The sequence below is a fragment of the Humulus lupulus genome, chromosome 2 (assembly GCF_963169125.1).
Source record: "Humulus lupulus chromosome 2, drHumLupu1.1, whole genome shotgun sequence".
Classification (NCBI taxonomy): domain Eukaryota; kingdom Viridiplantae; phylum Streptophyta; class Magnoliopsida; order Rosales; family Cannabaceae; genus Humulus; species Humulus lupulus.
The window spans coordinates 114,122,050-114,194,138 of NC_084794.1; positions in this window are offsets into that span (position 1 = coordinate 114,122,050).

A 72,089-nucleotide genomic window follows, 5' to 3' on the forward strand; every position below is an offset into this window, starting at 1 on the left:
AGTGCGGTATGCACTCGTTTGGCATAAAGGTCGTATAAATGAATGATATGCTTGCGTGAGTTTGATTACAACTGTGAATCATGATATTGGTGATTTACATTATGTTGATTATCTAGTTCTGTTAATGGGGTTTTCTTGCTAGGCCTTTAGCTCACAAGTGCTATGTGGTGCAAGTATGGGCAAAGAAAAGTTGTACCAGCCATGAATTGGAGAGTTGTAGGGGCGGTGTGTACATATGTAGCCTGCTCGATCGCCACAGTCGTGATTTCTCTTTAGGGACTAGGGTTATATCCTAATTTTTTGCTTAGGTCGGCCACTTTTGTATTTTGTTTGTATTTGTGATAAGCTTATAAACTCTTTTTTGGAATTTGATAAGTCTAGTTTAGGGTAGTTTTAGAGTGTGTTTTAGTCTTAGTTTCGAGTCAAATTGTGAGTTTTGTGCAGTATTATGTTTGTGTTTGTTTGGTTTTCAGGTTTTTGCTATGAATTTGAGAATGGGGAGGATTTAGTGATGAAATTGGGTATTTTGGGGAGCTTTTGGAAATTTTGTGTGATTTCAAGAGAGTCGGGAACATTCGAGATTAATATGGTGCTAAACTAAGGTTGAAAATGTTGTGAAAGGACAAATGGTCCCAGAAGTCGCGACTTGGTCTATCAAGACGCGACGCGCATGGAGGCAAAGACGCATGGGACCAAAAAGACACGGGTTGTGACTTATTCTATCAAGTCACGACGCCTGAACTTCCAAAGATGGAGTAAAATGCACAAAAATACATGGGTTGCGACTCAAGAATGAGCAAGTCGCAACCTGCCTCACAAAAAAAGGAAAAATGTATTTTTTAAGTGCGAATTTTAGGTTATTTTAGGGAGGTATTTTTCATTACGGGATTAGCAGGTGTTTAACTCTAAGACTCTATTTTCTTCAGTTTTATCTCAAATATTAGTAGTTTAATTCTATGTTTATGAAAATTTATTTGATTGTTTTAGGCATGCCTCCGATGAACTAAACATCTTTTCTAAGGTTTAATGTAGTCACTTAGATATTTGTTAATTTTCTATGACGTTCATATAATTTCTTCTTATTCTATGCTATCTCTATATGATTTGTGCTTATTGCGTGTGGATAATAGATCATTATTTACATGATTTATGATTTTTATTCGAGATCTGAGAGGGGTGAGTTGAATATTCTATAATCATATAGACATAAATTGCATATAGGACGAGAGTACCTTTAGGGTTTGTGTAGCGTTTAGGGTTTCTATGCTTCATGCCTGCTATATGTTAAAACTTATCACAGATATGTAGAAAGTTTGCATATAAGTTGAGATATTTTTATCTTGAAATAGAATTAGGATTGTTTTAGTTAACCTGCTATTAGGATAGAAATTGAAGAATTATATGCGTTGATTAGTAACTTTAACAGGTTGAAAAGTTGATGAAGTTAATATCCTAAGTTTTTAAATATTGAATCAATTTTTATAATAGCACAGTTTATTTCAATTTTAAGTTTTAGTTTAAAAATCACTCTATTTTCGACAGACATATAGAAATATAGAATTGGTTATTAGTACTTGATTAATAGTCTCTGTGGTAACGATTCTTATTTACTATCTATATTACTTGAATCGATTGCATACACTTTCGCATCATATTTTCGCTATCAGATCCCATGTATAAACTCAAATTTTTTAATGAAAAGTATTACTACTTTGACAAAAAAATTTAATACCTAAACCATTAGTTAATTTTTACTACACATTTATGTCCAAATGGCTCGCTTAACGAGCTCAGCACTATTTTAAACACGTGGTGTGACGATCCTGGATTAGTAGGGTGTTACATATCTCCTCCAATTTTTCCAAGGCCTGAAGCTCTTATTGCTCCTCACCTATACAAGGATCTATCTCTTCGAATTCCAAGACTTCTATGTCCATCATTTGGGGTTCCTCAGCTTCCTCTTAAACAACCATGGCTTGCTTACCGGGTTGCGATTTTCCCTGCGTCACTACACTATAACATTCCCAAGCTGCTAACTGATCTCCTCCAATCGTGTAGAATCTCGTTGAAATGGGAAATTTCATTACCAGGTACGAACAGAAGTAATTGCTTTGAGGCCGATCAAAGTTGATCGCCCAGAAATGGCATTGTAGGCAGTCAGGTAGTCTATTACAATAAAGTCGAATATCTTTGTATTTGTTCGAGTTTCTTCCCCAACAATCCAATTCCCATGTAACAAAAAACTTGGCGTAGAAAGTTCCTCAAATTTCCAAACTATTTGCGGTAACAATGTCGTCATAATAGATATAAATAAGTTGCTTCAATAGATCCACTAATTCCTCGAAACAAAAAATTTGGCGCAAATTTTTTTTCCATTTTCCAAAACTACCTGTAGTAACATTGTCGCCACAATAGAGGGGATTAATCTAGAAGATTGGTAATGGTTACTCAATCAACACTTTTTAAAGTTATTATATCCCTAATCATAGGATCATCTCTTATAAATCATATTGTTTTCTACCCTGTGATAAGGTTTCTTTTTTTCTTAAATCCATGGGGTGAATGAGATGTTTATAAATTGAGGAGTTATTTTAATGAAGATTTTATTTAAGTTATTTTATCTATACCTGTAACGACCTAAAATTACTAATAAGGCTTAAGGGCCTTGATTAGTGTGCCGGAAGGGCAAAACTGGAATATGTATGATTTAAATGATTAAATGCATGATTATGTGATCAGCATGCTTATATAATTATTATATATATGTGAAGCATGACTATGTGTACTAGTATGCATGTAGGCCCTGATTAGGTTATAAGGGCATATTCGTAATGTTGGCCCGTTGAGGGCATAAATGTAAATATCTGTGATAAATTGTTGAGACCACATTATTATGTGGATATGTTTGTAGCTTGTGACTCAAGGCGATCCTAGTGAGCGGTTTAGCGAAAAAGTCACGGCGGGGATTTATACCCGGCTCGAGGCGAGCCTGGGGGTATTTCTGGGAATTTAGGAAATATATTGGAGTCTATTTGAGATTGAGGAATATAATTGGTGATTAGTTAGATGTCGAGAAGTAAGCGGTAAATATTAGAGACACTCGAGGAATTAGCGGGAATTGGAAGTAATGACCAAAATGCCCTTAGAATGATTCAAAGGTTTAATTATTATTGGGAGGGTAATATGGTCATTTGTTTTATAAGGGATAAGAGTTATTTCTGCCTTTATGGCTTAGTGAAATGTTTAGAGTATAGTAAAAGCTGAAAGAAAGGAAGGAAAGAGACAAAAGGAAAAGAAGGAGGAAAGAAAGAAAAACAAAACATCTATAGCTAACACTTTTCTGTCACTCGATTGGCCATTCTTCTTCATTTCTTGAGGATCTTCTGGAGCTATAACTCAAGGAAAGCTTGGAGTTAGGGACCTTGATTAAGCTTGAGGAATAGCAGAGGTCACTCATCCAATTAAGGTAAGTTTTCAAGGTTTTCTTCAGTTTTGGTTTTGGTGTTGAATTGGATTTCTGAACTGGGTTTTGATGGGAATTCTAGGGAATTAAGGCTGAGATTTTGAGGAGGGAAAGCTAAGGAAGTTTGGAGGATAGCCTAAGGTCTAATTGCTCTATTGAAGGTAAGAAATTCAGAACTTGGTCACTTGAATTCTGAAGTTTCTGATGTTGTCTGTTGAGTTTTTGAGCTTCAAGCTCAATCATGGTGGTTTCTTCATTTTGGGGTGCATGTGCTTAAGTTTCATATTTTTGGGTCATATGGGGTGCGTTATAGATGATGGTAGGCTTGCTTTGGTGTTTGGTTGAGGTTTGGAAGGATTTTAGAGGGTTTTGGCTCGAGGAAGTTCGAAGGGGAAAAGAAAAACCAGGGTGTTGTCTGGCTATGACTAGCGTTGTAGCACTAGCCTTAGGGCGCTACAGCGCTAAGCTTGGGTGCTTGGGGAATTTTTGGCTCTGTTTGTAGCGCTATAGCACCCTCTTTATGGCGCTGTAGTGCTACCCTATTTCCATAATAGGGTTTTTGGGATATTTCTTAGGGTTTTTGCCCGGGGGCTCGGGGTTTGATATCACCACCCCATTTGGTGGAATTAGAGCTTCCCAAGGGCTCGGGATTGGTCCCAAGGTTAGGTTTTGGAATTGAAGTTTGTTATGGTTCTAACTTGTGACCGTGACTAGGTGTACGCTAGGGCTCGGAAGGGAATCATGCTTGAGGGTTGTTGTCATTGATCAAAGCTACCGGAATCCAAAGGTAAGAAAATTGCACTCAGTTATGTGATTACATTGGGACTAAGAGCTCCCTATATCTGCTATGAGGTCATAGATGGTATTATTCCATGGGATATGTGATAAACGGCCTAAGAGTGCCGGAATCAATATTTGTGCACAAAGCGCGGCTCGGCCACTGGTAGCTGAGGACAGCTTGGTATTCACTGAGCCCGATTTAAGCGGGCCGAAGTCAGTGGGATAACTAAGGGTGCGACCTAAGGGCGTCGACCCTAGTTGTTGTTTGTAAAAAATGTTTGATTATAAGAAATGAAACTTTTGTGACCAAAATCTTTTAACCCTAGTTCAACTATAGTTTCAGTAACACGTTTCTAACTAAACGACTTGATTAGCAAGTCTTGCACCTTTGTAAACACACAGTGTAATGGTCTTGGCTATCTAGGGTGTTACAATACCACTTGTTAATCCTAATCGCCATAATTCCTTAGTTTGGGGACTAACTAATTTTGGGGAGTATTATGCTAAATTTGGTTACCATTAAGCCCTTTCTTCACTTTCTTCTCCTTCCTCTTCCAACGTGTTTCATCTTATAATTTGGTTGTTTTCCTTTAGGCATCTCAAATTACCTCCAAAAATTAAACACTTTATTTGGAGAGTATTCAACCATTTACTTCCAACAGCCTTTAATATGACTTCTCGGTCTATAATTGATAATCCTTTTCGTTTTCATTGTTCATCCAATGTGGAAACTATCTCTCATTCCTTGCTTCACTATTCCAGAGCCAAAAGAAATTGACAATACTAAGACTTTAAACAGTTTATTACTTCTCATTCTCACATGGAAATATTAGATCTTATTTTGCTTGCTTGGATAGATTTATCTACTTCTGAGTTGGAAATTTTTCTAACTTTATTATGGGCTTCATAGAATCATAGGAATATGTTATTATTAAAAAAAATATATGTTCTACCATTATTTGCTTTCTTGTAAAAGCTTTGGGAAGTTTTCACTATGATGATTCTACTAGGGAAATGAAATTGTTGCAAAACAATGTTAGCTTGATTCCTCCTCTAGGGCAATTTCAACTCAATATTGATCTTGCAAATTCTTCAAAAGAAAAAATGAGTTTTGGTGCAGTTGTTAGTAATCATGAAGGGGGTGTGGTTGTTGGCCTTGTTGCTCCAATATAGGATTTCTACTCGCCTATTTTAATGGAGGCTAGAGCTTTGTTATTAACTATTCAATCAATGGTGTCATGCAATGTGTTTGCCTATTTCTATCATTGAACTAGATTTTAAAATTATAGTTGATATACTTAGAATGGCTAATGATACTGATTATTCATTTGAGTGATGTAATTACTAATATCTCTAGTTCACTTTCTTCCTTCCATACTTATCATGCTAGGAAGGCTAATATATTAGCTCATAGATAGCGAACATGAGAATAATCATATTTCTCACTTATATCTATTAACTTCATGCATTAAATGTTTCATCTTAGTGGAATATTATATTTTAAAAAAAAATGTTGTCGCAATGGCACTTTTCTCGTAATGTATTTTCAATAATAATATATTTTTAAGTTTGTTAGAATATTTTTTTTCAGGGGAAAAGTTTATAAGAATTCTACCCCAATAAAATTATTAGGAGAGAGAACCCTATTCTTAGAGTTTATCTCTAAATATTTTTCATGTTACTTTCTCGAATATGCCTAGTCAACCTCCTTTTTTAAATAAATAAAATAAAAGAGCATTGCTTGTGTTGTAGTATTTTAGTTTTCATGGTTATTGTTTCAAGCCGGGATTTTTTGGAAACCCATAGAGATAGTTATGAATTATATAAGTTTAGACTATAGTTTAGAAATATTAATTTTATCTTAAGGTTTGATGAATATAGCTATTCCTAGAAATACTATTTATTATAACCGAAGGTTTAGATAGAATAATTAACAATGTGACATTTGTCACGTGTATGTTTATTAAGGATTTTAGATGAATAAATTAATAAAAGATAAACCTAGGAAGTCTAGAACCTTCCCTCAACTGTTAGGATCTCGTATTACTCAGTCAAAGTGCTTTAAACAACTTCAAGTGTGCTGAAAGTGTGCAAAAACGTGTTTGATATATCAGCGTAAGCCGATATAACACAGCTTTCAGGGTCTATATATCGCCTATGATTGATATGGAAAACACGTTGACTTCGGATGGACGAAACCACAGAGGCTCAGGATTATGGGGCAGGCAATATATCGGCTCCCTCAGCCATTTTTGAAACTCCATGAAATCCGAGCTAGAAACAGCCCTCAACAACTTGGACTTGCTCTAGAACGATTTTGATCGAGCTCTGAGCATCTGTTGAGTAAAAAATTCAATTTTTATTCATTTTAATGGGAGTTAGTTTAACTCCTTGAACTCTATAAATAGGACCCTTCACTCAGCCATTTGCATTATCATTCAAACACTTTTCAGAGCCTCCAAGCTGCTAATTTCGTTCTAGAGAGAAACATTAGGGTTTTTGGGGTTAAAAGCTTTCAAATCTAAGCTTTTCTAAACAGTTGGGAAGTAAGCTAGAGTATGATTTTTGTATTGAGGTGTAGATCGAAGTTCTAAGCTATCTAAGGTACTTTTATCCTCGGGTTTAGTTCATTATAGTTCCTCTTATTCTTTTCTTTTTCTTCAAATCCTAACTTGTTATAATGGCTTTTGGTTAGGTGTTTGATTTTCTTGAAACTTAAGGTTTTCAATAAGTTCTTATCTTGATGGTTTAGATCTTCTTTTCATCTTCTTTTCTTTAGAAAACTTATGATTTTACTGTTTGTTTTTAGGAGTTTTTAATCCCGCACTTGTCTCCAATACCCTTGTTTTTGGTAAGGAAAATAAGTTAGATTTTATGTGTTATGATTATGTTTATATGCTATGAGTATGTATGTATGTATGTATGTATGTATGTATGTATGTATGTATGTATGTATGTATGTATGTTTTTTTTTTTATGTTTGTAATCACTTGGGAAATATGGTTGCTTAGATAGCAAATAAGCAAATCCCGGGATTTTTATCATTATCGTAGACTATAGTTGTGTTTAAACCTACCTCTAAATAGTAGCAAGATGATCTAGATGGTTTCCATCACATACTACGGTAATGAGTTAATGGCCATTAATTTGTAGTCTTATGTTTTATGTTTTTACGTCTTATGTTTTATGTTATGCTTTAGTAGTTTTTCCTTACTGGGCATTAGGCTCATTCATTTTTATTTAGATGGTGCAGACAAATTAATATGGAAGGTTGGATGGATTCTAGGTGGCTTTGGCATGTGTATTGGGAGATGACTAAATAAATGGACCGATGGAATCGATCGAGGATGACGTTGATATTTGAGTCTTTTAAATTATGTATTTATGATTTCCGCATTTAGTATTTGAACAATTAAAATAAAGGTTTAATTTTCTTTATAATTTTATGTATAAACAATGGGATCCCACATTTTGGATTTTCTATAATAAAGTTTTATTATTCTATTTATGTATCCAAAAGATAGTAGTTATGTCTTAGTAGTTTTAATGGTCTGGGTCCTTTTAGTTAGTAAGGTCTTTACAGTTGGTATCAGAGACACAGTTCATATGCATAAAGTTCTCCTTAATACACATGCAAAAGCTCTGGATCTAACCGCCAATTTAAGTGTTTATGTTATGAATATTATGTTTATGTTAAAATCTAGCATTCTAGTCATTATGTTTTCAGTCAAAAAAATGAACGGAGCTTTGACTTATCAAGATATCCAAGCCATTAAGGCATTGAAAAGGGTTAGAGAGCCAAGGGATACAATAAGAGTGCTAGAAAGAATCACTCAGAGATTGGTCAAATTTCACAAGGAGATAGTTCACCTTCAAATCACTAGGTTCGAGTATAGAAACACACCCTAATTTATAAAGAAGGCTTACATAATTTTTCATAAGAAATCATAACTGATAGGTCCGAGTTAGTTTTGCTTAGACTAAATTTTACCTTATAAACTATTAAGGTAAGTTCTAACGTGTTTTTCTTGACTGTTAGAACTTTGCTGAAGATGTCGCTACGAAGGTCTGCACGCACGAACGGCAATGCCCCCAGCATGCCAACGAGACTCGCGAGGCCCCTCCAGTCCGAAGAAGGGGAAAACGCACTGCCACTGCTGCTGCTAATAGAAATGCACCACCTCTGGTTGACAACAACACTGAGATTATCTGGTTATGGCAACAAGTAGAAGAATTACTACAACAACAACAGCAATCTCAGCCCCAGCCTCAGCAGAAACCTCAGCTGCAGCCTCAACCTGCTGCTCAAGCACTCCAGCAAGTGCAGAATGTAGGATATCCATATGGGGATGGAAAATGGCAAACTATGCACCTTATCCAACTCAGTACATAGAGCCAGTCTATGAGTGTTTCCGTAAGCAGCTTGCTCCAAATTTTGAAGGGACAACCGACCCCGTTGAGGCAAAAGAATGGCTTAGGAATGTAGAGTCAATTCTGGCACACATGAACCTCGGCAACGCAGATCGCATATCCTACATTTCTTCTCTACTGAAAAGGGATTCCAGAATCTGGTGGGATTTGGTACAACAGACTCACGATATCAACACCATGACTTGAGCCAAATTTGTGGAGCTGTTTCACAAAAATTACTACAACTCGGCAGTCATCGCTACGAGGGTGGAAGAGTTTGCCAGCCTGAAGCAGGGCAATTTAACTGTAGTTGAGTATGCTCGACAATTTGATCGTCTAGCCTAGTTTTCACTAGAGTTAGTCGCAAATGACTACTTGAGGGTTACCAAGTTCACCAGGGGACTCAGACCCAAGATTGAATTAGGGGTCAAGCTTGCAAACCTTGGAACCACTTCTTACGCTGATGTTTTAGAAACGGCTATAGAGGTGGAAAGGCTCCAAGAAAATGTTAGTAAGGAGGAGCAAGCAAGTCTGAACCTGAGCAGCAGAATCAGACTCAGAATGGTCAAAACCACAACAACAACCAGCATAACAATAATGGGCAGAAAAGAAAGCATCCTGATAATAAGCAGATTTACGCTGACGAAAGAGCACAAACCAATAATGGTAATAACAGGTCGAGTTATGTGGAATACTCTCAGTGCACCAAGTGCCAGAAAATACATCCTGGAGAGTGTCGTGCAAACAGCAAGGGTTGTTACAATTGTGGCTAGGAAGATCATCGGAAAAGAGATTGTCCATAACTCAAACTAGAAGAAAAGAAGGAAAACAAGATGGTTCCAGCCAGAGTCTTCACCTTGACCCAGGGAGAAGCCGAAACAAGTAATAAGGTGGTCACAGGTCAGCTTCCTATCCTCGATAATATATGTTCAGTATTGTTTGATTTGGGAGCAACACACTCGTATATCTCATTAGGAATGTTAGAGAAATTAGACAAACCCTGTGAATGATTTAGAACTAGGTATGTTACGAAACTGCCTTCGGGTGAAACCGTCCTATCATCACGAATAGTCCAAGCAATACCGATCAAAGTCAAGGGCAAGGAGCTAGAAGGAGACCAGATAGAGCTAGAGATCAAGGACTTCGACGTAATACTAGGCATGGACTGGCTAGCAAGACATGTCGCAACCATCGACTGTAGACGCAAGTAAGTGACGTTTGAAACACCTGAGGGTCAGAAACTATGTTTTATGAGAAAGGTTTCAGGACTACGGACGCTACTTATCTCATCTGTCAAAGCTATGAGGATGATAGATAAAGGATTTCATGCATTCTTAGCAAGCGTCGCGGATGTGGCACATGAAATACCCTTAAAGTCTGGAGACGTCCGCATTATAAAGGAATTTCTAGATATATTTCCTAACGACTTACCAGGGCTACCCCCTACTCAGGAAATTGACTTCACAATCGAATTATTATCAGGCACCATACCGGATGGCACCTACCAAACTCAAAGAGTTGAAAACCCAATTACAAGAGCTCTTAGACTTGGGTTTCATCAAACCAAACCATTCTCCATGGGGGGCACCTGTTCTATTTGTGAAGAAGAAGGATAGAAGCATGCGGATGTGTATCGATTACCATGAGCTGAACAAGGTGGAAATTAAGAACAAATACCCGCTACCCCGAATCAATGATTTATTTGATCAACTCCGAGGAGCGACTGAGTTTTCAAAGATTGATCTACAGTCTTTTTATCACCAGCTCAAGCTAAGGGAAGAGGATATACCAAAGATGGCTTTTAGGACTTAATACGGACACTACGAGTTTCTAGTTATGTCTTTTGGTCTTACCAATGCTCTAGCCGCATTTATAGACTTAATGAACTGGGTCTTCAAGGATTACTTTGACAAATTCGTCGTGGTGTTCATTGACAATATATTGGTATACTCCAATGATGAATTCGAGCACGAGGAACATTTAAGACTGACCATGCTACGACTAAAGGAGCACCAACTTTATGCCAAGTTCAAGAAATGCGAATTTTGGTTATCACAAGTAGCGTTCCTCGAGCACATAGTATCCAAGGATGGAGTCACGGTAGACCCTAAGGTAGAGGTTGTGAAGGATTGGCCAAGACCTAAGAATGCGTCAGAGGTTAGAATTTTCCTCGAGCTAGCAGGCTATTATCAGATTTTTGTAGAAGGCTTTTCTAAGATAGCCACTCCACTTACCAACCTGACCCGGAAAAAGCAAAAGTTCATCTGGACGGATAAATGTCAAGAAAGCTTCTAGTTGTTCAAAGATAATTTATGCTCAGCACTAGTACTTTGCGTATCGACACCCAATCACTAGTTTGTAATATACTGTGATGCGTCCAAGCAAGGTTTAGGTTGTGTGCTGATGTAAAATGACAAGGTGATAGCCTATGCCTCAAGGGAGTTGAAGAAATACGAGCAACAATATCCAACACACAATATGGAGTTGGCGGCGATGGTCTTCGCACTGAAAATCTGGCGCCGCTATCTTTATGGAGAATGGTGTGAGATTTATATGGACCACAAGAGCTTAAAATATTTCTTCACGCAAAAGGAGCTCAACATGAGGCAGCGCGGGTGGTTGAAATATAAGGGCCGGGTATGTGTGCCGAATGACCATGGGATTAAGATGAAGATATTAGAAGAGGCACACACTATCCCATACTCAGTTCACCCGGGGTCTACCAAGATGACTCACGACCTTAAGGCACTATATTGGTGGCTAGGAATGAAGAAAGACGCAACAGAGTGTGTGTCCAAATGCCTAACATGCCAGGAAGTAAAGGTAGAACATCAATGACCCGCAGGCTTATTGCAACCACTTAGTATTCCGGAATGGAAGTGGGAAGCCATATCCATGGACTTCTCGACAGGATTACCACGAACAAATAAGCAACCCGACTCGGCTTGGGTTGTTGTAGATAGACTCACAAAGTCAGCTCACGTTCTACCTGTCAAGACTACGTACACCGCGGACCAATACGCAGACATTTATGTTCGAGAAATTGTATGATTGCATGGAATCCCTAAGACCATAGTATCTGATAGAGGATCAGTGTTCACATCAAGATTTTGGGGAAGCTTGCAGCTAGCCATGGGTACCAAACTAAGTCTCAGTACGGCATTTCATCCTCAGACTGACAGACAGTCTGAGCGTACCATATCGATTTTAGAAGATATGTTGCGCGCTTGTGTACTAGACTTCAGAGGATCGTGGAGTAAGTATTTGCCACTTATAGAATTCTCCCAAAATAATAGCTACCATGCAACGATCGGTATGGCGCCCTATGAGCTACTTTATGGAAAGAAATACCAATCACCATTACATTGGGATGAGGTAGGAGAAAGACAACTTCTTGGACCGGAGGCTATTAGAGAGGCTCAAGACGCAGTGAAACTGATTAGAAAGTGTATGCTCACTTCTTAGAGTCGATAAAAGAGTTATGCGGATGCCAAGCGACGAGGTGTGGAATTCAAAGTCAGAGATCATGTCTTCTTAACAATATCTCCTATGAATGGAGTGAAGTGGTTTCGGAAGAAAGGCAAACTTAGTCCCTGGATTATAGGTCCTTTTGAGATATTGGACAAGGTGGGAGCAGTAGCATATAGATTAGCCCTACCACCAGCTCTAGCAGATAGCCACAATGTGTTTCACATCTCCATGATGCGTAGATATGTGTCAGACCTGTCCCACATTCTCAAGTATGATACATTAGCACTTCAGAAAGACCAAAGTTATGAGGAATGACCAGTTAGCATACTAGAGAAGGGGGTCTTATGGAGTAATAGTACAGAACAGGAGGCAACGTGGGAGTTGGAGGAAGACATCCGAGCACAGTATCCAGAATCTGTTTGGTAAGTAAATTTCGGGGACGAAATTCTTTTAAGTAGGGGAGAATTGTAGCATCTCAGAATTTCACTTAGCTAGATAGTAGTAGCTTATGATGTAGTATTTTAGTTTTTGTGGTTATTTGTTCAAGCCGAGATTTTTTGGAAACTCATTGAGATAATTATATTATATAAGTTTAGCCTATAGTTTAGAAATATTAATTTTATCATAAGGTTTGATGAATATAGCTGGTCCTAGAAACACTATTTATTATAACCTAAGGTTTAGAAAGAATAATTAAGAATGTGACATTTGTCACATGTAAGTTTATTAAGGATTTAAAGATTTTAGATGAATAAATTAATAAAGGATAAACCTGGGAAGTCTAGAACCTTCCCTCAGCTGTTAGGATCTCGTATTACTCAGCCAAAGTGCTTTAAACAAATTCAAGTGTGTTGAAAGTGTGCAAAAACATGTTTGATATATCAGCGCTAGCCGATATATCGCAGCTTTAGGGGCCGATATATCGCCTATGACTGATACGAAAAACATGTCGACTTCACACGAACGAAACCACGGAGGCTCGGGATTATGGGGTAGGCGATATATCAGCTCCCTCAGCCATTTTTGAAACTCTGTGGAATCTGAGCTAGAAACAGCCCTTAACAACTTGGACTTGCTCTTGAATGATTTTGACCGAGTTTTGGGCATCTTTTTGGCAGAAAATTCAATTTTTATTCATTTTAATGGGAGTTAGTTTCATTCCTTGAACTCTATAAATAGGACCCTTCGCTCAGCCATTTGCATCATCATTCAAACACTCTTCAGAGCCTCCAAACTGCTAATTTCGTTTTAGAGAGAAACACTAGGATTTTGGGGTTAAAATCTTTCAAATCTAAGCTTTTCTAAACACTTGGGAAGTAATCTAGAGTATGATTTTGGTATTGAGGTGTAGATCGAAGTTCTAAGCTATCTAAGGTACTTTTATCCTCGGGTTTAATTCAATATGTTTCCTCTTATTCTTTTCATTTTCTTCAAATCCTAACTTGTTATAATGGCTTTTGGTTAGGTGTTTGATTTTCTTGAAACTTAAGGATTTTAGTAAGTTCTTATCTTGATGGTTTAGATCTTCTGTTCATCTTCTTTTCTTTAGGAAACTTATGATTTTACTGTTTGGTTTTAGGAGTTTTCAATCCCGCACTTGTCTCCAATACCCTTGTTTTTGGTAAGGAAAATAAGTTAGATTTTATGTGTTAGGATTATGTATGTATGTATGTATGTATGTATGTATGTATGTATGTATGTTTTTTTTATGTTTGTAGTCGCTTGGGAAAGATGGTTGCTTAGATAGCAAATAAGTAAAATCTGAGATTTTTATCATTATCGTAGACTATAGTTGTGTTTAAACCTACCTCTAAGTAGTAGCAAGAGGACCTAGATGGTTTCTATCACATACTACGGTAATGAGTTAATGGCCATTAATTTGTAGTCTTATGTTTTATGTTTTTACGTCTTATGTTTTATGTTATGCTTTAGTAGTTTTTCCTTACTGGGCATTAGGCTCATTCCTTTTTATTTAGATGGTGCGGGAAAATTAATATGGAAGGTGGGACAGATTCTAGGTGGCTTTGGCATGTGTTTTGGGAGAGGACTAAACAAATGGACCGATGGAATCAATCAAGGATGACATTGATATTTGAGTCTTTTATTTATGTATTTATGATTTCCAAATTTAGTATTTCAACAATTAAAATAATGGTTTGATTTTCTTTATGATTTTATGTATAAACAATGGGATCCCGCATTTTTTATTTTCTATAATAAAGTTTTATTATTCTATTTATGTATCCAAGAGATAGTAGTTATGTCTTAGTAGTTTTAAAGGTCCAAGTCATTTTAGTTAGTCGGGTCTTTACACTAAGAGTGAGATATGCGCTCGTTCAGCATAGAGGTCGTACAAATGAATTATATGCTTGCGTGAGTTTGATTATAATTGTGAAGTGTGCTATTAGTGATTTAAATTCGTCGATTATCTAGTTCTTTTAAATGTATTTTCTTCCTCAGCCTTGGCTCACGGGTCCCTTGTGGTATAGGTTAGGGTATAGAGAAGTTAGACTAGCCCTGAGTTGGAGATCTGTAGGATAGGTGTGTACATATGCAGTCTGCTCGACCGCCACAGCTAGGATTTCTCGTGAGGGACTAGGGTTATACCCTGTTTTGCCGCTTAGGTTGGCCACTTTTGTATTTTGTTTGTATCTGTAATTAGCTTATAAACTCTTCTTGTTATCCGTGTACAAACTCAAATTTTTAATGAAAAGTATTAATTCTTTGACCAAATTTTTTTATACCAAAACCATAAGTTAATTTTAATTACACATTTTAGTTTAAATGGCTCGCTTAACAAGCTAAGCACTATCTTTAACACACAGTGTAACGGTTCTGGATTAGTATGGCGTTACAACTTGGTATCAAATCTGCTAAGGTTTAAAAATTCTTGAAGAATGGCTGAATATGTACGTTCTCCTTTAAAGATAAGCTCGACTCACGGTTTGGTAACTAATGAAATGAATATGTGATTTATTGCTTAATTGGGATATATATGCCTTATGTAATGCCCTGGTTATCCAAGACAATTACACTGTGTATTTCAAATAGTGCTAAACTCGCTAAACGAGTCATTTGCCCATAAATGTCTAACTAAATGTGATTAACAGTCCAGGGTTAAAAAATTTGGTTAAAAGAAGTAGTTATTTCATTAAAACATTAAGTTGTACATGGGATCCCATAATAAATGTTTACAAGGTTGTTTACAGTTCCAAAAGGTAATTACAACATCAAAAGTTACAGCTCGTCGACCTAAAAAAACTTAAACATGCTCATAAGCAATTTTTAACACATTACCAAATCATAATAAGCATGCCTAGCAGTAATAACCCTACCCATGCATGCATATTGTTCATATAAATGACTACAGCGTCATATGGGGCCACCTGCCCTAATTAAATAATTAGCGAATCATATTGTGGTCTGTTGCCCAAGTTACATGATTAATAAATCATTCTGGGCTCAATGCCCTGGGATATGGGACTAATAAGTCTCCCCAAGGCCCATTGCCCTATCCTCTGTATAACCAACCTTGGAACTAGCCCAGCCTACCTGACACTTTAGTTTTCCACGACCATTGGGTCAGACAAGCGTATGATGCACTCCTGATTAGATCTAATCAAAACGACCAGCGCTCAGTGCAATATTGCCGCCCTTGACTCATAAGTCAATGCTTTTCTTAATTATATAATGCTAACAGGCATTCGTCATATAGCAAATATCCATATACAGAGCATTCAGCATGCTTAATCAATTATTCACAAGCATAATCATAATCATGCACATTTAACGGGCCCATGCCCAATCAAGACTATATTCAACATTCGGGCCAAGCCCTAAACATGTACATCACGTATTGGGTGTAGTTTTCTTACCTCAGGTCCATGTATGCTACAAAATAAGAACGACCCTTGAGCACGATCCTGATCCTGAGCCCCTAGCGGTAACCTAGTCATAACCAAATATAGAATCCCATCAATAACGAGCAAATAAAGGCTTTCGAACCGAGTCCTAGCCTTCGGAACTTTGAATTCTACTAAATCAGGTAGTAGAATCGATCCTGAGCCCTTAGGTTTGAATTCTCGTCATGAAAACCTAATATGGCTAACGCTGCCAAGGTGGGCCGCGACTTGACCCTAAGGGTTGCAATTCACCTCCCAGACAGAAAGCCCCTATCCGGAACCAAGACACGGGCTGCGACTTGCCTCTTAGAGTCGCAGCTCGCCTCCAAAACTGAGCCCCTCTAGGCCCTGGGGTTCACACGGGTTGCGGCGCCCTAGAATAGGGTCACAGTGCAGCCCTACGAACCCAGAACTCCCCTATTTTCCTCAGCCAAAAACTCACCGAAATCCTTTCCAAACACTCCCAAAATCACACCTCAATCCCAGCACAATATTAGCACTAATCCAGCAGCAAAATTCAAGCTTTAACACACTCAAAACACCACCAAAACCCCAATCCAAATCCTTGAACTTTCAAGCTCAAGAACAACAAAACTAAACCAAAAATAAAAATTAAAACAGAGTTTACAACCCTTACCTCAGTTGTGAATTCAATCCCTTTAGCTGCAGTTAATCACTCCTAAACCTCAAGTTTTCAATTCCCAAGCCTTAGCGTTAATGATTCTTTACTTTTCTCCAAAAATCAAATCAAGAGAGAAAGAGAAGGAGGAGAACATTCGAGAGGGAGAGAGAAGGAGCTAGAGTGTTATGTTTTTACTTCCTTCAGCCAAGGGAGAGAGTGACTAAGTCACTACTTTTTTCCCAAAAGACATAAATGCCTCTAGGGCCAACTCTCTCTCTCTCAAAGCCCCTTAAGGGCAGTTTTGTCATTTGTCACATACCCCGTTAATCATAATCAACGCCTTATAATTCCTATTAATTTCAATATCCTCAAATAATTACCAAACAATTTCTCATTACCCGATCAACCCCGGTAATGTACTAAGTTACCAAATTATTCCTAGGCTTACCCCGAGCCTGATATTTGACCCCGTTATGACTAAACCACAAATTTTCTCCCTAGGATCGCCCCGTGCTGAGTATCTCAAATATATCCACATAATAATGTGGTCTCACACATATATCACATATATGGACATATATACAATTATTCCTTCAACGGAACAAAATTACTAAAATGCCTTTCTAATAAGAAACGGCCCACATACATGCAAACTTAGTCATATAATAATATAACTTACATAATTCATATAATCATGCATTAAAATCACATAATAATGCATTAAGGCAGTTATTGCCCTCATGTCCCCTAATCAAGGCACTAAGCCACATTAGGGAATTTGGGACATTACACTTTATGTGCATGCTAGAGTAGGAAGTATGAGTTATACTGATAGGGCCTGGCCCTTGACTGCTATGTGAATGTGAAAAGACATGCTTGTTAGCATTTTTATTGCGTGTGTATGCTTATTTGTTCGATTAGGGACAGTTGGGTGGTACCTTCACATTGTTATCATTGCCTGATGAGTCGAGTCCTTGGAGAGTTATGCCTCCAAGGCGATCAAACAGAATAGCTTACACTGAGATCGAGGCTAGAGATGATAACTAGAGTAACATCCCTCTGTCAGCCCCTAAGAACTGGCAGCAGATGTTTTCTTAAATGAAAGAAAGGTTACAGAGACAGGAAGAAGAGATTATACAACTTAGGCAGCATGGTCCACCAGGGAACGTCGCCCCACCTCTGCCACCAATGGTAGTACCAATTCTAGGACAGCCAGAAATTGAGAATAAATGGGAGACTCTTTACGAACAATTTAGGAAACAACACCCTCCAACTTTTGAGGGAGAGTCAAACCCACTACGAGCTGAACAATGGATGAGTATGATCAACTCTATCCTAGACTTCATAAGGGTAGTAGGCACTGCGCCACGTACATGTTACGGGATGATGCCAGAATCTGGTGGGAGGTGGTATCCCAAACTCGGGATGTAGCTTCCATGAATTGGGAGGAATTTAGGGGATTATTCAATGAGACATACTCCAATGATGCTGTTAGAATTGCAAAGGCAGATGATTTTACCAGACTAGTTCAGGGAAACATGATCATGACTGAATATGCCCTGAAGTTTGATAGGTTGGCCAAGTTTGCATCCGACTTGGTGCCAACTGACGCTACTAGGAGAGCGAGATTTGTTCAGGGGTTGAACCCCATGATAGCACGAAATGTTAGGATTACCTCGGATCTTGGAGTTACTGTTGGAGTTTTATGCCCAAATTAAAACTCGATTTCTTTGTAATCTCATTTTATTATCAATAAAAGAATAGAAATAATTTTTTGACTTGGTCAATCACTTTGCTCACATGCTTTATTTTCATGATTATTTGTTTGATATAAACTTCTATTAAATCCTGAACATATAGCTAATCATATTTATAATGACGTAATCACAGTGGAATACAAATATAATTATATGTTCAAACATAAGTTAGTCCTAAGATTAGTCAGTGCACAGGATTTACATTGACTTGCCAATCTACGATACATCGGACTGGACCGATATTGACAGTAGATAGGATCAGTAAATATACCATTATTATCGATTCTATTCATATCAAATAGTTGACCATAGGTTAATTAAATCTCAATTCTTAGTGGTTAGTATTCTAACTGTTTGTATTATTTGAGTTCTTTGACTTGTTCATTACCAGCTTACCCAACAGACTAGCCCATACTTACACCTTGGGAAGTTGGTAGTATAATTGAGTGAGAGTGTTAATCATAGATATGAACATCTATAGCTTCTGACAAAGAAGTAAGACGATAGTTTCCTTTTAGTTTGGTTCGAGGTGATAAATGATAGAGATCTCATTTCAGTAATTAATATTAGTTTACTGAAATATCATTAACAAGGAACTAAGTGTTTTAAGGATAAAATACAATGAGGGGTAAAACGATATTTTACTCCCATCTCATTGTAGGCCGTCTATAGTGGATTGAGTGGTAATTATGGTTGTAACAATGGATAACTAATAATGTATCTATATTGCTTATAGAGTGTTCTATGAATTCAAGAGTGCAATTCTGAGCCTTTAGTAGAGTCACGAGGAATTAATAAGTTAGTAAATTTATTTGTTAAATTTCTGATAACTTATTGGAGCTTGATTTCATAGGCCCATGGTCCCCATTTTACCTTGGATAAAATCATCAAGATAGTCTCAATTAAATTATTTAATTATCAATTAGAATTATCAAAGTTGACCAGGTCAATTTTGGATAGTTTCACAGAGTTATGCAATTTAGAGAAGAAAAGATATTTTAGGGCAGATTTATTAATTAAGATAAATTAGTGTCTAAATTATTAAATAATTTCAAATCAAGACTCAAATGATAAATAATTAATTTGATAAAGGATTTAATTAATTAATCAATAGAAAATAATACGAGTCGTGATTTTAAGTCCAACGGGCTTATAATTAAATGGGAAATTTCACGGGCCTAAAGCCCATGAGAATTTCGACCTAATGGCGAATATTATCTATTATTTTATTGATATTTTAATTAAAAATAAATGACCTAATTCCGCCTTTAAAAGTAATGCTAAGTGAGAGTTGAAAATAGAGGATTGGGAAGATATGGAGATGAAAAGATGATCAGAATGTAACGTCCTAGATAACCAAGACCGTTACACTATGTGTTTATAAAGGTACAAGACTTGCTAATCAAGCCATTTAAATTAAAATGTGACACTAAACCATAACTGAACTAGGGTTAAAAGATTTTGGTCATAAAAGATAAATTTTATTTAAATAAGAGTTTGCTACACGAAATCCCAAAAATAAAGAGGGTTAAAGAACAATTTACAAAATTTCAAAGGTTATATACAACCACAAGCCACTCTATTGGCAAAATAGGCATTTTAAGTTCTCCTGTCCCCGTATCACCCCTCGGCCGTGGCGGCCGAGCAGCCTACTATGTACATTCCGCCCCCAGAGCTCTCGAAATCAGGGTTGGTCCAGCTTACCATTGCCTTTACCTGCACTACGTAGCACCCATGAGCCAAGGCCCAGCAAGAAAACCATATTATAGAGCATAATCAATAATCAATAGTCAGATAATTCACAAATCATCAATCAGATACTCAACAGACCACATTGTTCACATAATCAGTGATATCAATCTGCAAACCAATAATCAATCATTCAGGTAATAAACATGCCATAATCATTAGATTAATAACAATAAACATATCACACAATATCCAGGGTCGACGCCCTTAGGCCGCACCCTCTGTTTGTCCCACTGACTCCGGTTCGCTTAGGCTGAGCTCAGTGATTATATACTTAACCTCAGCTACCAGTGGCCGAACTGCTTCCTTGTGCGCCAATATTAATTTCGGCACTCTTAGGCCGTTTATTTCATGTTCACATGGAAAATACCATCATACAACATTACACACAAGTATAAGGAACTCTTAGTCCCAACATAACCACATAATCGGGTGCAGTTTTCTTACATTTGATTACGAGCACTTTAGTTAATAGAGATGACCCTCGAACATGATCCCGTTCCAAGCCCTAGCGTACACCTCAAATGGGAGATTCCGACCCTAGGTTGCCCTCAATGTTCCTCCCAACTTTGAGTCCTTCAAATTCCCATGTTTAAGTCTTTAAACCTTAATTGGAAGCTAATTCCAATTGAACTCCTAGCCACTCCAAAGATCAAAGTCCCAAGACCTAGTCTAGACTTTCTCTGAGTTCTCAGCTCCAAAATCCACAAGAGAGAGAGAGAGAGGGGAGAAATCGTGAGGAAGAGGGAGAACTCTATTTTTCTTTCCTTTCTTTTCCTTCATTTTCTACCACTTTCCCTTGTGCTCTAAAAAGAAACATCAGATATATCAAGTATATCTCCTAATAACCCAAAAGACCTTTTTGCCCTCCCAATAAATCCAAATATTTTAATCCATCTAAGGGTATTTTGGTCATTTGCTCCCAATTCCCGCTAATTCCTCGAGTGTCCCTAATATTTACCACTTAAATTCTGTCATCTAATTAATTATCAATTATATTCCCCGATGTCTAAAAATCTCTAATATATTTCCCGAATACCCAGAAATACCCTCAGGCTTCCCCCGAGCCGGGTATAAATCCCCGTCGTGACCATTTCACCAAACTGCTCACTAGGATCGTCTCAAGCCATAAGCTAAAAATGCATCCACATAATAATGTGGTCTTAAAAATTTACCAGAAATAATCGCATTTATGTCCTCAACGGGCCAAAATTACAAATATGTCCTTATAAGCTAAACAGGGCCCACACGCTTAGTAATACTCATAAACATGCATTTCACATATACATATAATCATATAAGCATGCTTATCACATAATCATGCATTAAATCATTTAAATCACATATAAACCAATTATGCCCTCCCAGCACACTAATCAAGGCCCTTAAGCCTTATTAGTAATTTTGGGTCGTTACAACTATCCCCTCCTACTGAGAATTTCGTCCTCGAAATTTACCTGAATAACTCGGGATACTGATCCCGCATCGCTGACTCAATCTTCTAGGTCGCCTCCTCAACCCTGCTATTCCTCTGTAACACTTTAACCAGAGGAATTGTCTTGTTCCGTAGAACCTTATCCTTCCGATCTAAAATCTGAATCGGTCGCTCCTCATAGGACAAATCTGTCTGCAATTCCAAGTCTTCATACTTCAACACATGTGTCATATCTGATACATACTTCTGGATCATAGAAACGCGAAATACGTCATGGACTCCCGACAACGATGGTGGCAAGGCTAACCTGTAAGCCACCTATCCGATCCTCCAGGATCTCAAAAGGTCCAGTAAATCTAGGGCTCAGCTTGCCATTCTTCCCAAACATCCTCACCCCTCGCAGTGGTGAAACTCGCAGAAACACGTGGTCCCCAACCTGGAACTCCACGTCCCTACGCTTAGGATCAGCGTAGCTTTTCTGTCTGCTCTGTGCAACAAGCATCCTAGCTCGAATCTTCTCAATAGCTTCATTAGTCTTCTGAACCATGTCCGGCCCCAAATACTTCCTCTCACCCATCTCATCCCAATGAATGGGAGATCTACATCTCCTCCCATATAACATCTCATATGGAGCCACTCCAATCGTTGATTTATAACTGTTGTTGTACGAAAATTCAATCAACGGAAGGTACTTATTCCAAGATCCCTCAAAGTCGATCACGCATGCCCTAAGCATATTCTCCAACACCTGAATCATCCTCTCAGACTATCCATCAGTCTAAGGATGAAAGGTCATGCTGAACTTCAACTGAGTCCCCATAGCCTTCTGCAAACTACCCCAAAACTTGGAGGTAAAGATAGGATCCCGGTCTGACACAATAGACTTAGGAACCCCGTGAAGACGTACGATCTCCCTTACATACAACTCTGCGTACTAATCCACGGTATAAGTTGTCTTCACTGGAAGAAAATGAGCTGACTTGGTGCATCTATCCACTATCACCCACACCGAGTCATGAAGCCCCACTGTCCTGGGTAAACCTCCCACAAAGTTCATCGTAATATCCTCCCATTTCCACTCGAGAATACCCAAAGGCTGAAGCAACCTTGCTGGTCATTGATGCTCAGCTTTCACCTGCTGAAAGGTCAAACATCTGGCCACATACTCCACCACATCCTTCTTCATCCCAAGCCACCAATACAATGTTTGTAGATCCTGATACATCTTCGTGGTACCCAGATGAAGTGAGTACGGCGTAGTATGCAATTCATCTAGTATCTCTCGTCTGATCCCCACATCATTCGGAACACAAATCTGACCCTGATACCTAGCAAACAACCCTCAGAAATATAATAGTCCTTAGCTGCCCCCGCTAAGACATTCTCTCTAACCTCCTGTAATTGAGCATCCACCAACTGACCTTCCTTAATCCGCTCTAGTAGGGTCGACTACAGAGTAATGTTGGCTAACCGGCCCACCACCAACTCTATCCTTGCTCTGGCCATCTCATCAACTAACTCTCTCGATATCTGGGTGGAACTGAATAACTGACTCGGGCCCCTCCGACTCAATGCATCCGCCACTATGTTGGCTTTCCCCGGATGGTAAAGAATATCATAGTCATAGTCTTTTACTAACTCTAGCCAATGCCTCTGCCTCATGTTCAGGTCCTTCTTCGTGAAGAAGTACTTCAAACTATTATGATTGGTGTATATCTCGCACTTCTCCCCGTACAGATAATGTCGCCACACCTTCAGTGCAAATACCACCGCTGCCAGTTCCAAATCATGGGTAGGATACCGCTGCTCATACTCCTTTAGCTGTCGTGATGCATAAGCTATAACCTTCCCATTCTGCATCAACACACAGCCCAAGCCTAACCTCAACGCGTCGGAATAAACCACAAAATTTTCTTCCTCTGAAGGAAGACTCTGCACAGGTGCAGTAATAAGTCGCCGCTTCAATTCTTTAAAACTGTTCTCACACTTGTCTGGCTAGACGAACTTCAAATTCTTCCTTGTCAATTCTGTCATCGGTGCAACAATCTTCGAGAACCCTTCCACAAATCGTCTGTAGTAACCTGCTAACCCGAGGAAACTCTGAACTTCTGAGGCATTCCTTGGCCTCGACCAATCTCTAACTGCCTCCACCTTAGATGGAACCACCTTAATCCTATCTTCACAAACAATGTGTCCAAGGAATGTCACTTCTGGTAGCCAAAACTCACACTTCTTAAACTTGGCACACAATCAGTGCTCTCTTAACCTCTGTAAGACCTGTCGAAGATGTAGCTCGGGCTCTGCCTCTGAACTGGAGTAGACTAAAATGTCGTCGATGAAGACAATGACAAACTGATCCAGAAAATCCTTGAATACCCGGTTCATTAAGTCCATGAAGGCTGCTGAGGCGTTAGTCAAACCAAATGACATGATAAAAAACTCATAGTGCCCATACCTCATTTGGAAGGCCGTCTTCGATATATCCTCACCCTTGATCCTCAACTGGTGATAACCAGATCAGAGATCAATCTTTGAGAATACCATCTTTCCCTGCAGCTGATCAAATACGTCATCAATCCTTGGTAGAGAGTACTTATTCTTGATGGTCAGCTTGTTCAATTCTCTGTAATCTATACACATCCTCAGAGTCCCATCCTTCTTTTTCACAAACAAAACCGGAGCACCCCATGGCGAAAAACTAGGCCTGATGAACCCCAAATCCAGAAGCTTCTGTAACTGTAACTTCAATTCCTTCAGTTCTGTCGGTGCCATACTATATGGTGCCCTAGACACTGGCTCTGTCCCCGGTGCCAACTTAATAACGAACTGAATCTCCCAGTGCGGCAGCAGTCCTGGTAAATCCTCAAGGAACACATCCAATAACTCACGAACTAATCTGGTCTCCTCCGACCCCGCTGGCAACATTCTGGTAGTATCCACAACACTAGCCAGGAAACCTATACATCCTACCTGGAATAAGTCCTTCGCTCTCAACATTGATATCATGGGTATGCGGGGTCCACATACCGTACCCACGAAAACAAAAGGATCCTCTCCCTCCGGCTCAAAGGTCACCATCTTTTTCCTACAATCAATAGTAGCTCCATATCTAACCAGCCAATCCATGCCCAAAATCATATCAAAGTCCTCCATACCCAACTCAATCAAGTCTATTGACAACTCCCTACCGTCAACCATCACTGGCAATGCTCTAATCCACCTCCTAGAAACTACCAGTTCCCCTATAGGCAATATAGTCCCAAACCCCGCAGTACAGTACTCACTAGGTCTACACAATCTATCAATTACCTTACTAGAAACAAATGAATGTGTAGCACCAGAGTGAATCAATACATTTTAAGGAGAGCCAGCGCTAAAAAGTTGTCCTGTCACCACCAAGGGACTAGCCTCGACCTCTGCCTGCGTCAAGGTGAACACTCGAGTTGGATTCAAGCTGTCCACCTTCCCTGTTTCCCCTTTCTTCACTGTTGGGCAATCGTTCTTGAGGTGTCCCATCACCCCACACACATAACAGGCCTTAGCCTGACATTCGCCCGGATGGCGTCTTCTGCACCTCGTGCATTCTGGATAGCTCCTCCATGTATCACCGCCTCCCTCACGGCCACTCTGAATACCCCGACCTCTCCTATCAGGACCAGGAGCGATCAAAGTGTCAGAGGTCTTCCTCTTCATATCACTAGGGCCTCCACCCCTACCAAACCCAGAATATGGAGGCACTGCTCTGCGACCCTCCCATCTTGCAACATTCTCCCTCCAGATCTTGTTCTTCGCTTCCTCAGAAGTAAGAGCCTTCTCAATAGCCTGGGCATAAGTCTTCCCCCTAGGTATTGGTGTAATCCTCACATCTCGGGCTATCATGGCATTAAGCCCTCTGATAAATCTGTCCTGCCTAGCTGCATCTGTAGGCACAAGATCTGGTGCAAACTTCGCGAGTCTATTGAACTTCAGGGCATACTCTGTAATTGTCATGTTTCCCTAAACAAACCCTACAAATTCATTCACCTTTTCTGCCCTGATGGCAACATTGTAGTACTTCTGACTGAACAAGTCCTTGAATCCATCCCAACCTAGAGTAGTAACATCTCTGGTCTGTGATGCCACTTCCAACCAAATGCGGGCATCCTCTCTCAGCATATATGTGGCATAAGCCACCCTATCTTGACCCTCTACCCTTATAAAGTCTAGTATAGCATAAATCATACTCATCCACTGCTCGGCCTTTAGTGGATCTGGTCCTGCCTCAAAAGTTGGAGGACGTTGTCTCCTGAACCGCTCATACAAAGGTTCCCACCTATTCCCAACCTCCACTGGCTATATAATCGGTGCCACTGCATGTGGCACAATGGATGCAACACTCCCTGACGGAGCCTACTGTCTCAGAAGTCGGATCTACTCATCTTGGCTCTGAAGCCAAGCTTGCATATCTGCGATAATCTGCTGCCAGTTCCTAGGGACTGGCGGAGGGTTCTGGCCCTGGTCATCATCTCTTGCATCAGACCCAGTGCTGGCTAGTCATACATATCGTCTTGGACGCATAGCTATCCAAGTTAATCTGCAATCAATGACCCGACGGTCAGATTATGATGACAGGGTAACAGTCTTTCCATGCATCACCATTGGAACACAACCAATCACAAGCAATCAAAATATAACAATTCATCCAAATATTCATCCACATGCAACAACAATGCTAATAAGCATGCCTCAATATCATCACACAGCAGTCAAGGGCCAGGCCCTATCAGTATCTCATGCTCCCTTTTAATCAAATAGATAACAACATTCATATTTCTTTCCAATCACTTAAGCACATAAACATGTATACACAATTACCAAACCCTGAGTCAAGCTTATCTTTAGCGGTGAATGTACATGTCCGGCCAGTCTTCAGGAACCCTTAAACCTAAGACGCTCTGATACCAAGTTGTAATGTCCTGGATAACCAAGATCGTTACAGTGTGTATTTATAAAGGTGCAAGACTTGCTAATCAAGCCATTTAATTGAAAATATGACACTAAACCATAAGTGAACTAGGGTAAAAAGATTTTGGTCATAAAAGATAAATTTTATTTAAATAAGAGTTTACTACACGGGATCCCAAAAATAAACAGGGTTGAAGAACAATTTACAAAATTTCAAAAGTTATATACAACCACAAGCCACTCTATTGGCAAAATAGGCATTTTAAGTTCTCTTGTCCCCGTATCACCTCTTGCTCGTGGCGGCCGAGCAACCAACTATGTACATTCCACCCCCAGAGCTCTCCAAATCAGGGTTGGTCCAGCTTACCCTTTCCTTTACCTGCACCACGTAGCACCCGTGAGCCAAGTCCCAGAAAGAAACCCATATTACAGAGCATAATCAATAATCAATAGTCAGATAATTCACAAATCATCAATCAGATACTCAACAGACCACATTGTTCACATAATCAGTGATATCAATCTGCAAACCAATAATCAATCATCAAAGTAATAAACATGCCATAATCATCATATTAATAACAATAAACATATCACATAATATCCAGGGTCGACGCCCAGGACGGTAGGGCTTCTTGACTCGGTGTGGGTGATAGTGGATAGGTACACCAAGTCAGCCCATTTTCTTCCATTGAAGTCAACATATACTATGGATCAGTATGCTGAGTTGTACGTGAAAGAGATCGTACGTCTTCATGGGGTTCCTAAGTCTATAGTGTCAGACCGGGATCCTATCTTTACTTCTAAGTTTTGGGGTAGTTTGCAGAAGGCTATGGGGACTCAGTTGAAGTTCAGTACAGCCTTTCATCCTCAGACTGATGGACAGTCTTAAAGGACAATTCAGGTGTTGGAGGATGTGCTCAGAGCATGCGTGATCGACTTTGAAGGGTCATGGAGTAAGTATCTTCTGTTGATTGAATTTTTGTATAACAATAGTTACCAATCAACGATTGGAGTGGCTCCCTATGAGATGTTATATGGGAGGAAGTGCAGATCACCCATTCATTGGGATGAGATGGGTGAGAGGAAGTATTTGGGGCCAAATATGGTTCATAGGACAAGTGAAGCTATAGAGAAGATCCGAGCTAGGATGCTCGCCTCTCAGAGCAGACAGAAAAGCTACGCTGATCCCAAGTGTAGGGACGTGGAGTTCCAGGTTGGGGACCACGTGTTTCTTCGAGTTTCACCATTACGAGGGGTGAGGAGATTTGGTAAGAAGGGCAAGCTAAGCCCTAGGTTCATTGGACAATTTGAGATCCTGGAAAGGATTGGTCAGGTGGCTTACAGGTTAGCCTTGTCGCCATCATTGTCAGGAGTCCATGACGTATTCCATGTTTCTATGCTCCGGAAGTACATCTCAAATGTGACTCATGTGTTAAGGTATGAAGACTTGTAATTGCAGTCAGACCTAGCTTATGAAGAGCAACCGGTTCAAATCCTGGATCGGAAAGACAAAGTACTACGGAATAAGACAATTCCTCTTGTTACGGTACTATGGAGGAATAGTAGGGTCGAGGAGGCGACCTGGGAGCTTGAGACAACGATGCGGGATTAGTATCCCGAGTTATTCAGGTAAATTTCGAGGACGAAATTCTCATTAGGAGGGGATAATTGTAACGACCTAAATTTGCTAATAAGGCTTAAGGGCCTTGATTAGCGTGCCAGGAGGGCATAATTGGATGATATGGGATTTAAATGAATTAAATGCATGATTATGTGAAAAGCATGCTTATATGATTATTTGGATATTTGTGATGCATGACTATGTGTATTAGTATGCATGCAGGCCCTGATTAGGTTATAAGGGCATTCTCGTAGTTTTGGCCCGTCGAGGGCATAAATGTAAATATCTGTGATAAATTAATGAGACCACATTATTATGTGGATATATTTATAATCTATGACTCAAGGCAAACCTAGTGAGCAAGTTAACGAAAAGGTCACGGCGGAGATTTATACCCGGCTCGGGGCGAGCCTGGGGGTATTTTTGGGAATTTAGGTAATATATTGGAGATTAATTGATATTGAGGAATATAATTGGAAACTAGTTAGGTGTTGGGAATTAAGCGATAAATATTAGAGACATTTGAGGAATTAGCGGGAATTGGGTGAAATGACCAAAATGCCCCTAGGTGGATTAAAAGGCTTAGAAGTAAAGGGAGGGCAAATTGATCATTTGGCTTATAAGGGATAAGAGTTAAGTTCCTTTATGCCTTAGTGGGAAAAGTCTAGAGTCTGAAGGAAAGAAAAGAAGAAGGGAAAATAGAAGTTCATTTTTCTCTCTGTCGGTTTAGGGTTCTTCTCCATTCCTTGGGGTCTTTTGGAGCTAAAATTCGGAGGAGTTCCTGGCTAAGGCCTTGTGCTTGAGACCTTGATCAAGTGTGAGAATTCAACAGGGATTAGGCATCCAACTGAGGTAAGTTTCTAGGGTGTGCTCCTATGTTTTTTGTTTTGGTTGAGATGATTTTCTGAACTGAGTTTTTATGGGGAATTAAGAGAATTAAAGCTGAGGATCTTAGGAGGAGTAAGCCAAGGAGGTGTAGAGGCTAGCTTAAGGTTGACTCTCCATTGAAGGTATGAAATTCTAGCTCTAAAATCCTGAGGTTTTAGTTGTTTTGCTGAGTTTCTGAGTTTGAGGTCCAGCCATGGTGAATTTTGGGATTTGGAGTGCATGTGCTTAAGTTTTATGTGGTTGGGTCATTTGGGATGAGTTATACATGTTGATAAGCTTGTTTTTAAGTTTGGTTGAAGTTTGGAAAAGTTTTGGTAAGGTTTGGCTCGGGAAAATCGAAGGAGGGAAAAATGCAGGGTTGTTGTTCTATGACTAGTGCTACAGCGCTAGCCATTGGGCGCTGTAGCGCTAGGCCATGTTGTCTGGGACGTTTTTAGGTTCTATTTGTAGCGCCCTCCAAAGAGCGTTGTAGCGCTACCCTATTTCCAGAAAAGGGTTTTTGGGTTATTTTCAAAGGTTTTTGCCCGGGGGTTCGGGGTTTGATTCCACCACCCCGTTTGGTGGAATTAGGGCTTCCCGAGGGCTCGGGATTGGTCCCGAGGCTAGTTTTGAACTTGAGGTTTGGTGATGGTTCTGATCTTTGGTTGTGACTAGGTGCGCACTAGGGCTCAAGAGGGATCGTGCTTGAGGATCAATTGAACGAAGCTAGCAAATCTAAAGGAAAGAAAACTGCACCCAATTATGTGTTTGTGATGGGACTAAGTGCTCCCGTTAACTGTATAATGTCATAGATGGTATTACGCTATGGGACATGTGATAAACGGCCTAAGGGTATCGTAAATTATATTTGCGCACAGGGCGCAGCTTGGCCACTTGTAGCCGAGGATAGCTTAATATTCACTGAGCTCGGTTTAAGCAGGTCGGAGTCAGTGGGATAAACAGAGGGTGCAGCCTAAGGGCGTTAACCCTAGTTATCATGTGTGGATTGATTATTGATATGGAATGATATACATGGTATGTTGAATACTTGATTAACATGAATGCTTAAACTGTTCAGTACATGCTTATGCAGTATGAGATATCTGATTGCATGTTGATTGATTGTGCTTTGTTGTTGTGTTTTCTTGTTGGGCCTTGGCTCACGGGTGCTACATGGTGCAGGTAAAGGCAAAGGCAGGTTGGACCAATCCTGAGATGGAGAGCTGCGGGGTTGAATGTACATAGTCAGTTGTTCGGTCGCCACGACCGAGGAGTGGAACAGGACGAAAAATGTTTAACCATCTGTTTTTCCTTAGAGTGGCTAATCATTGTATCTAGATCTTGAATCTTTTGTAAACAGTATTTAACTTATTACTTTTGGGATCCCATGTAAATAGAAAATGTTTATTTATAAGAAATGCAGCTTTTGAGACCAAAATCTTTTAACCCTAGTTCAACTATAGTCTGGTAACACATTTTGATTAAATGACTTCATTAGCAAGTCTTACACCTTTATAAACACACAGTGTAACGGTCTTGGCTATCCAGGGCGTTACAACTTGGTATCAGAGCGTCCTAGGTTTAAGGGTTCCTGAAGACTGGCTGGACATGTACATTCACCGCGAAAGACAAGCTCGACTCAGGGTTTGGTAATTGTGTGTATACATGACTATGTGCTTAAATGATTTGAATGGAATGTGATTATTGATATCTGCTTGATGAATAGGGAGCATGAGATACTAATAGGGCCTGTCCCTTTACTACTGCATGATGATATTGAGGTGTGCTTATCAGCACTGCTTGCATGTGAATGAATATATGGATGAACACTTGGATAAACTATTATAATTTAATTGCTTGTGAATGATTGGAGTTTCAGTGATGGATCATGAAAGGATTATTACCCTGTCATCATAGTCTGATTGACGATTCGTTGATTGCAGATTGACTTGGATAATTATGTGTCCAATAAAATCTACACAACTAGCCGGCAATAGGTCTGAGTCTAGAGATGATGATTAGGGCCAAACCCCTCCGCCAGTCCCTGAGAACTGGCAGCAGCTTATGGGAGACATGCAAGCTCGGCTACAGAGCCAAGATGAACAGATCCAAATTTTGCGGCAACAGGCTCCATCAAGGAGTGTTGCCCCCATTATGCCACCGACAGTTGTACTTGTTGTACAGCCAGTTGAGGTTGGGAACAAGTGGGAACTGTTGTATGAGCGGTTCAGGAAGCAGCAGCCCCTGATCTTTGAGGGAGGACCTGATCCACTGAAAGCTGAATAATGGATGACTATGATTACTACTATTCTAGACTTTATGAGGGTAGAGAGACATGACAGAGTGGCATGTGCCACATATATGCTGAGAGAGGATGCCCGAATCTAGTGGGAGGTGGCATCACAGACCAGAGATGTTACTGCTTTGACTTGGGAAGGATTCAAGGACCTATTTAGTCAGAATTACTATAATGTTGCCATCAGGGCAGCGAAAGTAAATGAGTTCGTGGGGCTAGTTCAGGGCAGTATGACAGTTACAGAATATGCCCTGAAGTTTGATAGACTTGTGAAGTTTGCACCCGACCTTGTGCCTACTGATGCAGCTAGGCAGGACAGATTTATCAGAGGGCTGAATGCTATGATAGCCCGAGATGTGAGAATTACAACAGTACCTGGAAGGACAACTTATGCCCAGGCTGTAGAGAAGGCTCTTACCGCTGAGGAAGCGGAAAATAAGATATGGAGGGAGAGTCCAGTGAGACGGGAAGGTCGCAGGGCAGTGCCTCCATACTCTGGTTCTGGTAGGGGCGGAGGCCCATGTGATCTAAAAAGGAAGACCCCTAATGCTTCGACCGCTCCTGGTCCTGATAGGAGAAGTCCGGGTACTCAGGGTGGCGTCAGGGAGGCGATGATTCATGGAGGACCTATCCAGAGTGCACAAGGTGCAGAAGACGCCATCCGGGCGAGTGTCGGGCTAAGGCCTGTTATGTGTGTGGGGTGGTAGGACACCTCAAGAAAGATTGCCCAATAGTGAAAAAGGGAGATGCGGGGAAGGTGGACAGCTTGACTCCAGCTCGAGTGTTCACCCTGACGCAGGCGGAGGCCAAGGCTAGCCCCTCGGTAGTGACAGGTCAGCTTTCTAGCACTGGCAATCCTTTTACTATATTTATTGACTCTGGTGCTACACATTCGTTTGTTTCTAGTAGGGTGATTGATAGACTGTGTAGACCTAATGAGTATTTCGCTTTAGGGTTTGGGACTATTTTGCCTACAGGGGAACTGGTAGTATCTAGGAGATGGATTAGAGCACTGCCAGTGATAGTTGATGGTAGAGAGTTGTCAGTAGATTTGATTGAGCTGAGTATGGAGAACTTTGATATGATTTTGGGTATGGATTGGTTGGTTAGATATGGAGCTACTATTGACTGCAGAAAGAAGATGGTGACCTTTGAGCCAAAGGGAAAGAATCCCTTTGTTTTTGTGGGAGTGGTGCATGGACCCCGCGTGCCCAAGATATCAGCGCTGAGAGCCAGAGATCTGTTACAAGGAGGGTGTATAGGTTTTCTGGCTAGTGTGGTGGATACCACCAGGGTTTCACCAGTACGACTGAAGGAGACCAGATTAGTTTGCGAGTTCTTGGATGTGTTCCCTGAGGAGTTGTCGGGGTTTCCGCCACGTAGAGAGATTCAGTTTGTCATTGAGTTGGCACCGGGGACAGAGCCAATGTCGAGGGCACCATATAGGATGGCACCAACAGAACTGAAAGAATTGAAGATACAGTTGGCATAGGGGACGGAACTAGTGTCCAGGGCACCGTACAGAATGGCTCCGGCAGAACTGAAAGACCTAAAGTTACTATTACAGGAGTTACTTAATCTAGGATTTATCAGGCCTAGCTTCTCATCGTGGGGTGCCCCAGTACTGTTTATGAAGAAGAATGATGGATCATTAAGAATGTGTATTGACTACAGAGAGCTGAATTAGTTGACCATCAAGAACAAGTATCCTCTACCTAGGATTGATGATCTATTTGACCAGTTGCAAGGCAAGACAGTGTTTTCAAAGATTGATCTTTGATATGGTTATCACCAGCTAAGGATCAAAGAGGAGGATATCCCGAAGACAACTTTTAGCACAAGGTATGGACACTATGAGTTCCTAGTTGTGTAATTTGGATTGACTAATGCCCATTAGCATTTATGGATCTAATGAATAGAGTGTTCAAGGATTATTTTGATAGATTTGTGATTGTCTTCATCGACGACATCCTGATCTACTCTCAGTCAGAGGCAGATTACGAGCAACATCTTCGGTTGGTATTGCATAGGTTGAGGGAACACAAGCTATATGCCAAGTATAAGAAGTGTGAGTTTTGGTTACCTCAGGTAAAATTCCTTGGTCACATTGTTATCAAGAAAGGGATTATGGTGGATCCAGCCAAGATAGAAGCGTTGAGAGATTGGCCAAGGATTACAACCCCATTGACTGAGCTAACACACAAGAATTTGAAGTTTTTTTAGTCTGACAGATGTGAGAATAGTTTTGAGGAGTTGAAGCAGAGATTGATTACAGCTCCAGTGCTCAGTCTTCCATCAAATCAAGAAAGGTTTGTGGTTTATTGCAATGCTTCGAGGAAGGTATTAGGTTATCTTCTGATGCAAGCAGGTAAAGTTATTGCTTATGGCTCAAGACAATTAAAGGAGTATGAGCAGCAATATCCTACTCATGACTTAGAGTTGGCGGCAGTGGTGTTCACCTTGAAGGTGTTGTGACATTATCTATATGGGCAGAAGTGTGAGATCTACACCTACCATAAACGTTTGAAGTACTTTTTCACACAAAAGGATATATGAATATGAGACAGAGGAGTTGGCTGGAATTGGTGAAGGATTATGATTGTGAGATCCTTTATCATCCAGAGAAAGCCAATGTGGTAGTAAATGCTCTAAGTCGAAGAAGACCAGGACTGTCGTATAGCCTAAAGCAGATATCTAGAGAGTTGGCAGAGGATATGAGCAAAGTGGGGATAGAATTTGTGGTGGGCTGGTTAGCCAATATTCCTATTCACGGCCACCCATTTTCACTGGTCGCGGCCTAAGTATCCGACGCTAGTGGCCACGGCCAAAATAGGTCCACCCATAATAGACTTGAAAGCCTGAAGCTCGTTCATGAGCTGCGTCAGACCATAGTTGAGTTGATCACGAATGTGTGGACATGGTGCCATTCGAGCATTCATGATGTCATCATGTATGTGCGAAGGCGGTGCTATCCAAGCATTTATGATGCCATCGCGAGCATTGACGGTGCCATCATGAACGTGCAGACACGATGCTCATTCTGGGGATTCCTCAATCATGTAGAACTTGGAGTTGTCACCAATCAACTCTATGTTGATATTCTCCTTCCATTTAAGGAAGTTCTCTCCAGTGAGTTTCTCCATCGAAAGTTGAGAAAGGATGTGTGTAACGCCCTGGTTACTCCAAGACCGTTACTGTGAGCTTTGAACCGTGCTTAACTCACTAATTAAGTTCTTTGGTTATAAATGTGCATCTAGGTGTTATTAATAGGTTAAGGTGAAAAAAAACTGATCAAAGGGAAAGGATATATTTTATTTAAAACATAAAACTGTTCATGGGCCCATAAAAACGTTTATAAGTTATTTACAATACAAAACAGTCATTACAGTGTAAAAATTACAACCTGCCGACCTAAGCGACAAAAATAGGGTTAACCCCCTAGTTCCTCTGCGAAACTCCTTGGCCGTGGTGGTCAAGCGGCCACATATGTACTCATCGCCACTTAAGCTCTCCACTCAAGGCTGGGTGAGCTTTTCTTTCCCTTTACCTGCACCACATAGCACCCGTGAGCAAAGGCTCAGCAAGAGAACTCATTACTGCATGTATATAATATCAAATGATGATCATGATAATCATACAGAGCTTATAGCCCTGAACATATGAGTGAATAACACTTTGAGGTTCTGGTAACCATGCTGGGGTGTATAGCCCTAATCAGATGAGTGACTGATGAGTAAGTCACTAACTTAAACCAGATGAGTGACTGGTGAGTAAGTCACTAACTTAAACAAATGAGTGACAGATGAGTGAGTCACTAACGTGGGCTCAGCACCCATAGCCATGTGACGATGCAGTCACCTGGACCTTCTGGCCCTGGCTCTAAGTGACTAGCCATAGGCTAAACAAGCGCTTTTAGTTTTCATCGAAATTGAGGCCGATCCAGCATTAATGCTCATGATGAGTCATTCAATGCTTAAATCGATTAGACCTAATCTTTATTGGCTTGCGTTAAACACGCTAAGGTCGTTCTTGACTCTTAAGCCAATACCATACGACCAATGCTCAGTACTACTGTCGAAGTTGACTAGTAAGTCATAGCTTCATAGTTAATACTGACACTATTGTCGATTCTGACTAATAAGTCAGTGCCATTCACAAGTAAGCAAGATTTGTTAAGCATTTGATATGCAATCAATTTCCACATTTAAACACTCAACATGCCTCAATAATAACCATGCATGTCACATATGGGGTGTAGTTTTCTTACCTCTGGTTCGAGCCAGAATTAGTAAAAGAACAACCCTTGAGAACGATCAACCTTTTTGTTCCTTGGCGGTCACCTAGTCATAACCAATTCTGGAATTCCATCAATAAAATGAATAATAAGAGGTTCCCGGACCAAGACCTAGCTTCCGAGACATCGAATCCTACTAAACCGGGTAGAATGTTCGATCCTGAGGCCTAAGGTTTGAATCCCCACGACAAAAGCACATTTTTGTCCAAAATGCCACTAAGGGCCACAGCCCTACACCACCATGTCGCGGCCCGCCTTGTAACGCCCTAAACTCCAGGGACCGTCACGGTGTGCCTTGTAAACAGTGCTAAACTCGCTAATCAAGTCATTTGGCCAAAATCGTGTAACTAAGTATGATTAGCCGTTTAGGGATTAAAAAATTTGGTTAAGGTGTAACGTTTCATTAGAACATTTACTGTATACATTGGGATCCCAAAAATATAATTTAAAGGTCTATTACAGGAAAATATTTACAACCAGCCAATCTAAGCAGCAAAACAGGGTTTAACCCTAGTTCCTCTCCTTCAAACCTCGGTCGTGGCGGTCGAGCAGCTGCATATGTACACATCGTCACCTAAGCTCTTCAACTCAAGGATGGTCCAGCTTTCTTTTGCCTTTACCTGCACCACATAGCACCCGTGAGTCGAAGCCCAGCAAGAAAACTCAATATGCTCATGAACAGTCATATCACAATATAAAATCATATATGGCATGCCTAGCAAACATAGCTCTATTAAAGCATGAAAATAAACTCAGATAATGCTGGGGAATCAAGAATAAGAAATCCTACCCTTAAGAAAAAGCGTGAGCTCCTCCCTCTCTCTGCCATGGCGTGGCGACGTAAGGTGGTGCAGAAGCTTGCTCAGGCAGATTCACGACAAGAGCTCCCTTCATCCATAGATATTTCGTCAGTCATTCCAGCGGCTAAGTTGGTGTGCGAGAAAATAGCAGATGAGATCATGCCCTCTAGATAAGGCGGAGTCTGTTCCCTCTCCGATTATTCCGTCATCGCCAAAGATTAGGTCCGCCTCGTGGGCGGAAGAGGTAGAGACTCAAACGTTTCAAGAAGCTGCGAAGGCTACCTGGTCTCGTTTCAAGGATTCCCTTCCTCTTCAGGGGGGTACGAAACTAGAATTTAAAGAGCCTCTTCAGAAGGATGGACAAAAGATTGCCCAGCTGGACATTGAGGAAATAGAAGTTGAAGCTTCATACTGGAAATCAGCTTTGATCTGTGTAGTCATTGGTGCAAATCCACCATTACCAGTTTTTGAAGGTTTCATCAACCGGATTTGGGGGAAACTTGGGATTGACCGAGTGGCAAGGATGAATTCTGGATTTACGATGGTTAAATTCAGAGATGAGGCTACTCGTGACTTGGTGCTAGAATCAGGGGTAGTTCATTTTGATAGAAAGCCTGTTATCTTAAGACCTTGGACAACTGATATTGATTCTCTGAAATCGATCAAATCCGTACCCGTTTGGATCCGTCTTCCTGATCTTGGTTTACAATACTAGGGCACCAAATGTTTAAGTGCATTGGTTAGTACTATTGGGAAGCCAATAATGATAGACAAGATCACTAAAGACAGGTTGATGATTAAGTTTGCTCGAATTCTAGTTGATATGGAAATATCAGATTCTCTTCCTAAATTCATTAGCTACATCAATGAGAGAGGCCAAGTAATGGACCAACTGATTGACTATGAGTGGCTGCCTACCAAATGCTCTAATTGCAAAAAACTAGGACATACAGCTTCTTCTTGCAAGCTTGCGAAAGGTATAGTCTAGAGAAAGAAGGAGGTCCCAATAGCTCCTACAGATAATAACACTAAACATGAAGCTTTAGGTAGCCAACTTAAACAAGGACAGGATAGCTCACCTCAGATATCAAATGAAATGGAACCGAAATCCCAGCTTGAGGTGCTTCCCAAGGAGCAAGGATGGGCCACACCAAAAAAACCAGGTACTATGAAATCGAAAACCCCTGTAACTGGTCAGAATACAAAAAATGCATTCAGTGTTCTCCAAGAACAGAAGCAATATCTTAATAACCCTTCGTTATTACTGAATTTGAATGGACAATTTCAATATAATGAGCTGGAATGTTAGAGGGTTAAACAAGAGGAATAAGCAGATATCTGTTGTTGATATATGCAAGATAAATAAGATAGGCATTGGGGCTCTTTTAGAAACCAAAATAAAAGGTGATCGAGTAAAGGATGTTATGAACTCTAGTTTTATGGGTTAGGATTATTACAGTAGTAGGAGCCTGGAAGGTAGAATCCTGCTAATTTGGAAGGCCAGCTGGGTCAAAGTAGAAGTTCTGATTGATCATGCTCAGTTTATTCACTGTAAAGTTCAGATTTGGGCAACAAGCCAGTCATTTTTTTTAACGGTGGTTTATGGCTCTAATCAGTTGAAGATTAGGAGAGTTCTTTGGTCTGAGATGTCTGTTGTTTCCCTCCCTGTCAAACCATGGTTAATAATAGGAGATTTCAATTCTGTGTTTGATTCAGCAGACCGAATGGGGGGTAAGACTATATCTCCTAAAGAATTTGAGGATGCTCGAAAATGGCTCGATCTTGGGCTTGTGGAAGAAATGAAGCTGCTGGGTTCTTATTTCACTTGGTCGAATAATCAAGATGGGAATAATCGAATTTTTTCCAAGTTAGACAGAGTTTTTATTAATGAGGATTGGCTTGATACTTTCCCTAATGTCAATGCCATAGCTAATTGGGAGGTTGTATCTGATCATTGTGTTATAATTTTGAAGCATATTTCTGTCCAAAAGAATGGTTTACGTCCTTTCCGTTTCTTCAACATGTGGACTAGTCATCCGAAATTCAAGTCTACTGTTCTGGCTAGCTGGAATAAGCCTTTAGCTTCGGAGGGTTGTGGTTTACAGCAGGCCTCGAGGAAATTGCATCGGCTTAAATTTGTTTTGAAGAGGTTCAATTGGAGGATTGTTGGTGACATAGTCAAGAATTATGAGGAAAGTAAGCTGATGTACCAGCAAGAAAAAAGTAACCTGTTCACTAATCCGAATAATCAAAATCTGAGCGAAATTGAGAGAGCTTCTCACCTGGAGTACAAAAAACAAGAGGCAGCTTATGCGAGTTATTTGTATCAGAAGAGTAAGGTTGATTGGATCCACTTTGGTGATGAGAACTCAGCCGTGTTCTATGCCAGTATGAAGAAAAGGAAAGTTGTTAACTGAATTGTCTTTTGTTGATGAAAATGGCAGAGTAGAAGTGGATTATCCAAAGGTAATTAGTCATTTTACTCAACACTTTCAGTCATTCTTAGGCGGATCTAGTGTAGCTTCTGGTCTTATTGAGCGCTCAGTTGTGCATTCAGGTCCTATCCTTAGCCTTGATGACCAAACTTTCCTTATTAAACCATTCACTTACCAAGAAGTCAAAACAGCCATGTTTAGTATTAAGGCAGTTAAGAGCCCTGGTCCGGACGGATTTGGTGCTGGTTTTTACAAGAGTCTATGGTCTGTCATAGGGAAAGAAGTGGCTACAGCAGTGATTGAATTCTTTGACATAGGATGCATTCCGATGGCTTTGAACAGTACAATATTAGCTCTTATCCCTAAAGTCAGCCGACCTTCAAATGCCTCAGAATATCGTCCAATAGCTTGCTGCAATACCCTTTACAAATGTATATCTAAAATGCTTTGTAATAGGTTGATTCCTATCCTTCCCAAGTTGATTAATCAAAATCAAGGAGCTTTTGTTAAGAATAGAACTATTGCTCATAATGTTCTTATTCTTCAAGACCTTCTTAAAGGCTATAACCGGAAACGAATTTCTCCTCGGTGCTTAATGAAAATAGATCTCAGCAAAGCCTACAATTCTATTGATTGGGATTTTCTTGAGAATCTGCTGAATGCTTACAAGTTCCCTTGCAGGTTCATTAAATGGATTATGGTTTGTTTGAGAGGTTCTTCCTATTGCATTCTTATGAATGGTCAAATCTATGGTAATTTTAAGGGTGGTAAGGGGCTGCGTCAAGGTGACCCTATTTCCCCCCTTCTCTTTGTTCTTGTTATGGAATACCTCACACGAGCTCTACATGGGGCTGCAAAAGATAAGAAATTCAGGTTTCATCCGCTTTGTAAGACTTTGAAATAACTAACCTATGCTTTGCAGATGATTTGCTTCTAGTGTGTAAAGCCCATGACAGTTCTATTCAGATCATGCATCAGATTTTCAGGTCCTTTTCAGCAGCTTCTGGTCTGAGTATTAATCAAGCTAAGTCTCGCATTTACTTTGGGGGTATTTCTATAGCTGAGAAGGAGAAACTTCTGAGTATTACTAATATGACAGAAGGGCAGTTTCCTTTAGTGTATCTTGGTATACCTTTGCGGCCTACAAAATGGAAAGCTATGGATTGTGACCTCATAATTTCGAAAATTAGGCAAAGACTTCATGGTTGGGCCAGCCGTAACTTGTCTTATGCTGGGCATGTGCAACTTATTCAGTCTGTTTTATTGGGGATAAGGAATTTTTGGATGAGCATTTTTCTTCTTCCTCAGAAAGTAATCAAAGAAATTGACTGTTTGTGCATAATTTTCTTATGGGGTGGTAATGGCACTAGAAGTAAATTTCATCTTGCTTCTTGGGACCATGTTTGCAGACCTAAGTCCTATGGTGGTTTAGGATTTAAAGAGGGCGTTCTCTGGAATAAGATTAATCTAGCTAGATACATTTGGGCTATCACTTCAAAACAGGATAGTCTTTGGGTTAAATGGGTGAATTGCATCTATTTAAAAGGTGTCTGGATTTGGGATTATGTATTGTAGCAAGATACTAGCTAGTACTGGAAAAATCTAGTAAAGATGAGCAATTTTTTGTCTGATTCGATTATGAATGCTGTTGTTTGTAAGGGGAAACTCAAGCTGAGTAAACTGTATCTTCAGTCCATTTCTGGTTCCCCAAGCACAGGTATGAAGACAATCTGGTGTAAACTCTCAGTTCCCAAGCATAGATTCATACTTTGGCAGGCTTTTCATCAGAAGCTCCTTACCATAGACTTACTGCATCACTGCAATATCCCTGTTCTCTCACAGTGTTGCCTGGTTTGTGAGTCAGCTATGGAGAACCATGCTCACCTATTCTTTGACTGTTGGTTTTCTAGAAAAGTTCTTCAAGCGGTTACTAATTGGCCGGGAGATCTAATTTGGCCTGGGAACTTCCAGAATTGGTGTTGCTGGCTGAATGAGCCCAGAAATGATGCCTTGTCTCGGGTAGTTTCAGCTACCTTGGCTGCTTCAGTGTATTTCATTTGGAAAAACATAAACAAATGCTGGTTGGAGAATTGCTGTTTTTCTGTGGCCCATATTGATGTTCTTATTAGAGATTCAGTTAAAGCTAGAGTCCATAACCTTAGTCTTAGATGTAAAAATCTGAACTTGAGGGAGAAATTGATGATACATTTTTTCTCTAGCTTGTAATTGAGGGGGAGTTATCTACTCCGGCCTTTGTTTGTATTTGTTGGTTGATCAATATAATATTCCTTTTCTTGATCAAAAAAAAAAAAGAAATCCTACCCTCCTGATTGGATGACTATCAAGTCAATCCTAATCAGATGAGTGTTTCAACACTTGAGGTTCTGGTAAACCATACTAAGTGACTATCAAGCAAGTCACTACGGGGCTCAATACCCAAAGCTGTAACGCCCTACTTCCTTAGAGCCGTTATGAGGTGGGTTTTAAAACGAAAAATGTGCAATGAACTCGCTAACCGAGGTTTTTAAAACAAAAGTGTGACTAAGCAAAAGTTAAGGCCGTAATCTTTAAAAATGCGTTGTTTCATTGAAAACTTCTAGCATTTAACATCTGGGATCCCAAAATAAGGTTTGAAAACTATTTACAACTTAAAATAAGTTTACAGTCGATTAATTATTAAAATCACAGATTATTACAGCCATTTCTCAAATAAACCCCCAACCAAAGCAGTTGGGCAGGCCAAACATGTACGCGTCGCTTCACGCTCTCCGTACTCATGGCTGGTTGACTCAATCTTTGCCCTTACCTGCAACACAGAGCACCCGTGAGCCGAAGCTCAGCAAGAAAACTCATACAGTACATAACATATGCGATTTATATAGTTAACATATCAGATAATCCACAGATAAACAAGTATTCCATTAGACTAAACAAACACGGCCATGCCATCCCAGAGGCCTTACCAAAGCCTAAGGTCTCGCTCCTCACCGTAAGGATATCCCCTGTATCCATTGGGGTCCCACCCTGTCTACAAGCACTTTGCGTGCTAAGTGTTACTTCCGGCCCAGCTGCCATTCTCGGCCCTTCACCGTTCTCAGCTCCCTTGCCGTTCTCGGCTCCTTGCTGTTTCGGCTCTTTTGCCGTCCCCGGCTCCGTTGCCGTTCCCGGCTCTGTTGCCATACATTCTTACTATAATCACAAATAGTATAGCTCAAATAACATTCAAACATATATCAATTCAATCAAATCTGCACCCTAACATGTAATGCAATATAGGGTCGTGCCTTGATATCAATCCAATCAAGTCTGCACCCTAACATATAATGCAATATAGGGTCGTGCCCTGATATCAATTCAATTAAGTCTGCATCCTAACATGTAATGCAATATAGGGCCATGCCCTGCAATCACACTATGGGCCCATGCCCTGTCCTACGGGTGCTATAGTTTTCTTACCTGTCAATTTGATAGCTTTCATCACTTGACTCCTTGAGCATGAACCCACTCGAGCCCTAGCGCACACCTAAACACAGCCATAGGTCAAAGTCATCACCGAACCTCAAGTCCGAAAACCTAGCCTCGGAACCAATCCCGAGCCCCCCGGGAAGTCCTAGATCCACAAAACAAGATGGTGGAATCGAACCCCGAACCCTAGGTCAAAATCCCTTAAAAATAACCCAAAAACCCCTTTCTGGGAACAGGGTAGCGCTACAGCGCTCAAAAGAGAGCGCTATAGCGCTACAAGCAGAACCGCACCACCCAGAAACAGGGCCTAGCGCTACAGCGCCCAAAGACTAGCGCTGTAGCGCTAGTTGCAGGCAGGCAACACCAGTTTTCTTTTTCTGCAATTTCTTTGAGCCAATCTCAACCCAAACTTCCCCAAATCTTCACAAAACTCAAAATCAAGCTTATAAACACTCTCCACTCATCCCAAGCATCCCCAAATCTCAAAACCCAAGCTCATGCATCCCAAATCTCAAGATTCACCATTGATGAACCCTAAACCCAGAAATTCAGTCAAACATCAAGTTAAAGGCTTAGAATTCATACCGTTGATGCAATTTTGACTTTGATTCAACTCCTAGACCTCCTTAGCTTGCTCTTCTCAAAGCTTGCCCAGAAATTCCCCTAAGATTCCCATCAATCCAGCTTAGATACACAGCCCAAACCAGTCAAAACCCAAAACTGAAAACTCTAAAAACTTACCTCAAACATTTATGTGATCTTGCTAATCCCTTGCCAAATCTTCAAGCCTAGCTTAGGATCCTTGATGCTCAGCCTATCCTAGCTCTCCTCTGAGCTTTGCCCCAAGAAATTTGAAGAGAAATGGTGCTAGAATCCTCAACCGCCCCTTTTAGGAAAACCCTCTGTTTTTCTCTCTTTTCTTTTTCTTCCTTTTTCTTTCTTTTCCTTCAGATTTCTCACACTCTCTAACAATCCCACTCACTATATAAAGCCTCATTAAATCTATCTCTAAGAAGCCAATTGACCAAAATGCCCTCCCTATTAATTCTAAACCCTTTTGTCCATGTAGGGCCATTTTAGTCATTTTACCCAATTCCCGCTAATTCCTCAAGTGTCTCTAATATTTTCCCGTTGCTTCCCAATACCTGATAAATCACCAAATATGTATTCCTCATTATCAAAATTAATCTCAATATATTCTCTAAATTCATGTTTATACCCCCAGGCCCGCTCCGAGCCGGGTATAAATTCCCGCCTGGACTTTTCCGCTAATCTGCTCTCTCTGGGATCGTCTCGAGTCACAAATCACAGATACATCCACATCACAATGTGGTCTCAACAATCAACACATATCAATACAGTTATGCCCAAAATTGCCAAAATTACAATTATGCCCTTCCAACACAATCAGGGCCTACATGCATATTAATACACATAGTCATGCATCTCAAAAAGTCAAATAGTCATATAACATGCTTTAAATCATAACCATGCATTTTACTCAATAAAGTCACACATAAATCCCAATATGCCCTCCAGGCACACTAATCAAGGCCCTTAAGCCTTATTAGCGAATTTGGGGTCGTTACAAAAGCCATGCAAATGATGATCAGAATGATCATACAGAGCTTATAGCCCTGAACAGATGAGTGAATATCACTTTGAGGTTCTGTTAACCATACTGAGTGACTGACAAGCAAGTCACTATGGGGCTCGATGCCCATAGCCGTGTAACGAAACCGTTACCTGGGCTTTCCTGCAATGGTTCTAACCAGATGAGTGACTGATGGGTAGTCACTAGCTTAATAGATGAGAGACCGATGGGTAAGTCTCATGGGCTCAACACCCACAGCCATGTGACTAAACAGTCACTGTGGCTCTAAGTGACTATCCTTTGGCTAGACAAGCACTTATAGTATTCATCGAACTTGAGGTCGGTCCGGCATTAATGCTCTTTTGAGTCATCCAATGCAGATGTCAATTAGATCTAATCTTTGTTGGCTTGTGTTGAACACGCTAAGGTCGTTCCTGACTTATGAGTCAACATTGTGTGACCAATGCCCAGTACCACTGTCGAACTTGACTAATGAGTCACAGCTTCACAGTTGATACTAACACGTTTGCCAATTCTGACTAATTAGTCAGTTCCATGCACAAGTAAGCAATCCTATCAATATATATCTTATGCCAAGTATCCAAAAGTAGGGCATTCAACATGCTTGCTTAACAGTTTCTAGCATAATTATGATCATGCACAAACACAGAGACTCAAGCTCTGATCAGTCTCATACTCAATATTCATGGCATGCCCTAAACACATGTTTCTCGTGCATCACATATATCACAGTTAAACATCCAACATGCATCAAGAATAACCATGCATGTCACATATGGGGTGTAGTTTTCTTACCTCTGGTTTGAGCGAGATTTAGAACAAGAAGGGCCCTTGAGAACGATCGATCCTTTAATCCTTTAGCGGTCACCTAGTCATAACCAAATACAATCTCTGATTAATGAAAATCAACAATGATAGGGTCTTGATCTAAACCCCACTCTCGGGACCTCGAAATTTACCCACACGGTGAGTAGATTCGATCCCGGACCTTAAGGATTGAAACCCCGAGCCAAAAACCCTTAAAAACACTCAAAACGGGGTTCTGAAGAAATAGGGTAGCGTTGTAGCGCTACCCTCCTAGTGCCCCAGCGCTCTTCTTAGAACCAAACCGCCTCAGCAGAAATCCTGTGTAGCGCCCTCTGATGGGCGCTGTAGTGCTACCCCCAGCCAAATACTCCCCTGAAATCTCTTCCTTCGACTCCTTCAATTCCAACTCGGTTCCAATGCTTCCAAACCCCATTTTTTATGCCAAATGAATGCAAAAACCATCCTCACATCCCCCAAGCATCACAATCCCAAGAACCCTAGCCAAAACTCCAATCAATTCCCAACTTTCCAACTCAAAAACCAGCTAAAACTTAACTAGGAAAACAGAGCAAAACAAGAGTTCTAATGGCTAAAATCTCACCTTAATCTCACCAACACACCCTCTTCAATGGTGGAGCACAACCCTAGCTCATCCCAGCTTGGTTCCTTGGCTTGGTTCCTCAAAAAGAGCTTCAAAATTCAAAGAAAAATGGAGGAGAAAACCATCAGGAGAGAAGGAGGAAATGGGACTCTGTTTTTTACAAGCTTCTACAGCCTTAATGGCTGATATCTATCCTAGGGGTGAAAAGACCAAAATACCCCTAGGTCAATTAAGGGTTTCTAAAGGCTCCCGAGGGCAAAACCGTCCTTTCGCACCTAATTCATTAATCATAATTAACACCCTTCAATTCCCGCTATTCTCGATATTCTCAATTACCAATAAATCATATCCCATTACCCTTTAATTCTCGGTAATGTTCTAATCATTAAAATCACCCCGAGACTCACCCCGAGCCCCGACCTTAATCCCGTTATGACCAGACCGAACACTTGCATTTCATGATCATCTCATGCTGAAAGGCTCGAACAAATCCACATATAATGTGGTACCATTCATAACTCACCCACATGCACGAAAATACACAATTGCGCCCTCAACGGGCCAAATTACCAAAATGCCCTTATAATTATAAATACACCCATATGCATGCATTTATTATCATATTATAATATAGTTCACATAAACATGCATATAATCATTTAATATCATAATAAATCAATTATGGCCCTCCCGGCCTCCTAATCAAGGTCCTCAACCTTATTAGGGATTTTGGGGCATTATACGCCTCCTCAAACAGAAGAGGCCACACTTCAACCCCAAACACGCGCCACGGCCCTCCTCCACCATGTCGTGGCCCAATGGCCCATCCGAGGCACCCTTCATCTTCAACAAGCTTGGGCCGCAGCGCTCTAGAACAGAGTCGCGGCACCACCTGAAACTCAGCCAAAAACCCCTGTTTCTCCCCTTCGAACTCATTTCAAAACCCCATTAAAACACTCCCAATATCACAAAGCAAAGCTACCACTATTACCACAACTAATCCACCATATAACTAACAAAACCTAAGCCTTAAACCAATCAAAACCTCATCAAATTCCCATTTCAATGATCAAAACTCCAATCTCAAAGCTAACATAAAAACATAGCAAGGAACCATAAACTTGAACTAAAACCTTACCTTAAACTTGAATTGAATCCACTTCAATGGTTGAACACTAGCCTAAGACCTCAAGCTTCAATCTCCAAGTTTGAATCCCCAAACTTGCTTCAAAACTTCAAAGGGAGGAGAAGAGAAAGAGATGATCGTGAGGGAGGTAGGAAAGAGCTCTGTTTTGGTTCTGTTTTTTTCTACAACCATCCACTCAATATAACCTAGGTCAAATGACCAAAACACCCTCATGCCTAACTCACCTCTTAACAGCCCCCAAGGGCAAAGTCGTCCTTTCCCGCCTCTCTCGTTAATTATAATTAACGCTCTTCAATTCCCGTTATTCTCAAATACAAATAAAATCATATCCCATTACCCTTGAATTCCCAGTAATGCTCTAATCACCAAATTACCCCGAGACTCACCCCGAGCCCCGAACTCAACCCAGTTATGACCAAACCGATAACTTGTATTTCAAAGATCATCTCATGTTGAATGGCTCAAACAAACCCACATTATAATGTGGCCTCATCAATTCACCAACATGCATACAAATGTACAATTACGCCCTCAACGGGCCAAATTACCAAAATGCCCCTAACATTAAATGTGGACCCACATGCATGCATTTATCATCATATTATAATATAATTCACATAAACATGCATATAATAATTTAATGGCATAATAAATCAATTATGGCCCTCCCGACCTACTTATCCAACCATAAAACCTCATTAGGGATTTTGGGGCATTACAATGGGAGTAGACAGACGCTACTTAACTTAAAACTACAAATTATCAATAAAATAGAAATCAATCACATTTGCTCAATAAAACTCCTATTCACACAAATTTCAATAAATAGCACAACATATACCAAAATATGTAAGATATGAGAAAAAATACCAAAATAATCATATCTCTATTTCTTTAGGTTTTTAACTAATCTATGATATCCTTGTCCCGATTGGCGAGAATCAAAAATACCACTAGTTAAATAAAGTTGTAAAATTATTTAATAATAGACACCATTATTAACAGCCTACTATTCAATCAAAATCTGAAAACAAAATCTCTTATTTTATGAGCTAGACCCACGGTTTCGATAATCATAGATTTAGTCCTAGTAGTCACCGTAGGGGTGAGTCTAGTAGAATTTTACCTATAATTATCTATCTTTCGAAATCTAACCTTGTCAAAATAACTAATGAACACCTTCCGTAAGGGAACGAATCAAAGCGTCTCAAGGCCCCATTAAGTTATTGACTTTGTTAAACCAACAGTGGAGATCAAATATAATTCTTAAAATAAGCTCATTATAAAATTAAAATAGTATTTTTATTATTTATGTTTAGAAAATTAATGACTATGGTTCTTCAAAAAAAAATTAAGATTATAATTTTTAAAACCAAAGTCCTATAATTTCCTATTAATTCTAAAGTGTCACATTGAAACAAATTCAATTAATTTAGAATTAATTTGTTGCTAATCAATATTTAGGTTTAACTAATATAATGAACCTATACAATTAAGTCCAACTCAGGTAAATGGGCCTTAACAATTGGGCTTGTATGGAGGAGGGCTGGGTCCAGTATATCGTTCCCACTACTAAGGCCTCCATACTTCCATACAAGGCCCAAAAGACAGGAATTTAAACATTCGTTTTATTAATTTTTATTAATTGATTAGGCCCACTATAGTCATGTAAAGCAAATGGGCCTTCACAAGTGGAACCACACACAAGAGAGGAATTTAAACTCTACATTTTCTACTGGACACAAATAAAACCTATCATTTTATGAATGTTTTATTTAGCGAATTCCATATATTAAGAAAACATATGGACCACTATATGCATCTAAGCCCAATTGCAAAAATACCACATATAGTGCAAACAAATATGTTATAATTGGATGAGCCTAATCGTGTTACTATATGAGCAAGTCTATGAATTTATGCAAAAATACCACAATTAATTTTCTAAAATTAATCCAAAATTCGAATTAATTAAATTTTTGCACAAATGAATAAGTCAGTTTAAATGAAATTTATCAACAATTAACAAAAGTTAATTTAAATTTCATTTATCAATAATAAACTTAGTTTAGGTCATTTTGAAGAATATTAATTTAATTTAAATAGGATTTATCAACAATTAACAAAAGTTAATTTAAATCTCATTTATTAAAAATAATCATTAATTGGATTGCAATATATTATGTGAAGGCCTATTTGCTTTACATGACTATAGTGGGCCTAATCAATCAATAACAAATAATAAAATGTAGGTTTAAATTCCTGTCTTTTGGACCTTGTATGGAAGTATGGGGGCCTTAGTAGTAGAAACGACATACTGGACTTAGCCCTCCTCCATACAAGCTCAATTGTTAAGGCTCATTTGCCTAAGTTTGACTTAATTGTATAGGTTCATTATATTAGTTAAACTTAAATATTGATTAGCAATGAATTAATTCTAATTTAATTGAATTTGTTTCAATGTGACACTTTAGAATTAATAGAAAATTATAGGACTTTGGTTTTAAAATTTTAATTTTTACAATTTTTTGGAGAACCATAGTCATTAATTTTTTTTTAAATTAATAATAAAAATACTATTTTAATAATTAGTATATTTTAAAAAAATTATATTCGATATCCACCGTTAGTTTAACTAGGTCAATAGCTTAAATGGGTCTTAAGACGCTTTGATTCGTCCCCTACGGAAGGTTTTCATTAGTTATTTTGACACGGTTAGATTTCGAAAGATAGATAATTATAGGTCTAATTCTACTAGACTCACCCCAACGGTGACTACTATGACTAAATCTATGATTATCGAAACCGTGGGTCTAGCTCATAAAATAAGAGATTTTATTTTCTTATTTTGATCAAAGAGTAGGTTGTTAATAATGGTGTTTATTATTAAATGATTTTACAACTCTATTTAACTAATGATATTTTTTTACTCTCGTCAATAGGGACAACAATATCATAGATTAGTTAAAAACCTAAAGAAATAGAGATTTGATTATTTTGTTATTTTTTCAATATCTTACATATTTATGGTATATGTTGTGTTATTTCTTGAAATTAGAGTGAATAGAAGTTGTATTGAGAAAAAGTGATTGATTTCTATTTTATTGATAACCGATAGTTTTAAGTATGGCTGTGTCTACCCATCTTTTCTCAACTTTCGATGGAGAAACTCACTGGAGAAAACTTCCTTAAGTGGAAGCAGAATATCAACGTAGTGTTGATTGGTGACAACTCTAAGTTCGTCATGACTAAGGAATCCCCAGAAGTTCCAGCTGAAGGAGCTACCAAGGCTGTAAGAGACAAATATGAGCATTGACAGGCGGCTAATAATAAGGCATGACACTACATGTTGACTAGTATGGTCCACACTCTCAAGACAAAGATGGAGAATGTCAAGACGGCCTATGAAATCATGGATCAGCTCCAAGACATGTTCGGGACAAAGTCTGTGTAGACTCGTTTTGAGGCCACCAAGAAATATGCCAATGCTTGGATGGCACCGTCTCCACACATTCATGATCAACTCAACTATGGTCTAACGCAACTCATGAATGAGCTTCAGACTTTCGAGTCTATCATGGGTGGACCTACTAAAGGAGGAGAAAAGAAGACTACTGCTGCTGCTGCTGATCCATCTAAGGCTGAAGCTAACCTAGCTTCATCTTCGAAAGCTGGAAACTAGAGGAAATGGGGACAAAACACCAACCCTGGGCCTGCAAAGGCTGCAAAGACAAGTGCACAACCTAGTGCACAGACACCTAAGGGGAAGAAAAAGAAGAATAAGAAGGGTAAAGATAAGTTCTTTCACTGCAATGAGAAAGGGCATTGGAAACAGGATTGCCCCAAGTTTCAAGCAGCGAAAAACAAAGGTAATGATTATAGTTCATTTATCTTATAAACATGTGTTTTAGAGAATGATAAATCTGTTTGGATTATTGATTCTGGATCTACTAACCATGTTTGTAACTCTTTATAACTTCTTGAATCGTGGGAGTAAGTAGATGAAAGCGGCTTAAAGCTTAGAGTTGTGAACGGAGTGTTCGTTACAGTCCAAGCTAGAGGAAGAGCTCAACTAAAGTTCAAAAATAAATATTTAGTTTTGAAAGATGTATTTTTTATTCTGGATTTTAGTAGAAATTTAATTTTAGTTTCCATGTTGCAATTAGAACCATTGTTATGACTTTCACAAGTTCTAATATATCTATTTCTTTCAATGGATCACTATTGTGTATTGTATGTTTGGAAAACAGGCTTTATATTCTGCAACCTAACAAACCCCTTGCACTTAATAATGATTTATTCAAAGTAGCTAAACCTAGGACCAATAAACATCAAAAGATCGATAATGATAACATGACGTATTTATGGCACTTGAGACTAGGTCACATTGGCTATGATAGAATTCAAAGACTTACAAAGGATGAGCCTTTGAGGGAACTCACCTTAGGTGAATTACCTGTCTGTGAATCTCTTCTAAAAGGCAAACTAACCAAGCGTCCATTCTCTGCAAAGGTTGATAGGGCCAAAGAACCACTTGGACTTGTTTTTTCAAATGTTTGTGGACCTTTGAATGTACAAGCCAGGGGTGGTTTTGAGTATTTCGTAACTTTCATTGATGATTACTCTAGATACTCATGTCTTTACCAAATGCATAGGAAATCAAAAACATTTTCAAAGTTTCTGGAGAATATTTGGATATGCAGTTCCAAGATCATTTAACTGAACTTGGGATTTTATCACAACCTCCTACCCCGAGTACTCCACAACAAAATGGTGTAGCGGAACGCTGGAATAGAACTTTATTGGAAATGGTTAGATGCATGCTTGGTTACTCAACTCTACCAACTTCATTTTGGGGACATGCAGTTGAAATTGCAAACGATATTCTAAATGTTGTATCATCCAAATCAATCCCCAAAACACCTTTAGAACGTCAGAATGGTCGTGAACCTAGTTTACGTCATTTTAGAATCTGGGGGTGTCCCGCCCACGTCCTGAGGAAAAAGGAAGAAAAGATATAACCGCGAACCAAAGTTTGCATGTTTGTTGGCTATCCTAAAGGCACACGGGGTGTACTTTTCTATAGTCATTCAGAAAAGAAAGTGTTTACTTCTACGAATGTTATTTCTCTGGAAAATGACTATGTCCAAAACTTCAAATCGTGCATCAAAGTAGTTTTAGAGGAGATGGTTGAAGAATTAACTCCAACCAATGTTCCATCATCATCAACGCAAGTTGATGATGAAATTCCCACTCTTCATGTCCAACCAATGCAAGTCGATTTAAATGAAGAAGGTATCACTGTTCTTGAGCAAACAGTCACATAGCCTCGTCGTAGTGGGAGGGTTTCTAGGAACCTAGTTTGCTATGGTTTGGATGGTGAAACCAACATGGTTGTTGGTGACACTAGTGACGATGATTTTTTGTCTTTCAAACAAGCAATAGCTAGCCCTAAAAAGGAACTATGGCTCAAATCCATGAAATAGGAAATGGAGTCCATGTACTCAAATTCCGTCTGGGATCTTTTAGCAGCACCTAATGACTTTAGGGCCATTGGGTGCAAGTGGATCTACAAGAAGAAATTAGGTGTTTATGGAAATATAGAAACTTATAAAGCTCAATTAGTGGTAAAGGGTTATATCCAAAGAGAAGGTGCAGAATATGAGGAAACTTTTAGTCCGGTAACCATGCTCAAGTCCATTTGCATCCTCCTATCCATAGCAGCCGCTCTCGACTATGAGATCTGGCAAATGGACGTCAAGACAGCTTTTCTTAACAGGAAGCTTGATGAAGTCATTTATATGGATTAGCTAGTAGGATTTAAAGTAGTTAGACAAGAAGGAAAAGTTTTCAAGTTTAATAGATCCATTTATGGACTTAAGCAAGCTTTTCGTTCCTAGAACCTTAGGTTTGATGAAATAATCAAAACCTATGGCTTTGAACAAAATATTGATGACTCTTGTGTTTACCAACTGAAGGCAAATCAAATAGTGGTATTCCTGGTTCTTTATGTAGATGATATCTTAATCATTGGAAACAATGTTAAGAAATTTGCAGATGTAAAGAATTGGCTGAGCACTCAATTCCAGATGAAGAATTTGGAAAAAACAAGTTATGTTCTAGGCATCCAAATCATAAGGGATAGAAAGAACAAACTCTTAGCTCTATCTCAAGCAACTTACATTGATAAAGTGCTTGAACATTTCTCAATAAAAAATTCCAAGAAAAGACGTCTATCGTCCTAACATGGAATTCATCTTTCAAAGAAACAGTCTCCCCAGACTCCTGAAGAGGAAGATGCAATGAGAAAAGTTCCTTACTCATCGGTAGATGGAAATCTGATGTATGATATGTTGTGTACTAGACCAGATATTTGCTATTAGTGGGAGTAGTGAGCAGGTATCATTCAAACCCAAGACCGGATGATGAGTCGGTTTTTAGCATAGTTTTTAACTTGTGTTTAGGGTAAGTTTGAGTCAATTTGGTGAAATGTTATGCGGTATTACGCTTGTTTTGGTATGTTTGCAGGAAATAGAATATGGAAGCATGGAGTTGAGGAAATGAACAAAAAATCATAGAAATTGGGAAATTTATGCTAAAAGTGGACAAGAAGACAGTTGAGGATTCATATGCAGAGAGACTTGTTCATTTTGGAGCCTTGGAAATAAGTTTTGAGGTCAATATGAAGGGCTGCGGCGCTTAAATAAAGAGCTGCAGCGCAAGGGAAAAATAGAGAGAGCCATTTTCTGGAATTGTCAAGGGCCGCGGAGTAGGTTTGAAAGGCCGCGGTGCTTGCTGGAATCAGAGACCTTGTTTGCGCAAATTCAGAGAGGCGAGCCGCGGCACTTAAATACTAGGGCCGCGGCGCGTGTATTTTTTTCGTAGCCATCAGAAGGGCGAAATCGTCATTTATTTTGAAAAACAATTTTAGGGTTCCTATTTAAATACGTTTTTAAGAGTTAATTAGGGGATTCATTAATTTGGATGTTCAGAAATTACTAGAGAACTGGGAGAACATTGAAGATCTGAGAGTTTTATTTCTTGATCTCTTCTTTATTCTCTTTATTTTTGAGGTTATGTTTATATTTAATTTGATTGATTCCATTATGTTTGTCTTGAACTAATCTTATTGTTAGGGTGTTAGTGGATTCTCCTTGAAGCTTTTGATTTCTTAATGTATTTTTTCTGAATTTCTTTCTACTATTGTGAATTATTTATCTTATGCTTAATGCTTGTGAATGATTGATCACCATTTACATGTTTATATGATTTTAACCTATGCTCTGAGAAGAGAAGGCTAATTATGCTATAGGTAGATAATCACAATTTTATATTAGACGAGAGTACTTCTATAAATTGTGTAGTTCAGGGATTACGTGTTTAAAGCCTGCAATATGTTGATTGACCACAAAGATGTAGGAAATAATATGTTGTAGAGAATTATAGATCCTAGCAAGACTATAATATATAGTTGTAATCTGCTATCACAATAGAATTAAGAAATATTGAAAATTAGTTAGAAATCATAAGTGGATGGTTGATGAAACTAAAACCCTAACCTTTACATCCATTGAATTAAATCATATTTTTATCTGAATTTCTCTAGTGATTAATTGTTTCCGTAATTCTAGTAATAATTATTTAACTCATAATTCTGAAAGTATTATTTAAATCAATTAGAGTTAGAAGTTAATTATTGGTACTTAATATCAGTCTTCGTGGGATCGACACTTTACTTATCATATATTACTTAATTCGACCACGTATACTTGCGTGTTAATTTTAAGAGATCACCAGAACATTGGATAGCAGTTAAGCATATTCTGAAGTATTTAGGCGGACTAGGGATTATATGTTAGTCTACAAGGGTGGTGTTCTGAACCATATAGGCTACACGGATTTAGATTTTTAGACTGATGTTGATGACCAAAAGTCTACTTCTGGAATGGTGTTTACTTTTGGGGGTGGATCTGTGATATGGAGAAGCGTAAATCAGTCTACGATCTCAAATTCCACCATGGAGGCTGAGTACATAGTTGCGTCTGAAGCAGCTAAGGAAATAGTCTGGCTAAAGAAGTTCTATTCAGATCTTAGGGTCATTCTAGATATGGATAAACTGCTTGTGTTGTTTTGTGACAATACATGAGCGATAGCCAACTTGAAAGAACCTTGTAGTCACAAGAGGAGTAAGCATATAGAAAGGAAGTACCACGTAATTCGAGAATATGTGACCAGGGGAGATGTGAAGGTTATGAAGATTGCATCTGAAGACAATCTTCCAGATCTATTTACAAAGACACTACCAAAAGCTACATTTGATAAGCATGTCAAGGAAATGGGATTAGTAGAATTAAGGTATTAGTTTCAATTAGTGCAAGTGGGAGTTTGTTGGGGTTTTATGCCCAAATTAAAACTCAATTTCTTTGTAATCTCATTTTATTATCAATAAAAGAATATAAATCTTTTTTTGACTTAGTCAATTACTTTGCACACATGCTTTATTTTCAAAAATATTTGTTTGATATAAACTTCTATTAAATCTCGAAGATATAGCTAATCATATTTATAATGACGTAATCACAATGGAATATAAAAATGATTATATGTTCAAACATAAGTTAGTCCTAAGATTAGTCAGTGCATATGATTCACAATGATTTTCCAATCTACGATATGATCTATTTACACATTGTAATGTTATTTTCTTTCCAGAACATTAGCAAAGTAGATAAGATCGGATGTATTTGTTACATCGAACTGGACTGATATTGACAGTAGATAGGATAAGTAAACATACCGTTATTATCGATTCTAGTCATATCATATAGTTTACCATAGGTTAATTAAATCTCAATTCTTAGTGGTTAGTATTCTAACTGTTTGTATTATTTGAGTTCTTTGACTTGTTCGATACCAGCTTACCCTACGGACTAGCCCATACTTACATCTTGGGAACTCGGTAGTATAATTAAGTGGGAGTGTTAATCATAGATATGAACATCTATAGCTTCTGACGAAGAAGTAAAACGATCGTTTCCTTTTAGTTTGGTTCGAGGTGCTAAATGATAGAGATCTCATTTCAATAATTAATATTAGTTTACTGAAATATCATTTACAAGGAACTAAGTGTTTTAAGGATAAAATACAATGAAGGGTAAAACGGTATGTTAGTCCCATCTCATTGTAGACCGTCTATAGAGGATTGAGTGATGATTATGGTTGTAACAATGGATAACTAATAACGTATCTATATTGCTTATAGAGCGTTCTATGAATTCAAGAGTGCAATTCTGAGTCTTTAGTGGAGTCACAAGAAATTAATAAGTTAGTAAATTTATTTGTTAAATTTATCATAACTTATTGGAGCTTGATTTCATAGGCCCATGGTCTCCACTGTACCTTGGATAAAATCATCTAGATAGTCTCAATTAATTAATTTAATTATCAATTAGAATTATCAAAGTTGACCATGTCAATTTTGGATAGTTTCACAGAGTTATGCAATTTAGAGAAGAAAATAGATTTTAGGGAAGATTTATTAATTAAGACAAATTCGTATCTAAATTAATAAATAATTTCAAATCAAGGTTCAAATTATAAATAATTAACTTGATAAAGGATTTAAATTATTATTTAATTAATTAATCAATAAAAAATAATACGGTCCTTGATTTTAAGTCCAACAGACTTATAATTAAATGGGAAATTTCATGGGCCTAACGCCCATGAGAATTTCAACCTAATGGCTGATATTATCTATTATTTTATTGATTTTTTAATTAAAAATAAATGACTTAATTGAGCCTATAAAAGGAATGCTAAGTGAGAGTTGAAAACAGAGGATTGGGAAAATCTGGAGATGAAATGATGATAAGAAGATCTATTCTTGATGCTTTAGGGCTTTAGACTCTCTCTACAGCAAAAGTCATTTTCTAAGCCTCAATATTATTTTCTCTTCTTCTCTCTGTATCTGTCTCATGTGTTGAGAATTTCCCACTCTAGTCTCGGTGATTCTAAGGATACTTTGGAAGGTTGTGAAGAAAATTGAAGATTGGTTCAGTTTCTTGGTGATACTCTGTGACAAAAAGGATACAAGGGTTAGAGAAACTGAAGGAAGGACTAATACATTCTGTTGCGTATAATGTAAGTGTTCTTATCATTATCTCTGTTTAAATTCAATTATAGAAACATGTTCTAGGTTTTCTCATATTGATTTGTTTAATATTAGATTTACATAAAAATAAACAAGATCCTATATAAGTTTTTCCCAATAGTTGCTAGATATGCTCAGGTAGTCGAGAAGGCCCTTATTGTTGAGGGTGTAAAGGACAAGAATTGGTGCGAGTGTGCCACTAGGTGAGATTCCATGAGGATAGTACCTCCATTATCGGGATCTGGTAGAGGTGGAGGCCCTAGTGACCAGAAGAGGAAGACCCCAGAAACTTCTACTATTTCTGATCCAGATATGAGGGTTCGGGGTGCTCAAGGTGGCCGCCAGGGCGAAAATGAGATTTGGAGTTACCCCGAGTGGGTCAGGTGCAAAAGGTGCCATTTGGGAGAATGTCGAGTTAAGGCATGCTTTCTGTGTGGGGTAGTTGGGAATCTCAAGAAGGATTGCCCGAGATCGAAGAAAGAAAAATTTTAAAAAGGCAGACAGTTTAACTCCAACTTGATTGTTCCCCTTGACGCAATCAGAGGCTGAGGCTAGTCCTTCAGTAGTGACAGGTCAGATTTCTAGTGTAAGTTCTCCTTATACTGTGTTGATTGACAATGGTGCTACGCATTCATTTGTATCCAGTAGAGTGTTTGATAGATTATGTAGACCTTGTGATTTCTATGCTATGGGGTTTGAGACTTTGTTGCCTACTAGGGAATTAGTAGTCTCTAGAAGATGGGTCAAATCATTACCAGTAGAGGTTGATAGTAGGGAGTTGTCTGTAGATCTTATAGTGTTCGTAATGGAGGACTTTGACATGATTTTGAGCATGGACTGGCTAGCCAAATATGGGGCAACCATAGATTGCAAAAGGAGGATGGTGACCTTTGAACCTGAGGAAGAGGACTCATTTGTATTGTATAGTGAGTATGACTCACATTCATATGATTTCAACATTGAGGGCTAGAGACTTATTACAAGGAGGTTGCATAAGATTCCTAGCTAGTGTGGTGGATACCACTAGGGTTGTACCAATTGGACCTAAGGAAACTAGGTTGGTCTTTGAGTTCTTGGATGTACTCCCAGAGGATTTATCGGGGTTTCCGCCGCACTAGGTAATTGAGTTCGCTATAGAGTTGGCATAGGGGATGAAACTAGTGTCCAGGGCATCGTACAGAATGGCTCCAACAGAACTGAAAGAACTAAAAGTACAATTACAGGAGTTACTTGATCTAGGATTTATCAGGCCTAGCTTCTCACGTGGGGTGCCCCAGTACTGCTTATGAAGAACAATGATGGATCATTAAGAATGTGTATTGACTACAGAGAGCTGAATTAGTTGACCATCAAGAACAAGTATCCTCTACCTAGGATTGATGAACTGTTTGACCAGTTGCAAGGCAAGACAGTGTTTTCAAAGATTGATCTTTGATCGAGTTATCACCAGCTGAGGATCAAAGAGGAGGATATTCGAAAGATAGTTTTCGCACAAGGTATGGACACTAAGAGTTCCTAGTTGTGTCATTTGGATTGACTAATACCCCAACAGCATTTATGGATCTGATGAATAGAGTGTTCAAGGATTATTTGGATAGATAGGTGATTGTCTTCATCGACGACATCCTAATCTACTCTCAGTCAGAGGCAGATCACGAGCAACATCTTTAGTTGGTATTGCATAGGTTGAGGGAACACAAGCTATATGCCAAGTATAAGAAGTGTGAGTTTTGGTTACCTCAGGTAACATCCCCTCGGTCACATTGTTAGCAAGGACGGGATTATGGTGGATCCATCCAAGATAGAAGCGTTGAGAGATTAGCCAAGGATTACAACCCCATTGATTGAGCTAACATGGAAGAATTTAAAGTTTGTTTAGTCTGACAGATGTGAGAATAGTTTTGAGGAGTTGAAGCAACGATTGATTACTGCTCCAATGCTCAGCCTTCTATCAGATTAGGAAAATTTTGTGGTTTATTGCAATGCTTCGAGGTAGGTATTAGGTTGTGTTCTAATGCAAGCTGGTAAAGTTATTACATATGCCTCAAGACAATTAAAGGAGTATGAGCAGCGATATCCTACTCATGACTTAGAGTTGGCGGCAATGGTGTTCACCTTGAAGGTGTTGTGACATTATCTATATGGGCAGAAGTGTGAGATCTACACCTACCATAAGCGTTTGAAGTACTTTTTCACACAGAAGGATATATGAATATGAGACAGAGGAGTTGGCTGGAATTGGTGAAGGATTATGATTGTGAGATCCTTTATCATCCAGAGAAAGCCAATGTGGTAGTAAATGCTCTAAGTCGAAGAGGACCAGGACTGTCGTATAGCCTAAAGCAGATATCTAGAGAGTTGGCAGAGGATATGAGCAAAGTGGGGATAGAATTTGTGGTGGGCTGGTTAGCCAATATTACTATTCACGGCCACCCATTTTCACTGGCCTAAACTCTCGGATTTGGGTAAGCTTCTAAGCTTTAAACTCAAAATTTGTGATTTATGAAGTTCATGTTTTTCTGTTCAAGTTTTGGGTATTTTGAAGCTTGGGGTAGGTTTTAATAGTGAATTGGGGGATGAGTTATGGTCAAATTGTTGTTGGAAGTATGTTTGAATCTATTTTGGGTTTGGTTTAAGAGCAGGAAAATCATAGAATTCATAGGGGTATGATTTGGGGAAGAACACTTGAATTCTGGGATCGTTTTGTGTTTTTGGTGACCTAGCGTGACCGCGCTAGGGTGTGGCGCGACCGCACTAGTGTACCAGAAACCATGGAATTTGATTTCAATTTGGGATTTCGAGGTCTTTGGCGCGTCCGCGCTAGGGTAGGGCATGATTGCGCCAGTACCCCAGAAACCCCAAAGTTTTTATGGGCGGGACCGCACTAAGTGTCTTGAATGTGTGTTTTTCTGAATTTTGGGAGTAAGGATCGGGGTCTCAGGAATCTATTTTGGGGACCCACTTGGGGGCTCATGGGACGTTTTTGTCATCCTGTTGACTGGGGATATTAGTTCCAAGAGTTAGAGTTTAGATCAGAACTCGAGATCTGGATTTAATCCCTAATATGAGTATCATTTACATTGTGACTAGGGTTTCTGTAAGGCTCGGGATAGGGATCACCCTCAAGGTCGTTCCACCTTCTGCATAGGGCTTGAGATAAGAAAACCAACACTTGCACCAGGATTAGGGCATTGGCCCTGGTTGTAGAATATGGTTATAACCATGTTTTCAATATTTATTTAAATGTAAATGTCTTTGGACTGTATCTGTTTATGATATATACGTGGATCATATCTGATTGTCTTTATCTGGAATGTTCGAAAAGCGAGCTGTAATTGGCAATAAGCATGTGTAATGTAGGTTGTTATGGCGGAGTCACTCTAGGAACACGGTATGCGCTCATTCGACATAGAGGTCGTATAAATTAATTATATGCTTGCGTGAGTTTGATTACAACTGTGAAGCATGCTATTCATGATTTACATTTCGTCGATTATCTGGTTATGTTAATTGGGTTTTCTTGCTCGGCCTTGGCTCACGGGTTCTATGTGGTGCAGGTAAGGGCAAAGAGAAACTAGACTAGTCATGAGTTGGAAAGTTGTAGGAGCGGTGTGTACATATGCAGCCTGCTCGATCGCCACGTCCGGAATTTCTCTTGAGGGACTAGGGTTATACCCTGATTTGCTTCTTAGGCTGGCCACTTTTTTATTTTGTTTGTATCTGTAATTAGCTTATAAACTCTTTTGGGATTCCGTGGATAAACTCAAATTTTTTAATGAAAAGTATTACTTCTTTGACCAAAATTTTTAATACCTAAACCATTAGTTAATTTTAACTACACATTTATGTTCAAATGGCTCGCTTAATGAACTAAGCACTATTTTAAACACACGGTGTAACGGTCCTGGATTAGTAGGGCGTTACATACCTCCTCCAATTTTTCCAAGGCCTAAAGCTCCGATCCCTCCACACCTATACGATGATCTATCTCTTCGAGTTCCGGGACTTCTATGTCCATCGTTTGGGGTTCCTCAGCTTCCTCGAGAACAACCATGGCTTGCTTACTGAGTTGCGATTTTCCCTACATCATTATACTATAACATTCCCAAGCTGCTAACTAATCTATTCTAACTGTGCAGAATCCCGTTGAAATGGGAAATTTCATTGCCAGGTGACGAACGGAAGTAATGGCTTCAAGGCCGATCGAAGCTGGTCGCCCAAAAATGGCATTGTAGGTAGTCAGGCACTCTATTACAATAAATTTTTAACATCTTCGTAGTCGTTCGAGTTTCTTCCCCAATAGTCTAATTCCCATGTAACAAAAAACTTGGTGTAGAAAGTTCCTCAATTTTCCAAACTATTTGCAGCAACAATGTTGTTGTAATAGATATAAATAGGTTGCTACAATAGATCCAATAATTCATCGAAACAAAAAATTTGGCGCAAAAAGTTTTTTCCATTTTCTAAAACTACCTGCAGTAACATTGTCACCACAATAGCTGTACATCAGAGGGGATTAATCTAGAAGATTGGTAATGGTAACTCAATTAACACTCTTTAAAGTTATTGGATCCCTAATCATAGGATTATCTCTTATAAATCATATTGTATTCTACCTTGTGATAAGGTTTCTTTTTTTTTTTCATAACTCCTTGGGGTGAATGGGATGTTTATAAATTGAGGAGTTACTTTAATGAAGATGTTATTCAAGCTATTTTATCTATATTACTTGTTAATCCTAATCGTGATGATTCCTTGGTTTGGGGACTAACTAATTTTGGGGAGTATTATGTTAAATCTGGTTACCATTAAGTCTTTTCTTCACTTTCTTCTCCTTCCTCTTCCACCATGTTTCATCTTAAAAATTGGTTGTTTTTCTTATGGCATCTCAAATTACCTCAAAAAATTAAACACTTTATTTGGAGAGTATGCAACAATTTACTTCCAACAACTTCTAATATGAGTACTCGGTCTATAATTGATAATCCTTTTTGTTTTCATTGTTCATCCAATGTGGAAACTATCTCTCATTTCTTGCTTTACTATTCCAAAGCCAAAAAAATTTTGGAAAAACTCAAACTTTAAACAGTTTATTACTTCTCATTCTCACATGGAAATATTTGATGTTATTTTGCTTGTTTGGACAGATTTATATACTTCTGAGCTTGAAACTATTCTAACTTTATTATGGGCTTCATAGAATCATAAGAATAGGTTATTATTCAATATATATATATGTTCTACCATTATAGTATATTGCAAATTGAGTTCAAAACTATTTGCTTTCTAATAAAAACTTTGGGGAGTTTTGGCTATGATGATTCTAACAGGGAAATGAAATTGTTGCAAAACAATGTTAGTTGGATTCCTCATCTAGGGCAATTTCAACTCAATATTGATCTTGCAGTTTCTTCAAAAGAAAAAATGAGTTTTGGTGAAGTTGTTAGTAATCATGAAGGGGATGTGGTTGTTGGCCTTGTTGCTCCAATATAGGATTGCTATTCACCTTTGTTAATGGAGGCTAGAGCTTTGCTATTAATTCTTCAATCAATGGTGTCATGCAGTGTGTTTGCCTATTTCTATCATTGAAATAGATTGTAAAATTATAGTTAACATACATAGGATAGGAAGGCTAATGCTACTGATTATTCTCATTTGAGTGATGGAATTACTAATATCTCTAGTTCATTTTCTTTCTTCCCTAGAACTATTGGTTATCATGCTAGGGAGGCTAATGTATTAGCTCATAGATAGCGAACATGAGAATAATTCTCACTTATATCTAGTATCTCAAATATGCCTAGTCAACCTCCTTTTTTTTACAATAGTACCCTAAAAAAAGCATTGTTATTAGATACCAATAGTACCCAACACTACTATGAGGTGGTGCCTCATGAGTGGTTAACGGTTTTCTATAATAGTTATTAAATTAAAATATGTGGGACCCGATATTAAGTTGCACTAATAATAATACGATATCGAGTCATAGTCATTGCAAAATAGTAGGTCAAAGACAACTGAAGATTCGATTGAATTGTTAGGTGACAATGTTAGGATACATTATTAACTTGTGTCTAACTTAATGGCATGTGATACAATGCAAAGAGAAAGAATACATACTTGGATATATAAGCACTTGCACTAAATAATATGACATTTCAAATTTTCAATATGAATTAATAATATTGTACCTTGTAAATTGTTTCTTTGCGAATTCCCTCAATTATTAGAAACTAACATGTCCCCTCACAAAAAATAAAATAAATTGAAAAGAAAAGAAACTAACATGCTGTTTTTATTTATTTTTTTTAAAAAAAATGTATATTAAAACAATGCATGTTATATGAAATAATTGAAATAATGGTTACAATTAGTGGAATTTGTTCATAGTTGTTATTATTGGATTTTAATTAGACTCGTAATTAAGAGTTATCTTATAATGGGTCCTTGTAAACAATTACATGCATACAGCTATTCATAAAAGTAGGTGAAATTAATCTTTGTTAGTAAACTGAGAAACAACTATGTGGCAGGAATTATGAAATTAAAACTTTCAAAAATCACTTTGGCAATTCCATACTTTTGCTTCACCCAAAAGGGGGCATATCATATCATATGCTATATATGTAAGAACTTTATCTGACTTGGTTTTTAAGACATAAAAAAATTATACATATTTTTTATTTATTTCATTATTACCACAAGAGGGGTAATGAAAGACTTTGATAGGTCATCTAAGCAACAAAAATTAATCATACAAAAACATGAAGAATAAAAAATTGAAACCAACATCATTGTCAAATTGTGTATTGATGAGCATATGATTGTAGAAATAATTTTAGGAATACACCACTATTATATATATCATGTCCCAATTTCTAATTTATCCACAAACCCCTCACATATTCATAGTAATGACAACTGAAGCAGAACACAAGGACCCAAAGAAGAAAATAAACAATAAATAAAAAAGGATTGCTGCCAAGATATGGCTGGTATTGACCAACAAACTATTTATATTAATTTATTCAAGGAAAAAGGCACAACATTGAGCAATTGGAACATTTGTTTTTTTAAAGCAACCTGCAGTTTGTTGTTTAAAAAATGGCTAAACAAAACACAATATTCATAAAATATAACTATGAGAATCTTATTCTGTCCTAGCCTGTTTCCTTTTCCATAAACACACACATATATATAAGGGCTGCATGCATTTAATCATGTCTTCTTGATTGAGTATATTTCTATAAATTTATAGCACTACACCAGTAATTTTCTTCTTATGGCTACCATGCACTTACAGGGTAAACTATGCAATTCTACATAAGTACATTTGGGTTTCTTATTCTCATGCCATCATTGTCATGTTTGTGGAAATCCTGAGTTCCAAGTTGAGATGGGAATTTGTGGAGTGGTTGATGTAATATAAATATATTATATATATATATATATGTGTGTGAGAGAGAGAGAGGATCAACACCTTTTTATTTACCCAATATAAAGAAAAGAAGGAATTAAGAAAAATGCGCATCACTACTGTTGGGCTATGGCATTCAAATTCCACATGCACTTATGGGGAAGAGGGATATATATGTATGTATATAATATGCTCCACAATAAAGTGAACCCATTACAAACCAATGGCTGCAAAACCTTTTTATTTTATTTTTATTGTGCCTAATCTGATCTTCATTGTGGATACTGTTTTTAGTGCATAGAGACATCTTTGTAACTTATAACCTAAAATAACTGAAAAGATAGCACTTAAATTATGTGTTTTTAGGGCATGATTAACATTTAAGGGACTTAAAAGAATCTTTTCCTCCTCTACCCCACCATCATGTTCATCACATGGCATGCACACAAACAAACTAGTGTACTTTATGATAATGAAAAAAAAAATCTTAAATAAAGGAACTTCTATTGATTCAAGCACATATTCCATCATTAATGGGGGGAAACAATACCAATAAATATGCATATACTTGTTTTCTAGGTGGATTATGCCATATGCATGGTACCCCCCAAACTTTATCATATATTGTGAACTGCCTTTAATAAACTCCATGCCATCATTCATATTTTGTTTGATTTTGATACAGTTCATTTACTTGATGTTAGAAAAGTGCCACTTACTAATAGATCTTCCTTAACATAATTAGATATAGCCCCCCTATATATACCTTCTTGTTTGGATTATACCTAAAGATTCTTTTTTTAAAATAATAATTTTTTTATTCAAATAACTTCATTAGGATGACCCTATAGGCATGGACAAGAAAAAGACTAGTGGACTCAAACCATATATATTTGTCTATATAATGAAAATTAACCCTAACCCTAACCCTAACCCTAACCCATGTTTAGGTTTAGCTATACAGCAAAGGGTATAATGATAGAGCATATTGGGAAAAACACACCCCCAATAAATATGCAGTAGTTTTGTTCGCTTATTAATAGGCTTTATAAGGGAGAAAACTAAAGAATAAGAACAAAATATGTTGGAGTTGTGCTATTTCGTTTGTCACTATGTATATATAAGACTTCTCAATGGTTACTACTCATGAATGGTACTGACAATTATGATGATATGGCAACATAGTAATTTAGTAGTAAGTCACCAGCAAGTAAATAATTTTTTTCTACATTAATTTCGAATTTAGTTTTTTTTTTGTCATAATTAATATTGTTTCCAACCAATGAGAGACACTAACTATATTTAGAAATTGATATAAATTTGAAAAATAAAAAATTTACAATATTATATTTTCATAATAAATACACATTTTTCATTAACTAACATTTCCAAAAATTTGAAAAAATCAAATTTTAATTTTAGAAATATTAATTAACAACTATAAATATGAACCATAATCTTAATCTAATAATTAATATTAAAGTAATCATTTATTTATATATATATATATATAAAAAAAAAGAGGTTACAATATTACACACACAAGTTGCCGGTTGGAGTGTTGCCGGTTGGAGTGGTGGGAAGACTTTATAAAGTTACTATATCTTCAACTGTATCTCTAGTTAGGCCTCTCTTTCAGCCAAAGGCTATGCATGGCTTTTTCTAAGTGCCTGGCATTTCTACCATTTGTGGGGCCTAAATATTGAAAATAGTGAGTGAATATAACCCAGAAACATTAAACTACAATAATTAATTTGAACCGTAATAATAATAATAATAATAATAATAATAATAATAATAATAATAGGCTATTTAGGATTTTTGCTCATGAACTATAAAATATATATTATTGTACCTCATGATTTTTTTGACCCGTTAAAAACTACTTTCAAACTATTTAAAGTGTTGTAAAATAGGACTTCTGTTAAGTTTTATTATATATGGCTAACGGATTGCTGACGTGGTTATTTGGTCACTGACTTGTCATTGACACGTCAGCGTCATATATATAATTTTAAATAAAATATATATTTCTTATAAAATAAATAAAATTACAAAGTATATATTTCTTATAAAAAAATTAAAATTATTCAAAAAAAAATTTAATTCTTAAAAGATTAATTAAATAAAAATTTTCAAATATTAAAAAAACAAAACTCATCTAACGTTTTTTTAAAACTTTATTAACTCTATCATTATTAAAAATAAATAATTTAACTTCGTCAAACAAAAAAATTAGATGAGCTTGGTTTAATTTTTTAATATTTGAAAATTTTATTTAATAAAATAATAATAATCTTTTAAGAATTTTAAAAAAAATTTAATTTTTTGAATTTTAATTTTTATAAGAAATATTTTTTTTTATTTTAATTTTTTTTATTTTTAATTATTCACATAGCGCTGGCGTAGCAATGACAAGTCAGTGACCGAATAGTCATGTCAGCGTCATGTATATAATTTAAAATAAAATATATATATATATATATATTTCTTATAAAAAGTTTATATTTCTTATAAAAAATTAAAATTATTCAAAAAATATATTTTTTTCTTTTTAATTCTTAAAAGATTAATTAAATAAAAATTTTCAAATATTAAAAAAACAAAACTCATCTAACGTTTTTTTAAAACTTTATTAACTCTATCATTATTAAAAATAAATAATTTAACTTTGTCAAACAAAAAAAATTAGATGAGTTTGGTTTAATTTTTTAATATTTGAAAATTTTATTTAATAAAAAAATAATAATCTTTTAAAAATTTTAATTTTTTGAATTTTAATATTTATAAGAAATATATTTTTTAATTTTAATTTTTTTTAAATTATACACATAGCGCTGACGTAGCAATGATAAGTCAGTGACAGAATAGTCATGTCAGTAATTCGTTAGCCATATAGGATAAAACTTAATAGAAGTCTCCATTTATAACATTGTGCATAGTTTGAAGGTAATTTTTAACGACTTGAAAAAATCAAAAAGCACAATAATTTATATGTCATAGTGAGCAAAAATCCTAAATGACAATAATAATAATACCAATCGAAGAAGCTTACAAAAAATTCAGGTATTAGACTATTTCATGGGACTTGTCAATTAAATAAAATGTGGGTTTATTTTTCGACAAAAGACCAATTTTATATAAATAAAATATGGGCTTTGAAGTTTGAATTATTGCAAGTACTATATATATCTCTACATTTGAGATATTGTATGCTAATTAATAATGAGTCTTTCTTAAAAATTAGATAATAAACAAATTAAATTATGATATTGGTCTTAGACTTACGAGTACCATTAATAAGGAAATTTTCCAAACTCTCAGGAATATTTTTCTTAATAATTTTATTGAATTATAAACCTAAAAAAAGATAATAGAGACATGTATGTATTAAAAAAGGCCGTATATGTTTTTTTTTATTTGATTAATAATTTAGGGAGTATTTTATGGTATGGGTTTCAAAAAGAATCTTGCTGTTAGGGCTCTTTTGTATTTTTGACTCATGAATAGTTTTTGGCGTGATTTTTTTTTTTTATCGTGTATATTGTAGTTATTTAGAGCATCTTGCAAATTTTCAGAAAATTTCGAATAATTTATAGTGTCAAAAACTAAGTTCAAACATGTTATTTTCCACGTGCATAAAAAATTAGTCACGCATGCAACAACCTGTTTTTAAACTAGTTTTCGGCACTATAAATTATGCAAAATTTCCTGAAAATTTGTAAGATGTTCTAAATAATTACAATATACACGATCATAAAAAAAAAAATCATACCAAAAATTGTTCACAAGTTGAAAACACCAAAAATCTCCCCAGTGAGACTGTTTTTAAAGCAACTACCATATAAAATTCTAATAATTTAATACCATATCAATCATGGTATATATATAGATGTAGTCTCATTGGAAACAGTAACCTAACTGACAAGTTACGTATACATGCAATTTAGCATAGAAACAAATTAATAATATTAAGTAATTTACAATGATCATACAGTTCCTTGCATGGGAAAGGAAACGATGTGGCATAATATCACGAAGGTGGCCCCCTAAAATTCACTACTGACAAATGCCAATCTTAGTTTAATAGTAATTTTAATGATTTTTTAATTGTATAATAATAGTTAAATTGAATGATAATATATATTTTTACAGACATATTTAAGTAGCATTGTGTGGTTTTTGTTGGAAGGGATATGTCCAAAGGGGAATACCTAAGAAAAGTCAATTGATCTCAATTATCCATCTTTCGTAGGCTGATTTGGATTTGTCCCATCCACCCAGGGCAACCTGGTAATTGCAAGAAAACTTTTAGTTAAATTACGGAAAAACCCCTCATAGCAGTGCTCCACTGAAGTCAAAGGGAGAGGGCAGATGCGTAATTTAGGAAGGGCAACAGCGTAACATGTGGAAACAGTTACGTGGTTCCGTTGTCGCATAGCGAAGGTTGTTTGTGTGTCGGGGGCGTGGGGGCCACCAGAGGACCTCTGGGTTAGATATGTCCCACACAAACATACATTACATACACTTATCTGATACAATACAGTAGTATACAAAGATAGAGTGATAGAAAGATAGATAGATAGATAGATAGACGGTTTAGAAGCCAAACAGAAACTGAGCGAAAGGGCCGACTGGGACCCAACTGACGTAGCTGACGTGTCGTGCTGCGATGCATTGGTGATATTTATTTTTTTTTGTTTTTAAAAACTAAAAAAAAAGTTGGAATGGAAAAGATGGGAAACGTGATTTGTCAGAAGGGAGCTGTCATGGTCCCACTTGTATTTTCATCTCTCTCTCGTAGCCCAACATTTCATTTACGCCTTTACCTTGGCCGCCGGCTCGGCTCGGCTCGGCTTTATTTATTTTCAAATTGTGTAAATATATATATAAAGAAGTTCCAATTTGGTTGAAAACTCTTGATATTATTGTATTGTAAGTAGTTAGGTAGGTAGGTAGAATTAGAAGCCGATAAAGCCCACTTGTAGCTCATGGCCATGACTATTTCTGTTGCTAATAACACAAAATGGGAGAAAAAAGTATAAATTTAATTAGACATCTTTTTGTTATAGAAAACCATAAATTTAAGACAAAGTGTTTATATCACAATTTTTTTACAAGTTATTTTTTATAAAAAAATATAAATTTATAATTTATTTATTTATATATAGTAAATCACACTTTAACCCATTCAATAACTCATTAATAGATACCTACAATGAACAACGAACAACAAGTAATTCATAAATATAAAGTCTCGTTATCAAAAATACATTCATTATCTATAAACTATCTTAATTTATTCTTCACACTAGAAAAATTTTGCTTTAAGATTTTTTTCTATATATATAATTGTTTTATGTTGTAAATACAAACACTTCTTATTTCACCAGAAGCACATACAAAATAATTAAAAAATTATCAACATACAATATAATATATAGGGAGGTTTCAATTTAGCTTCTACTCAGAGAAAGTCTTTATTTTTCGTATGTAGAGAAATTATAACTCAAATTTTTTATATGACGGTGTATATCATAATTATAGTAAACATCTCACCAGTTTTCAAAATGTCGAAAATAAAAGTTCAAAATGGTTAGTTGCATGAGTATGAAAAAAAATGTGCGTGCAATTCACTATTTGAACATTATTTTGGATATCTTAAATTATTTGAGAGTTTCTAAAAACTAGTAGGATGTTTGTTATAACTACAATGTATAACGTTATATAAAAAAAAAATTAGATTATAATTTATGTACGTGCTAGAACCAAAGATGCTCCTACTGGTTGGGGCTAAACGAGCACTCTACTATAGAATTTCTTATTTATATTTATATACATAGGAAACAAAAATTACTTGTAACATCTCCTTTAGTTAAAATCAAGGCTCTACAACATCTATCTTTTAGGTTGTGGTTCTACAAAATTATCATTAGAGTCACTTTTGTTATGTTAAAAGACTCTAACTAAAGAAAATTTGAATAAAATCATTAATATTATAATGGGATATTTGCGGCATAAATATCCAATGTTTTACATTTGTAATAGTTAAATGCATAATATTTTATTTTTACTGCAAAAATACTCAATGTTCAATATATGTTAAAGATAAATACATAATCTTTTTTCTTTGCGGCAAAAATACTTAAAGTTTTTAAAACATTATTTTTTTCAATACGCTGTTAAGTGTTGACTCACCAAATATGTATCACTATGTAATTTAGGTATTTTTGTTATCAAAATGTGTATTTTTTAAATTTGTATTAATTTAAAATGTCTTTTTAATTCATTTTTCTAATTTAAAATTTTTAAAAAAAAATAAATATGAAACGGACCGATTACAGAGTGACAAATATCTGCTTAGTCAATATGCTTCACAGTTCCAACACATGAGATATTGACAAAAGTAATTTTTAGCAACTTTATGTATTTTTACCACAAAGAAAAAAGATTAAATATTTATCTTTAACATATATTGAACATTTAGTATTTTTGCCGTAAAAATAAAAGATTGGGCATTTAACTGTAACAAGTGTGAAATATTAAGTATTTATGCCGTAAATAACTCTATTATAATATATCTAGCGAGCTCTTCCTTATTAGCAAAATACTCAAACAGATATATAAATACCTAACTTGAATGCACCTAAATCACTCTTGGACATTTTCCCTAAAATCACTTCATGCAATTCAAACTTAATTTTTTTTTTATCGTTACCAAAATACACAATCTTAATCTATAACACGAACACTTCAATCATAAGCTATCTTTTTTTTATTTTTAATCATGCATATTTTAAACTATTTTTTATATGTTTATTTGTCTAAAAGAGATTATTCGCAAGCTTCTTCGCACTCGGCGTTTTCTTCACCGCCCTTCTCAATCGTGGTCTCCCCACCATGGCAAGCCCTAGTAGAGCAAAAGGAGAAGCCTTTGTAGCTACAATTTATCCCAGTCCACAAGTATTTCACAGGTACACAAGGGTCTCCATCCCGATTTCTCTTTACTCCATAACTTGGGTGCCTTATACCTTAAGATGTTTCAAGGTTGGTGCATAACTTCTAATTTGTATCATCATCATAATGGTAGAATTGTGTTAGCTTGGAAGCCTAATTGTTTTGAAGTGGATATTAGGGAGGGTTCGAGCCAATTCTTACATTGTTATGTTTGTCCTCGGAATGGGAATAAAATTGCCCTTACTATTGTTTATGCTCTTAACGATAGTAAAGGGAGACAAAAGTTATGGAATGATTTAGGCGGCATTGCTAATGGTCCTAAAAGTCCTTGGTTAGTATGTGGGGATTTCAACTCTGTTTTGGCTATGGATGAGAGACTCGACTATAAGGGAAATATGAGTGAGATGGTGCCTTTTCAGAGATGTGTTGCTGATTGTGGTCTTGAGGATGTTAAATACAATGGCAATTTTTTTACTTGGACCAATAAACAAGAAGGAAAGGATCGTGCGTATGCAAAGCTTGACCGAGTGTTGGCGAATGAAGATTGGTTTGACACTTACCCCACGGCTGAAACAACATTTTTGCCTGAAGGAGACTTTGACCACTCTCCTGCTATACTTGCTATACAGCCAGGTAACAAGAACACCAAAAAGTCGTATCGGTACTTCGATTATTGGAAAAATTTGGACTCTTTTCAGGACACCATATTGACAGGATGGAGAACTTCAAAGCATGGGACTCCTATATTTCATCTTGTTGATAATTTAAAGAGGTTGAAGAATTGTTTTAAGGATATGAACTCTTTGAGCAAAGGGGATGTGGCTAGTCAAGATGCAGCAGCTTATAAAAAAATGATTGAAATGCAGATTGCTCTTAGATCTCAGCCGAATAATGTGGAGATAATTGAAAAGGAAATTGGTGCCAGGAAAAGCTATGGGGAAATTCACAAAAATTACATGCAGCTTCTAAGTCAAAAAGCTAAGCTAGCTTGGATAAATTATGGTGATGATAACACCAAATTTTTTCATGCTAGTATTAGGCAAAGGAGACTGCAAAATACCATTTATTCCATCCAAAA